Source organism: Odocoileus virginianus, chromosome 32 (assembly GCF_023699985.2).
Source record: "Odocoileus virginianus isolate 20LAN1187 ecotype Illinois chromosome 32, Ovbor_1.2, whole genome shotgun sequence".
Classification (NCBI taxonomy): domain Eukaryota; kingdom Metazoa; phylum Chordata; class Mammalia; order Artiodactyla; family Cervidae; genus Odocoileus; species Odocoileus virginianus.
In genome coordinates this window covers 7,604,197-7,676,285 of record NC_069705.1, presented here as the reverse complement: position 1 = coordinate 7,676,285, position 72,089 = coordinate 7,604,197, and the positions used below count along the sequence as shown (strand labels likewise).

The 72,089-nt window shown below is 44.7% G+C and overlaps 1 long non-coding RNA gene across 1 annotated transcript; it reads right to left on the bottom strand.

Annotated features, from left to right (window-relative positions):
* Positions 1-41,854: 41,854 nt before the first annotated feature.
* LOC139032646 (uncharacterized) lies at positions 41,855-54,989 on the bottom strand. The gene is made up of 2 exons (XR_011485226.1): positions 53,702-54,989; positions 41,855-43,452 (listed from the first exon to the last, which is right to left on the bottom strand). It is a non-coding gene; the product is annotated as an uncharacterized lncRNA (long non-coding RNA).
* Between the last annotated feature and the right edge of the window lie 17,100 nt (positions 54,990-72,089).

Sequence of the window (72,089 nt, the reverse complement as noted above, 5' to 3'; positions counted from 1 at the left end):
ACCCCGGTGTTTGCCAAAATCTTCTTGCCCACATCTGGTAACAAATAACATCAAATTTGGTAAGAAACAAGGTGTTTGCCTCCCTTCAGAGGTAACTTCATCAGATACAGACTGTCTTTAACAAATCTGAAGCAGCAGCGCAAAAGGAATGAACCCTAATATTTCATTCTCAGAGCTAAAAATGAAGTGACACGCATTTATCTACTATGGAGGACATGGATAAAAATAATCACTTTCTCCCTTCATCACCACACTACAGCTGATGACTGACAATTTGAATTGGAAAGAATCCCACCCAGTTGGGCATTAGGGACTTTCTAAAGGTTGTAGCTCTTCCTTACTAAGAACTACAGCTTTGGAAAATTGCTCTCAAAAGGCACATCTATTAAAAGAAAAAATCTAATTTTCAACGCACTTGTAGAAAGCTTTCGTGCCATGAGCTACCCCATGCAGACAGGAACCAGAGGGAGCAGGGGACCTCACTCAGCCCTGGAAAGCTGGGGTGCCTCACCTGGGGATGGATATGCCTCTCTACCACTTTCATTTTCTGAAGCTCTTGTCTTAGCTTTACGCATTATTCCCCATCTATTTCCAGCGGGTTTAGAATTTCCGAGTTGAGACACAGGCTGGCACATAATGACGAATGCCATGAGCTCCTTGGGGCCACGCAGCCAGCAGGTAATCAAGGCAGGGGCCCAGAGCTTAAACAGGAATACTGTGATGGGTCTTATTTGAAGCCTAAAAACGTCCTCAGAGCACAAATGGCAGTCAGTGACTATTCAAGGTACAAAATCACATTACACTTACACTAATATCACACTCCTTACACATGGCTGACACAGCCCTTTGGGACACCCTAGGTGTGATACCCGTAGAAAATTTTCCTTAATCACAAAGGCCTGCTCTCAAATAGCAATAAGGCAAAGAAAATAAAACCACTACAGAATTCTGTTCCTGGTCATAACTCAGAAGGGTGGGAGTAACAGAAGGAAATTTACAAGTGCCTGCAGTTTCTTGCAAACAAGTATTTATAATATTGGGAATGCTGATTACTACTTCATGATATAATATTGCTTTATGATCTATGAAATGTGGAACATTTCAGTCATTTTGCTGTTTCCGTCAAAAGAGTAAGAGCTCACTAAAAACTGGGAATCGATTTTGCATAGCATTAGTTTACAAAGCAAATTCATAAAATGCAAAAAGCATTTACAACAAAAATAAAACCAGAGAACACAGAAAAACTTGAGTTAATATGAAGGTATGGTCACTGAAATGCATGATCACTTAAATGTACTGAAATATGAAATTAAGACACAAATCACTGCAGATGACTTGACTAGATAATATATTTTAAATCCTCTGAATAAGGATGTACAAAAAAATATAAAAATTCAAAAGGAAAATGAACCATAGTCTCACATGTGGACTGCTGTAAACAGGACCCCAACGTAGTTTAGGAGATCAGTCAGGACCCTTTGGGTTTAAATATTAGGACCTCAACTCAAACTGTTACCAAACCAAGCTTGGGTCAGCTTGCCTATTTACAATAAGCCAGCCCTCTGACAGCAGGTTGCGGTGAAGCAAAGTGCAGCGTTTATGGCAAGGAAGGGTCCAGGCAGCTGGTGATGAAAAGGCTGCTTGGTCAAGCACAAGCTGGAGAAGCCAGGACAAAATGTGGGAGGAATGTGGACTTTACTCAATAAGACCCAATAAAACAGGCAAACCCGCAGGGACTTCAGAAGACAGGAACTGAAGCCCCCCTTTCCACACTGCCACCCAGTTCTGAATGGCAGCAGACTGCAAACTAGATGAGCTATTTTGTTCTGTGGAAATAAGGAAACAAACTGTGCTTTTCAAGCCAACTCTTTAAGCCAAACTCGGGTCTTCTGTGAAGAACTTCAAACATGATGCTCTTCAAAATGTCAGTCATGAAAGCTCAACTGGAAATGTGAGCTTCCTGTGAAGAAGTTAGGAAAGGATTTCACGTTTGAAGTTGGCTTCTCCACCACACATAGGCCCCTCCCACCTTTAAAAATAAAACAAACCACATGAAACGGATTTCCAAGAACTTGGTCATTCTGAAAAATCCAAGGGAATTTGAGCCAAAAAGGAGGAAAGGAATCACTCTTCTCAAAGAATAAATAGCTGCTCCATAACTTATGCAGAATGCAGGTCATCCAAGCAGTGGTCCATGGCGCTGTCATCTCATCTAATTAAATGGCTATACAAGCCTCAGGATGCCACGTCTCCTGCCAGCAGACCCTATGCCCACGACCTTCTCTTCTACTCCACGGAGTTCGGGGGGGTACGGTACTTGAGAAAGACACTGCATCTTAACCTAGAGGAAACTACGGATCTGCTCATGAACTAGGTTAGGTGGTGAGGGCTTCCCCTGATTAGTCTGTCCCATCAAAACCTCTCTGACTCCTGTGCTTCAGAAATTTATGTTGTCTTTTTTTTTTTTAATCAGGGGGTGGTCTGATTTTTTTGTTGCCATGCAGCTTAAATTTTGCTTGCAAAGTGTGTCACTGTTTATGCTTTTCTTTTTAAATTCGAGAGTTCAGCATTTCCCATGCTTGCTTTTGGTGCTGAAATCTCAACTATTGAGTAATGTTGAATAGCTTGAGCTCTCTGGGCACTGGGGTTGTGACCCCACAATTAGGCTAAGTATTGGGTCTTGGACGATACGTTGGTGAAGTCTTTTTACTTTCCATTTCACTCAGGTTTTTTTTTTTAATTTTTAAAATATTATCCCATTTAAATTTTTTCAAAATTATTTTATATTTAAGTATAGTTGATTAACAATGTTATGTTGGTTTCAGGTATACGGCAAAGTGATTCAGTTATACATACATATGTATCTATTTTTCCAAATTCTTTTCCTTATAGGCTATTATAGAATATTGGACAGAGTTTCGTGTGCTATACAGTAGGTCCTTGCTGGTTATCTGTTTTATGTATGACAGTATGGACATGTTAATCCTAACAGTGGGAAGTTTCATGCAGGTCTATTGCACCTGCCCACAGAACCCAGGATGTCGTCTCCTGCCAGCTGACCCTATGTAGCTCAGCTGGTAAAAAAAAAAATCCACCTACATAATGCAGGAGACCCAGATTCAATTCCTGGATCAGGAAGATCCCCTGGAAAAGGGATGGGCTACCCACTCCAGTATTCTTGGGCTTCCCTAGGGACTCAGATGGTAAAGAATCCATCTGCAATGCTACAGATCTGGGATCTATCCCTGGGTTGGGAAGATCCCCTGGAAGAGGGCATGACAACCCACTCCAGTATTCTTGCCTGGAGAATCCCACGGACAGAGGGGCCTGGTGGGCTACAGTTCATGGGGTCGCAAACAGCCACACACAATGGACAGACTAAGCATGCACAAATTAAATATAAAAGGGGATTCATTTTTACATACGTAACAGTATTTTCATGCACCATCCTAGTCTAAACCTTCCATTCAAAGGTAAACACCATACTGAGCTCAATCACCCTACATTAGTTTTGCCTGTTTACGGATTTCAACTAAGTGGAATCATGTGGTTGATTTTGCACTCAATTGCTTCCTTCCTTCATCAGTATGACTGCAACATGCTGCCTCGGATAGCAACACTGTCCTCTTGCTTATATTCCTCTGAATAAGCATGTAACAGTCCGCTGGAGACACTCTGCCGCTACAGATCCATTCTCCTGTCCGTGGGGTCCTCAGTCTTACTTCCTCTGTGTGTTACCCTCCCAGATGTCAAATCTATCCCCAAAGCAGACAGCCAGCAGACGGTCCTTCTAGAAGCTATGAGCCATTCCAGGTTCCATGAGGTGTACACAAAGGAGGTAAATTCAAGCTTTGAAGTTCTATCCTGGAGGAGATTTGAGGTCCTTTAGAGTCTTCTAAGTGAAACTGATGAAAAGTAAATAACAATAAACATGTCCTTGCTCATGGTGACCCCTGTCCATTTAGCTAGTGGATTTTTTAGCACCTCTTGTATGCCAGATATTTTTCAGTTCCTACAAATGACACGTAAAATAGGATAGAGGAGAACACTGTTCTTCTGAAGCTAGCCTTCAAAGAGAAAGTTAGATGGTGATAAAAAGCTATGTAGACAATGAAAATAGAACAGGACAATAAAATGGCCAGAAAAGTCCTCTCAGGGAGACCAAAGAATAAGAAGAAATAGCTGCTAGAGGACTGGGGGAACCACCAGGAGGAAGCACGTTCTAGGCAGGCAGGGCAACTGTTAGAATAGATCGAGGCTCCTGGGGATGAACTTGGCCTTCTTAAAGAATAGAAGGATGGCTCGTGAGGCTGGTGTGCAGTGGGCAACATAAAGAAGGTCAAGGCAGAGACTTAAGCAGGGGTTGGGCTGTACATGACTGAGGTCAAGAGTATGCATTTTCTTCCCAGTGTGATGGAAGCCACTAGAGGGCTTTAAGCAGAAGAGAAACTGCTCTGTAAACTGAGTGGGAGACGGCTTAAAAGGGATCGGGAGGAGAAGCAGACTCCCAACAAAGAGGCCACTTCCCTCAGTGACAGAGGATGCTTTCTTGAGATAAGATGGCACCAAAGGAGGCAAAAAAGTGGACTGGATTCAATGTGTTCTGGAGACGGTCAGTAGAATGTGCTGTGGGAAGGATGCGAACCAGTTTCTGTCTCTTACTGCGTCTCCCTCAGACCCCCTCTGCATGCCAGGATGTGGATGGGCGGACAATCCCGCCTCACAGGCCTCGCTTCCGCCGGCCCAGGCAGGCAGTACTCTCACACTCACATTCTCCTTCGGTCCTTACAACAGGCTTAGAAGAGAAGAAAGCAGACTTGATAAGCTCAATTTTACAAATGAAAAACTCAGGATGTGAAGATCATCGTGGACTCATCTGAGGCTACACGGTGAGTATGCTCCTAATCCAAGACATGGGCCCATCCTTTCGGCATCTGGCCCCGCCATATCATCTTCCCGAGATATTTTCTCTAGTGACTGTAATAAATCTGTGCTTTGAGTGCTTTTTCTCTGCCAGACAATGGTGTAGTTCACGGCATCTATTCCATCTTCTCAGGCTTCCCCCGTGGCGCAGCAGTAAAGAATCTGCCTGCAAAGTAGGAGCCACTTCCTCCCTGAGTCAGGAAGATCCCCTGGAGGCGGGCATGGCAACCCACTCCAGCATTCCTGCCTGGAGAACCCCACGGACAGAGGGACCTGGCGGGCAGTGGTGCATAGCGTCGTAAAGAGTCAGACACGACTAAGGCAACAGCACGCACACATGCATCACGTCTTTTCATCCTACAGTGTAAGCAGTCTTATCGCCAGCCTTATTTTGCAGACCTGAAACTCAGAGACCTGAACCTTCCAAGCTGTTACAGCAGCTCCCTCCAAGTCCATTTCCCCAGTCATGCTAGCAGAATAAGCAGCATCTGGTGAAAATCTCATTTGCCAACTCCAGTACTAAGTATCTCCAGTTCAGTTCCGTCGCTCAGTCGTGTCCGACTCTTTGGACCCCATGGACTGCATCACACCAGCCCCCCCGTCCATCACCAACCCCTGGAGCTTACTCAAACTCATGTCCATCGAGTCAGTGATGCCATACAACCATCTCATCCTCTGTCGTCCACTTCTCCTCCTGCCCTCAATCTTTCACAACATCAGGGTCTTTTCCAATGAGTCAGTTCTTCACATCAGGGGACCAAAGTTTTGGAGTTTCAGCTTCAGCATCAGTCCTTCCAATGAATACCCAGGACTGATTTCCTTCAGGGTGGACTGGTTGGACCTCCTTGCAGTCCAAGGGACTCTCGACAGTCTTTCCCAACACCACAGTTCAAAAGCATCAATTCTTTGGCGTTCAGCTTTCTTTATAATCCAACTCTCACATCCATACATGACTACTGGAAAAACCATAGCTTTGATTAGATGGGCCTTTGTTGGCAAAGAAATGTCTCTGCTTTTTAATAGGCTGTCTAGGTTGCTCAAAACTTTTCTTCCAAGGAGGAGGCATCTTTTAATTTCATGGCTGCAGCCACCATCTGCAGTGATTCTGGAGCCCAAAAAAATAAAGTTTGTCACTGTCACTGCTTTCCCATCTATTTGTCATGAAGTGATGGGACCAGATGCCATGATCTTTTCTGAATGTTGAGTTTTAAGCCAACTTTTTCACTTTCCTCTTTCACCTTCATCAAGAGGCTCTTTAGTTCCTCTTCACTTTCTGCCATAAGGGTGGTGTCATCTGCATATCTGAGGTTATTGATATTTCTCCCAGCAATCTTGATTCCAGCTTGTGCTTCTTCCAGCCCAGCATTTCTCATGATGTACTGTGCATATAAGTTAAATAAGCAGGGTGACAATATACAGCCTTAACATACTCCTTTCCCGATTTGGAACCAGTCTGTTGTTCCATGTCCCGTTCTAACTGTTGCTTCCTGACCTGCATACAGATTTCTCATGAGGCACATAAGGTGTTCTGGTATTCCCATCTCTTGAAGAATTTTCCAGTTTGATCCATACAGTCAAAGGGTTTCCCTTGTAGCTCAGTCAGTAAAGAATCTGCCTGCAGTGCAGGAGACCCAGGTTCCATCCCTGGGTTGGGAAGATCCCCTGGAGAAGAAAATGGCAAGTCAGTCTAGTATACTTGCCTGGAGAATCCCATGGACAGAGGAGCCTGGGGGGCTGCAGTCCCTGGGGTCACAAAGAGTCGGGCACAACTGAGCAACTAACACTTACACTAAACAGTCAAAGGCTTGGTCATCGCCAATAAAACAGAAGGAGATGTTTCTCTGGAACTCTCTTGCTTTTTGCTGATCCAACAGATGTTGGCAATTTGATCCCTGGCTCCTCTGCCTTTTCTAAATCCAGCTTGAACATCTGGAAGTTCACAGTTCGCGTACTGTTGAAGCCTGGCTTGGACACTTTTGAGCATCACTTTGCTAGTGTGTGAGATCAGTGCAATTGTGCGGTAGTTTGAGCATTCTTTGGGATTGCATTCTTTCTTTGGGATTGGAATGAAAACTGATCTTTTTCAGTCCTGTGGCCATTGCTGAGTTTTCCAAATTTGCTGGCATATTGAGTGCAGCACTTTCACAGCATCATCTTTCAGGATTTGAAATAGCTCAACTGGAATTCCATCACCTCCACTAGCTTTGTTCATAGTGATGCTTCCTAAGGCCCACTTGACTTCACATTCCAGGATGTCTGGCTCCAGGTGAGTGATCACACCTTTGTGATTATCTGGGTCATGAAGATCTTTTTTGTACAGTTCTTCTGTGTTTTCTTGCCACCTCTTCTTAATATCTTCTGCTTCTGTTAGGTCCATACCGTTTCTGTCATTTATTGAGCCCATCTTTGCATAAAATGTTCCCTTGGTTTCTCTGATTTTCTTGAAGAGATCTCTAGTCTTTCCCATTCTATTGTTTTTCTCTATATCTTTGCACTGATCACGGAGGAAGGCTTTCTTATCTCTCCTTGCTGTTTTTTGGAACTCTGCATTCAAATGGGTATATCTTTCCTTTTCTCCTTTGCCTTTCACTTCTCTTCTTTCCTCAGCTATTTGTAAGGCCTCCTCAGACAGGCATTTTTCCTTTTTGCATTTCTTTTTCTTGGGGATGGTCTTGATCCCTGCCTCCTGTACAATGTCATGAACCTCCATCCATAGTTCTCTGTTTCTGTTCAGTTGAGTCACTCAGTTGTGTCGACTCTTTGCGACCCCATGGACCATAGCCCGTCAGGCTCCTCTGTCCATGGGGATTCTCCAGTCAGGAATACTGGAGTGGGTTGCCATGCCCTACTGACAAATAAGTATACACACATTCCAGACATTTTCTCCTCACCAATGACATTCATTAAGGAATTTATTTCTCACCTTCTCTCATGAGCATCTGAAAAGCTCATGATGTTAGTTCATGATGTGTCCTTTCACCATTAGATCCTTAGCAACATCTATGAGTATCAGTGTAACTAAAGATGTGTCAAAACATCAGAGCTGTTGCAGGATTGATTTTATCATTTGCTCTGAAAAATATAAAGGATCCATTACAGAGCCAACCCTTCATGATTATAAACATTTCTGGAAGACAAATAAGTGAACAATAGACAGGGTAACTCCAGATTAAAGCATTTATTTCTGAGATCTTCTCCAAGATGTCTCCTATTATTTAACCAAATAGTACACTACTTAAAAAAAAAAATTTTAAATGCTTCCCGATTAAAACTTTCTTTTGTTTCATAAATCGGTCATGTGCTATTTAAAAGCATTCTGTTAAATTTTATACAATTTAGAGTCACCAGGACTATGTAACTGATGGTCTCAGGCTGTAGATGGAGAAGCTCAGTGCCAGCTAGGTTCCAGGGTTCCCCAGTGAGTTGACGACAAAGCCAGGCTTGTGTCTCAACCCAGCCTCTGACTCCAGCACAGCAGCAATATTTTACTAACCTTACTTGCTGTTACTAGTACCTTAATGAAAAAAATAAAAGGGTCTAGAAACTCAGTCCAACAATTCCATTCCTGGGCATACATCCAGAAAAAGCCATGATTCGAAAAGATATATGCACCCCAATGTTCATAGTAGCAGTATTCACAATAGCCAAGATTTGGAAATGACCTAAATGTCCACCAGCAGAAGAATGAATAAAGAAGATGTGGTAAATGCACACAACGGAATACTACTCAGTCATAAAAGAGAATGAAATAATGCCACATGTATGGACCTAGAGATTATCATACTAAGAGAAGTAAGTTAGCGGAGAAAGACAAATGTCATACAAGATCACTTATATGTGGAATCTAAAAAAAAGAAAAAATGATACAAGTGAACTTATTTACAAAAAAGAAACAGACTCACAGATTTAGAAAACAAATTTATGGCTACCAAAGGGGAAAAGTGGATGGAAGGGATAAATTAGGAACTTTGGGTTAACATATACACACTAGAATATATAAAATGGGGCTTCCCTGACGGCTCAATGGGTAAAGAATCTGCCGGCAATGCAGGAAATAAAGGAGTCACAAGTTCAATCCCTGGGTTGGGAAGATCCCCTGAAGGAGGCATGGTAACCCACTCCAGTGTTCTTGCCTGGAGAATCCCAGGGACAGAGGAGCCTGGCAGGCTATGGTCCACGGGGTCACAAAGAATCGGACACAGTGAGTAACTAAGCACATATATAAAATAGATAAGCAACAAGACTCACTGTACAGCACAGGGAACTCTGCTCAATATTCTGAAATAACCTAAGTGGAAAAAGAATATATATGTATGTGTATGTATAGCTGAGTCGCTTTGCTATCCACCTGAAGCTAACATTACATTGTACAGCAAATGTACTCCAATATAAAATAAAATAAAATTAAAAAAGAAAAAAATGAGTCTATAGTTACCGACATAGCCCTGTATATAAACCTATAGTGATCTATGTCAACAGGTTTTCACATACTTTAGAGTTGCAAGAACTCTTTCAGACCCAGTTCAGAAGGGGCTGTGTCGACTCTCTCGACATAATGAGATACTCTGCCATCGCGCTCCCCCAAAGTTGAGCTCATTTCCCAACTGCAGTAGTTCTTGCTTTGCATTCTAATTCATCTGGTTAACCTCGCACCTCCTCTGCGGGACTGTGAGCTCATCTCAGCAAGGATGGTGCTTTGATCCACCTGCGAACCCCAGCACCTTGTATAAAACGTGCATTCAGCAAAAGTTTTCATGACTGAGCATATTGTGGAATGGACCAGCTATTGGACAAACCCTTGGCCAAGCCCTGAGCTCAAGCCGAGAGACCAATTATGGATGTCATACAAAAACACGTTGGCATGGGGGTGGGGTGGAGAATGGGTTGGGTGTTTGGATTAGCAGAAGCAAACCATTATACACAGAACAGATAAACCCCACGGTCCTACTCCACAGCACAGGGAACTATTTTCTATACACCATGGTAAACTACAGTAGAAAAGTATATAGAAGAAATGGAATAGCCCTCATAGTCAACAAAAGAGTCTGAAATACAGTACCTGGGTGCAATCTCAAAAACGACAGAAGGATCTCGGTTTGTTTCCACAGCAAACCATTCAGCATCACAGTAATCCAAGTCTGTGGTTTCTCTGTGGTACAACAGAAATTAGCACAACATTGTAAATCAGCTATACTTCAATTTAAATAAAAGAAAGGCCTATCTGTGAACTCCGTTTCTCCAAACATTTATTTCATTTTATTTTTTTAATTTATTTTTTTATTAGTTGGAGGCTAATTACTTTACAATATTGTAGTGGGTTTTGTCATACATTGACATGAATCAGCCATGGATTTACATGTATTCCCCATCCCAATCCCCCCTCCCACCTCCCTCTCCAGCCGATCCCTCTGGGTCTTCCCAGTGCACCAGGTCCGAGCACTTGTCTCATGCATCCAACCTGGGCTGGTGATCTGTTTCACCCTAGATAATATACATGTTTCGATGCTGTTCTCTCGAAACATCCCACCCTCGCCCTCTCCGACAGAGTCCAAAAGTCTGTTCTATACATCTGAGTCTCTTTTTCTGTTTTGCATATAGGGTTATCGTTACCATCTTTCTAAATTCCATATACATGTGTTAGTATACTGTATTGGTCTTTATCTTTCTGGCTTACTTCACTCTGTATAATGGGCTCCAGTTTCATCCATCTCATTAGAACTGATTCAAATGAATTCTTTTTAATGGCTGAGTAGTATTCCATGGTGTATATGTACCACAGCTTCCTCATCCATTCGTCTGCTGATGGGCATCTAGGTTGCTTCCATGTCCTGGCTATGATAAACAGTGCTGCGATGAACATTGGGGTGCACGTGTCTCTTTCAGATCTGGTTTCCTCGGTGTGTAAGCCCAGAAGTGGGATTGCTGGGTCATATGGCACTTCTATTTCCAGCTTTTTAAGAAATCTCCACACTGTTTTCCATAGCAGCTGTACTAGTTTGCATTCCCACCAACAGTGTAAGAGGGTTCCCTTTTCTCCACACCCTCTCCAGCATTTATTGCTTGTAGACTTTTGGATAGCAGCCATCCTGACTGGAGTGTAATGGTACCTCATTGTGGTTTTGATTTGCATTCCTCTGATAATGAGTGATGTTGAGCATCTGTTCATGTGTTTTTTAGCCATCTGTATGTCTTCCTTGGAGAAATGTCTGTTTAGTTCTTTGGCCCATTTTTTGATTGGGTCATTTATTTTTCTGGAATTGAGCTGGAGGAGTTGCTTGTATATTTTTGAGATTAATCCTTTGTCTGTTGCTTCATTTGCTATTATTTTCTCCCAATCTGAGGGCTGTCTTTTCACCTTACTTATAGTTTCCTTTGTTGTGCAAAAGCTTTTAAGTTTCATTATGTCCCATTTGTTTATTTTTGCTTTTATTTCTAAAATTCTGGGATGTGGGTCATAGAGGATCCTGCTGTGATTTATGTCAGAGAGTGTTTTGCCTATGTTCTCCTCTAGTAGTTTTATAGTTTCTGGTCTTACATTTAGATCTTTAATCCATTTTGAGTTTATTTTTGTGTATGGTGTTAGAAAGTGTTCTAGTTTCATTCTTTTACAAGTGGTTGACCAGTTTTCCCAACACCACTTGTTAAAGAGGTTGTCTTTTTTCCATTGTATATCCTTACCTCCTTTGTCAAAGATAAGGTGACCATAGGTTCGTGGATTTATCTCTGGGCTTTCTGTTCTGTTCCATTGATCTATATTTCTGTCTTTGTGCCAATACCATACTGTCTTGATGATTGTGGCTTTGTAGTATAGTCTGAAGTCAGGCAGGTTGATTCCTCCAGTTCCATTCTTCTTTCTCAAGATTACTTTGGCTATTCGAGGTTTTTTGTATTTTCATACAAATTGTGAAATTATTTGTTCTAGTTCTGTGAAAAATACCGTTGGTAGTTTGATAGGGATTGCATTGAATCTATAGATTTCTTTGGGTAGTATAGCCATTTTGACAATATTGATTCTTCCAATCCATGAACACGGTATATTTCTCCATCTGTTTGTGTCCTCTTTGATTTCCTTCATCAGTGATTTATAGTTTTCTATGTATAAGTCTTTTGTTCTCCAAACTTTTAAAATAAAAATAAAACTGTGTCCAAAACACAGTAATGGAAATAACAGGTCACAAGCTACCTTACACAATCATCAGATTATACTGGGTGTTCCCAAAATTTCTCACCTTCAAGGGATCCTTAAGTGACTTAGAAGTTGTCTTCACAGCATTCCTAACCACAGAGAGATAATCAGCTGCTTTATGCATTAAGCAGTTAAGTGTGTGTGTAGTCGCTCAGTCCTGTCTGACTCTTTGTGACCTCGTGGACTGTAGCCCGCCAGGCTCCTCTGTCCATGGGATTCTCCAGGCAAGAATACTGGAGTGGGTTGCCGTGTCCTTCTCCAGGGGATCTTCCCAACCTAAGTATTTTGTTTTTTGTTTTTTGGTTTTTTTTGTCCTAACAATTTAGTAGCCATTTCAAAAATAATGTGCATAAACTGAAAGAAAACCTGCTTTTTTTTCCATCATTAAATAACCACCAGCACTTATTAATCACGATGTGTACAGCCTAGTCCCTGCACAACTCTGGAATCAGATTGGACCACCACCCACAACCCTCGCCCACTCAGAGTTTAGGTGGTGATTGCTATTTAACACGGCAGCTGTCAAAATCCAGCAAATGAATATATGACAGCCTGGAAGGGGATGGAGTCCAATCATACTGAAGACTGTGAAGTATCTTGGGCTGACAGTTTTTGTGGTTTTCAACAAATATTGAATATTACTATACTGAGGCAACTTCACACACACACACACACACACACACACACACACACACACACTTGCCTCAAAAACTGAACATTTTTTGAGCCACCGATTGCACTCATCTCACACGCTAGTAAAGTAATGCTCAAAATTCTCCAAGCGAGGCTTCAGCAATACGTGAACTGTGATCTTCCAGATGTTCAAGCTGGTTTTAGAAAAGGCAGAGGAACCAGAGATCAAATTGCCAATATCCGCTGGATCATCGAAAAAGCAAGAGAGTTCCAGAAAAACATCTATTTCTGCTTTATTGACTATGCCAAAGCCTTCGACTGTGTGGATCACAATAAACTGTGAAAAATTCTGAAAGAGATGGGAATATCAGACCTCCTCACCTGCCTCTTGAGAAACCTGTATGCAGATCAGAAAGCAACAGTTAGAACTGAACTTGGAACAACAGACTGGTTCCAAATAGGAAAAGGAGTACGTCAAGGCTGTATATTGTCACCCAGCTTATTTAACTTATAGACAGAGTACATCATGAGAAACGCTGGGCTGGAAGAAGCACAAGCTGGAATCAAGATTGCCAGGAGAAATATCAATAACCTCAGATATGCACATGACACCACCCTTATGGCAGAGAGTGAAGAGGAACTAAAAAGCCTCTTGATGAAAGTGAAAGAGGAGAGTGAAAAAGTTGGCTTAAAGCTCAACATTCAGAAAACTAAGATCATGGCATCTGGTCTCATCATTTTCATGGGAAATATATGGGGAAACAGTAGAAACAGTGTCAGACTTTATTTTTTTTGGCTCCAAAATCACTGCAGGTGGTGACTGCAGCCATGAAATTAAAAGACGCTTACTCCTTGGAAGGAAAGTTATGACCAAACTAGATAGCATATTAAAAAGCAGAGACATTACTTTGCCAACAAAGGTCTGTCTAGTCAAGGCTATGGTTTTTCCAGTGGTCATGTATGGATGTGAGTGTTGGACTATAAAGAAAGCTGAGTGCCGAAGAATTGATACTTTTGAACTGTGGTGTTGGAGAAGACTCTTGAGAGTCCCTTGGACTGCAAGGAGATCCAACCAGTCCATCCTAAAGGAGATCAGTCCTGGGTGTTCATTGGAAGGACTGATGCTGAGGCTGACACTCCAATAGTTTGGCCGCCTCATGCGAAGAGCTGACTCATTAGTAAAGACCCTGATGCTGGGAGGGATTGGGGGCAGGAGGAGAAGGGGACGACAGAGGATGAGATGCCTGGATGGGATCACCAACTCGATGGACATGAATTTGAGTAAACTCCGGGAGTTGGTGATGGGTAGGGAGGCCTGGCGTGCTGGGATTCATGGGGTCACAAAGAGTCGGACACGACTGAGTGACTGAACTGAACTGAACTGAAGGTAACTTTACTCCGTTTGGAAACTACAGGCTCATACCCTTTACAAAGGACAAATTGTCACCAAAGGCAAAGTAAGAATTCTAAAAGAAGAGAAAATTTTGCAAGGAAGACCTATAAACAATACAACAAAATTTCCCTTAGATATTGAAGAGAAATCAGTTCTTCTGTGGCTTGTTAGGACAAAAGCATATCCTTGTTAAACTAATATTAAGATTCTTAAAATGCTATGATCTTTTGAAAGAAAATGATCTTCCTAATATTTCCCCAGTAACAATACAGCAGTTTCCCTGCAATAAAAGAGACTTAGTGTGTAATTATTACTGTTCTTCGATTTTCTTTCCTTCACCTTCTATTTCCTTGACATTCCATTTTAAATGAAATGTAAGGAACAATTTTGAACGTTCAACCTTCACCAAAAAAAAGGAACCTTGATTGATTCAAAGTTTTACTTTATGTACCTACAATTTCCCAGTAGTCCTATTTCTGAATCAGAATTTGAATAATCTTTACAACTTGTATTCCTCCCAAATTCAGATTTAATGACTCGGTAGGTTCAGAAAGAGGCCTAACAGCTGCAGCTCATCCCGCTGTGCCGTGCGGTAATGACAATGTTCTACCACATTAGCAACTGTGTCATTAATAAAAAGAAGCCCATAGGATTAACCAAAGACAGCTGACTTTAGTCAAATGTAGGTCAGGCTTTGTTTGCTCAGAAGCTGGTAATAAATTCCCAGGTAAGTGCTCTCGTGTGTCACACATACATGTCAGGGGCATAATTTCAGACCCACTTAATGATTCACATTTTTAAGTTTCTCTAAGCCATTTTTGAATTATTGTTAAGCATTTAAGTCCACTGCCAAGCCTACAGGCTCCTTAAAATTATTAACTTATGTGACATTATGGCATGTTTTTCCTTTAGACACCACTTAAGAACACCTTGGAGGATTTTGTGTTCACCTTCCAGATATCGAAGTTCTTACTAGAAGAGGCTCAAGGGTCACCCCTAATTTATAGCATAATTATGGGGAAAGGGTGTTGATGGCTAAGCCAGCCATCTGTAATTGCCAAGTCCGCCTTGTCACAGAAAATGCTATTGTAAGCCTAACGTGAATATTGCATTCTTAATCAAGTCTTGTGGTAGGCTTTATAGGAATAAGATGTCTAGAACCACACGAAGCTAAAAATATATTTTAAAAATTTAAACACTGTGATAAACAGTGTAGCCATCTCTTAAAAGATTACCATATGACCCAGCCATGGCTTCCAAGCTATTTGTCTAAGAAATAGAACCATATGGCCACAAAAAGATCCACACAAAAAGCAGCTCTAGTCATAACGGCCCCAGACTGGAAACACCCAGACCAACAGGAGGCTGGCCAAACAATGGTGCGTTCAGACACCAGAAGACACCTCAGCGGTGAAAAGGAAGGAAGCTAGATCTGTGCAACCACTGCAGACACATTTCTAGAACCCTGTTAGGTCAGAAAACATCATACACACAATAGTACATGTTACAAGATTCCATTTATGGCACATTCTAGGACAGTCGAAACCAGTCTATGGTGATAAATCAGAACAGTGGACGAGGGGGTCAGGGAGTGGTGCAGCATTGTCTGAAAAAAGCACATATTCCGGATGATGAGAAGTCTTCTATCTCATTCAGGCGAGGTTACATGCATGTATACATTTGTAGAATTCATCAAAATATATGTTTAAGAACTGTCCATTAAGATCTTATAATGAGGGGAGGGCAGGCAGCTGGCTGCCAGGGAGCGACCATTAGCAGTCCCACTCGGCCGCTGGGTGGTGATGCAGTGGGCCCCCCCACCCCGCCTCCTCTGCATAAAAGGAGCCCAAAATCAGGCTGAGGGAATATGTTTTTTGGGTTTTGTGTTTTTTGGGGTGTTTTTTTTTTATAAATCAGTCTGCCATCTCTCAGTCTGCTAGCTTTCTGATTAAAGCCTCTGCTCCTTACCCCAAAGCCTCACCTCCCAATTTACTGGCCTGTTGGGCACAAACAGAGCAAGCTTGGGCTCAAGGTCCTTCCCCTTGTCCGGTCATCCAGAGTTCTCTGCCCTGAGGCCGCTCACTGGTGCCCCCGCCTCTGCCCCTAAGCTTCCGCTCATCCAGAGTTCTCTGCACTGAGGCCGCGCACTGGTGCCCCCGCCTCTGCCTCTAAGCCTCTGGTTATATTGCCTGTGTATCTGAATTTTATACCAGTTTGTCCCCACCTCACCATGACCAAATCCATCCCAGCTTTCAGAACCCACTTCAGCCATCACCTCCCTGTCAAGAAAGTTTCCCTCTGTCCTCACCCAGAGTGATCTTCCTGTGATATAAGCACTCACCACGCTGAACGCCCAGTTTCTTATCATAATCACCACTATCTGTCTTATGTTGTAAAATGGTTTTGACTCCAGCTCCAGCCAGAATCACTAGCTTCAAACCACTTATCTGCTCAGCTGTCAGAATTTAGCCAAGTTACATCATCTCTCTATGCTTCTGTTTCTTCATCTGCTAAAAAATAAAGTAGCATCTCTCTTATAAGATGGTTATAAGCCAAAAATGAGATAATGTACATAAAATGCTTAGTCTGACACATTAAGTTTTCAGGAAAATTTATGCCAAAATCTGTTAGCCAAAAGAGAATACATTCTCTAAGTTATGGAACTATATTCCAAGAATTGAGAGAACTTGTAAATGGAAACTTTTTGAGGAACTATCAAGATATTCCAGAAGGTTGGAAGTGGATAACTTTTGCTGCAGTTTCCAAAATAGGCCATAAGTTAGGTTTTTAAAACTGCAGAATGGTGGTGGTAATTCCAAGTAGGAAGAATCTGTGAAGTAACAAAATAAAAATTTTTAAAAAGGAGAAGTCATCTAAGTACAGAAGAGAAATAAAACCACACATCCACACCAAGATTCACACATGAATATTCTAAACAACTACTCGTCAGAGCTCAAAACTAGAAAAACGTCTACCAACAGGTATCTGCAACAGGATACCACTTGGCAATACAGAGGAACGCAGTCCTGGGAGAGCAGCAATGTGGACGCGTCTCAAAACCATTGTGTTGAGTGAAAAAAGCCAAACACAAGAAAGTAGACACTGTAGAATCACATCTGTAACACGCTCGAGGAAAAGCAAGTAACCTATGACGACAGAAAGGAGACCAGAGTCTGCCTGAGGACCAGGGATGGAAGAGAAAAGCGATGGAGAAAGGACAAGAGGAGACCTTGGAAGGTGGTGGAAATGTCCTGTGGCTCCATCATGGGGGTGGTTTCAATGGTACGTCCAAACGCATCAACTTAAACATTTGCATATGATTATACATCTCTTGAATTATATATCTCATAAATTACACATCTCATAAATCTGTCAAAATGCATCAAAGAATATATTTAATATTTTTAATTTCTTGAAGTATCATTGATTTACAAAGTTAGTTAATTTCTTCTACATAGCAAAGTGATTCAGCCATATATATATATATTTTTTTTCACATTCTCTTCCATTACAGCTTACTGTAGGATATTGAGTATAGTTCTGCAGTATAGCTCTATACTGCGCTCTAGAGTAGAAGCCCTCTAGAGTAGAACCTTGTTACTTCTCCGTCTCATATGTAATAGTTTGCATCTGCTAATTCTAAACTCACATTCCATCCCTCCCTCACACCCCTCCTCCTGTTCTCTGCGTCTGTGAGTCTGTTTTTGTTCTGTAGATGTGTTGATTTCCATCACATTTTAGATTCCACATATAAGTGATAACATATGCCAAATTATACATTTTAAGTGAGTGTAATTTGTTGTTCATGAATTATAACCTCAATCAAACTAATTTTCAAAAAGGACATCATGAAAACACAAAATGATATTTTTAAGTCAGTTAAGAGCCTAGAAAAGGAGTAGGTCTGACTGGGACACAATATATTTGCATTGAGAAAATGTTGTATTTGCCTGATAGTTTTTTTCCTCCCCAACAGGGCTCCTGGGCTGAGAGATCTGGGATGTGCCGTAGCTGCAACATGCTTGGACTTCAGCAGGTACGTGGAGAACTATTTTCGCGGTACACCGTTGGATCAGAGGAAGTTTTGCGGCCAGGGGCAAGAACAGTTTGAGAGCCGGGTGGCGGTTCCTGTGTCGCCCTGAAGGCCTCCAGGGGCAGATCGCAGGGTCTGCATTCAGTCTGCTTAACATTGTCATCAGTTATTTGCCTGAAAACCTAAGGGCACAAACATCACCCTTGTGTTGACTGAACACTGCTGTGTTAGGCAAGAGATGATGGTCTACATTATCTTATAGGCTGAACAATAGATCTAAGAAGTCTAAACCTGACAAGGACAGCTTTCAATATTAAGTAGGTAAATAGAGTCCAAAATTCAACTTTCTGAGTATAAGATACCAGTGCCATGCCATACCAACAGGACATTAGCAAAGGAAGCCTTAAAGTCGTAGTCAATAATAAGTTCACGGTCAGTTAACAACGCAGTGTAACTTTTCAGGAAGTGAGCATGACCTTGGTTTGTATCAAGAAAGATGTAGGCTTTTATAGAAAGGAGGTGAATACCTTGTTTTATATTCTGTAATAGGCTTAAATTAAAGTATTATGTTATGTTCTTGGCAGGATACCTGCTGTGGGGGGAGGATTAAAACTAGATCAGAGAAAGGGGGGAAGTGTTTTTAAATCCATGTTTCCCCCGTCCTTAAGAGGACAGGGACAATGTCTCGGTCATCTCAGCATCACCAGGACCTATCTCAATTTCTGGCGTGACCATAATTATTGTTGTTCAAGACCTAACAGAAGCAGAAGATACTAAGAAGAGGTGGCAAGGATACACAGAAGAACTGTACAAAAAAGATCTTCATGACCCAGATAATCACAAAGGTGTGATCACTCACCTAGAGCCAGACATCCTGGAATGTGAAGTCAAGTGGGCCTTAGGAAGCATCACTATGAACAAAGCTAGTGGAGGTGATGGAATTCCAATTGAGCTTTTTCAAATCCTGAAAGATGATGCTGGGAAAGTGCTGCACTCAATATGCCAGCAAATTTGGAAAACTCAGCAGTGGCCACAGGACTGGAAAAGATCAGTTTTCATTCCAATCCCAAAGAAAGGAGGCAATCCCAAAGAATGCTCAAACTACCACACAATTGCACTCACCTCACACACTAGTAATGCTCAAAATTCTCCAAGCCAGGCTTCAGCAATACGTAAACCGTGAACTTCCAGATGTTCAAGCCGGTTTTAGAAAAGGCAGAGGAACCAGAGATCAAGTTGCCAATATCCGCTGGATCATCGAAAAAGCAAGAGAGTTCCAGAAAAACATCTATTTCTGCTTTATTGACTATGCCAAAGCCTTTGACTGTGTGGATCACAATAAACTGTGGGAAATTCTGAAAGAGATGGGAATACCAGACCTCCTCACCTGCCTCTTGAGAAACCTGTATGCAGGTCAGGAAGCAACAATTAGAACTGGACATGGAACAACAGACTGGTTCCAAATAGGAAAAGGAGTATGTCAAGGCTGTATCTTGTCACCCTGCTTATTTAACTTACATGCAGAGTACATCATGAGAAACGCTGGGCTGGAGGAAGCACAAGCTGGAATCAAGATTGCCGGGAGAAATATCAATAACCTCAGATATGCAGATGACACCACCCTTATGGCAGAGAGTGAAGAGGAACTAAAAAGCCTCTTGATGAGGGTGAAAGAGGAGAGTGAAAAAGTTGGCTTAAAGCTCAACATTCAGACAACTAAGATCATGGCATCTGGTCTCATCATTTTCATGGGAAATATATGGGGAAACAGTAGAAACAGTGTCAGACTTTATTTTTGGGGGCTCCAAAATCACTGCAGATGGTGATTGCAGTCATAAAATTAAAAGACACTTACTCCTTGGAAGGAAAGTTATGACCAACCTAGACAGCGTGTTAAAAAGCAGAGACATTGCCAACAAAGGTCCCTCTAGTCAAGGCTGTGGTTTTTCCAGTAGTCACGTATGGATGTGAGAGTTGGACTGTAAAGAAAGCTGAGCACTGAAGAATCGATGCTTTTGAACTGTGGTGTTGGAGAAGACTCTTGAGAGTCCCCTGGACTGCAAGGAGATCCAACCAGTCCATCCTAAAGGCGATCAGTCCTGGCTGTTCATTGGAAGGACTGATGCTGAAGCTGAAACTCCAATAGTTTGACCACCTGATGTGAAGAGCTGACTCATTTGTAAAGACCTAGATGCTGGGAAGGATTTGGGGCAGGAGGAGAAGGGGATGACAGAGGATGAGATGGCTGGATGGCATCACCAACTCGATGGACATGGGTTTGGGTGGACTCCAGGAGTTGGTGATGGACAGGGAGGCCTGGTGTGCTGCGATTCATGGGGTTGCAAAGAGTCAGACACGACTGAGCGACTGAACTGAACTGAACTGAAGGTCGCCCGAAAGCAACAAGGACTTTGAAGCTGAGAGAAGACTAGAGGAATGGGATGTGGGCTGACGCGGGAGAGCAAGGTTAAGAGGAGCCTTTGGGAACGTGGCAGACTGCAAGCGGCTGCAAGACGTTTGTCCAGTCCCTACATCAAGAAGTGGAGCTTACAATGTGTCTCTTTTATCACACACAGGAATTTCTCTGTGGCATATACTTAGGAATAAAATTTAGGGTTTTAGAGCATTTTGAAATGATCTTTAAATGAGACATTGCAAATTCTGCCTGTAAAGTATTTCACAAATGTTCTTTCTAATTGAGTTGTTATTAATATATGACACATTAGCTTGAGGTGTACAGCATAATGACTAAGTATTTTACAAGCTTACTTCTCTCTACTACAATGACGTCAGGGCCTTTTTTCTCCATATGCTGGCCAACATACAAAATTAACATCATCATCAAAATATATGACATCTGACAGCCCTGAAATGTTATCTTATTTTAATTAAAATTACTTATTATGAAGTTCAACATCTTTCATATACTTCATTCACTATTGGGTTTCTTCTTCTCCAAGTTTACAGTCATACCTTCTAAGCACTACTTTCTATTGGTTCTTTTACTTTATTTCATTTATTCAAATGTCCTTTATGTATTCTAGGTACTAATCCTTTTAAATATTTACACATTTACAATACCTATTTATGGCACAGGAAAATTGTTTCCAATGGAAGTTTGTAAGTCATGGGAAATGTATTTAATGAAAAGTATTTGTATCATCCTTTTAAAAAGATAGAGCTGTATTTCTACCCTCCTGAATCTGGGATCACTCTACGACGACTTTGACCAAGAGAACGTGGAGCTTCCACTCCCTCCTATTTAGAACCCGGCCACCCTGTTAGAAGGAGTCTCAAGTGGCCGCAACGACAGGCCCACACAGAGCAGCGTTGAGGGGCCAGGCAGCAGCCCCACGGCGCTCCCTGCAAGCCCACCTAAGTGAGCCACTTGGATATAGATCCTTACTTCAGCAAGCTACCCTGGCCACGTGGAGCAAAAATAAGCTTTCCCCCCACTGAGTCTGGCCAGACTGCAAGATCATTAGCAATAAAAGTTCCTGTCATTGTGCAGAGCCGGGGTGGTTTGTTAGGGGGCAAGAGAAAATCGAAACAGTGAGCATCTTCAAATCTATGAAGAGCTTCATAGACATAGAATTAGGACCAATATGGAGGATTAGAACCAACATGCATAACTTGATGAGACTCACAGAGGAGCTGCCAAGATCAGATCAGGCAGAGAAATTCACAGGAGAGTGTTAGAGTTGGACTGGCCTCAAGAGATAAACCAAGAATCTCGATTACGATGCTCAGGGGACCTGGCTATTTAGACTCAGTCTCAGATGGCATCAGTGCCCAAGGTTCTGCCTGCATAGCAGAGGTGGGCATCACAGTGCTGGGCTGGGAGGTGGGGCGGTGAGCAGGATCCAGGTTGAATCCGTCCATCCAATGGCTGGGGATAGACGGATGGGAAAGGACTAGAAGGTGGCCTGGGCCACAGTCAGGATGATACTCAGGCTGGGGTATCAACCTCGAGGCAAAATCAGAGCAAAACAGAGGAACAAGGCTGGGCAGCAGAGTGGGAGCGTGAAGGGTGCAGCTTGGGATAGGGACACGCCTTTCACCTGCCAGACGTCAGCCACGGTCTTGATCCCAACCTCGGATGGGAGTGCAGATCCTAACGCATCATCGGGCTAGATGAAGATTAGCTCAGAAACCAGGCAGTGAGAAGCTGACTCAGGAACTGGGACGGACAGTAGGTGAAGCACAGCTTTTCAAAATCCTTGGCTGTATGGGCGTCGGACAAGAGGCTTCTGAGGGGCATTAGTGAAAAAGAGACACAGGGAAGAACCTTCTCATTCAGAAGGATGAATGTCCATGATGCGGAGAGCTGACTCATTGGAAAAGACCCTGATGCTGGGAAAGAGTGAAGGCAGGAGGAGAAGGGGACGACAGAGGATGAGATGGCTGGATGGAATCACCAACTCGATGGACATGAGTTTGAGCAAGCTCTGGGAGTTGGTGATGGACAGAGAGGCCTGGCGTGCTGCAGTCCATGGGGTCACAAAGCGTCAGACACGACTGAGGGACTGAACTGAACTGATTCCTGTGATTGCAAAAACCAGCCAGGAGAGCTATAAAGATGCAATCATCTGATAAGGGTTACCTCAAACAACTTTCAAATTCTCATCCAACCTAAGATTTCCTGGCATTGAAAATACACAATAAGAGGGTAAACCGCTTGCATAGAGTACATAGGTGCTCAACAAGGATGGGGTGGATGGATGGATGGTAGGACAAACAAATGGATAGATAGATGGATGGACAGACAAATGGATGAATGGATGGACAGATGGTTACATTTATGGATGGACAAATGAATGGATGAAGATGGACGGATAGATGGATGATGGATGGATGGATGCAGTCTAACATCTACAATACTCAGCACTACCTGTCCATGAACACCTTAGCACAATGTAACAAACTGGACTCCAAAGGAAAAAGTAGAATGTATTTTCATCTCTAAGAGTTTGCCAAACACTTAACTAGAATGCCCAAATATAGTCTTTATTTTCATGCTTAAGAAGACAATTTCCTAAGAGAATTAAATTTCATATGAGAATCTCGTTATTCATTCTGACTGGCTGAATCTGAGCAGGCATCACCACGACCCTGTATCATGCAGAACTCACTAAACCCAGCGCAGTTCTGCTCTGACTGTCTGGAACCCGACTCCCAGGGCAAGAGGAGAAACTTGAGTTACAGAGAAGCAGTGACCAGCCTGTGTCCAGAAGTCTTTCCTCTCAGCTACTTTCTCATTTACATTTGGCTTGACATACCTTGCAGCTGTTTTTTTATCTCCTATCACACTGTCAACACGGGATATTTCTACAGACCTCTGACACAGAGCATAGACTGTCCCCTCAATGACAGGGTTCTTCCCCCTCCAGGCAAAAGTTTCATCTAAATAAATTTTCTAACATCTTCATATACAAAGAGCATCCTGCTCTCTAAGGCAGAGAGTGAAGATCTGAGCTCTAGGGTGGGGTTTATAAATTTCTTTAACACTGATCCAGAGGCAGAAAAACATTTTACATCACATGTAGTACACAGAATACATGGAAAACATTCACCTGTGTCTATGAATTCTAATATTTCTTATTTTATTTCATTTTTAAGCCACTGATCAGAACCCTCTCCTCTGATTTGACGACACACATGCATGGAGACTGAAGTTCTAAAAAGCCCTGCTTAAGTAATAATTATTGTTAGTACTTACAGAGTGTGGACCAAGTGCCCAGAAATTGTTATCAAAGTGAGAAGCAAAGCCCAGACCCCCCAAACCTATAAATATTGTAACCATTTTGTTACATTATTTATTTTGTAAGAATGAAATTACTGAGTTAATACATGATGCATGAGATCAGCTAAATGCAGCAGTTAACGCACGCCAACATAGAACTCTAGGGATTTGTAAACATGAAAGTCCAGTCCGGGTGTCCTGGATCATCATTTGAATGCGGAATTGGAGACATCACAGTCTCGGTTTGCCTTGTTGGGAGAAATCCCGTTGATAGCAGAAACTACTCGTTTTGCGATCCTGTAAATTCTGTTCAGTTCAGTTCAGTCACTGCATTGAACTGGAACTCTTTGAGACCCCATGAATCGCAGCACGCCAGGCCTCCCTGTCCATCACCAACTCCCAGAGTCCACCCAAACCCATGTCCATCGAGTTGGTGATGCCATCCAACCATCTCATCCTCTGCCGTCCCCTCCTCCTCCTGCCCTCAAACTTTCCCACCATCAGGGACTTTTCCAATGAGTCAACTCTTCGCATCAGGTGGCCGAAGTATTGGAATTTCAGCTTCAACATCAGTCCTTCCAATGAACACCCAGGACTGATTTCCTTTAGGATGGACTGGTTGGATCTCCTTGCAGTCCAGGGGACTCTCATGAGTCTTCTCCAAAACCACAGTTTAAAAGCAGCAATTCTTCTGCGCTCAGCTTTCTTTACAGTCCAACTCTCACATCCATACATGACCACTGGAAAAACCATAGCCTTGACTAGACGGAATTTTGTTGGCAAAGTAATGTGTCTGCTTTTTAATATGCTATCTAGATCATGTAAGTAGGAAGTAAAAATCCCAGACGTTTTCGTGGGTGCCACATCCAGGGCCTCTGAGCAGGAACATACAGCCCGCTTGGCGGCTCAGGGACCAGGGCAGTGCTCATTTCACCTCGTGGCTCAGTGATGCTCCTCGCTCTCCCTCCTCCGATCCTCCATGCAGCTTGTGATTCAGACATCTCTTTCCTACACACGTTTTCCGAGAGCAGGAAGAACACACTCTGCTGCTAATACGGATTTCTCCCCTGCTCTCTAGTGAGATTTTCCCTTGTAGATGAATAGTTTGGGGTCTTGGGCTATATTTATCAGTCCCGTGGGTTGGATTATCTGATCCCTTTCACACTGAGTGAAATATCACGGTTGTGCAAAGCCGAGAATGTGGCGGCCCTGCGGGGACAACGACACCCGCGACAGCCTGTCTGGGCAGCCCGCCAGCCCCCCGAGGACACGCCCTCTCTCACCTCCCTCTCTCCACCTGGAGCGAGTTACTCTGGGGCTGATAAATGACAGGTCAAATAAAAAAGCATTGCTTTTGTGAAGAAAAGCACTGACCTGGCCCTCCCCTAGTCAGCGGGAGGGATGAGCATCACTGAGACCCCGTCAAGCTTCTTCCCCCATGAGGGCTGGGCGTGGGCCAGCCAAGCACGGACCGAAGTGGTCTTATTCTTTTATGATTTAATCAATTCATTATTTTGGGTTGCCCTGGGTCTTAAAGCTGCTTTGCAAGGGCGTTCACGTGCAACGAGTGGGCGCTCCTCTTTGCCGCAGTGGGAGGGCTCCCCACCATGCCGCTTGTCTCATTGTGGACCCGGGGCTCTGGGACAGGGGCTCAGACGTTGAGGCCCATGGACGTCATTGCTCCAAGGCATGCGGGATCTTCCCAGACCAGGGATCGAACCGTGTGCCCTGCCTCGGCAAGCAGATTCTTATCCACTGAGCCACCAAGGAAGTTCCTAAAGTGGATATTTTTAAGGGAAGACGAAGCGAGCTGGGTCACAGGCTCTGAGGCCCATAGCCCGCCTTACAGCTTCCAGTTAGCTGCTGATCCCCGCCCTTCTTCATTCACTCCCCATGGCGTGTGAGGTTCAGGGGTCACCGAGGAGACAGGGCTGTACCCTCAGGAAGCTCGAAGACTGGCCAGAGGGTAAATAACTGTCGGTAGGGTAAGGGATACAGTCACATGCAACAGACCTTCATGCATCAAGCAGGATCCACTCAACCTGGGGGAGGCCAGTGAAAGACGATTTCATGGGGAGACCCTTCAGGCGGGTCTGGGGGGAACTGGAGGCCACCAGGCTGGCAGCGGAGGACTGCAGGAGGGCGAGCCTGCCCGGGAGTGGGCGTCGGCCTGCTCACCACGGCTCCCGGGAGTGGAGGGAGGTGGCTTTGTTATCACAGATTTGCTTCGTTTATTTGTTGCCAGGTGAGGTGCAAGATTTATCTGTATTAACTATGAAATTCATCCTTTTTCTCCTTTTTCCCAAAATATAATTTATTTTTCTAATTCTTAATTGACGTGTAGTTGCTTTACAATGCTGTTAACTTCTGCTCTACAGAAGAGTAATGCAGTTATGCATACACACACATATATATGTGGATGGATATATATATGCACACTTCATTTTTTATATCCTTTGCCGTTATGGTTTATCCCAGGGCCTGTGCTACACAGTAAGACCTTGTTGTTTATCCACTCCTTACGTCGTAGTTTGCATCTGCTAATTCCAAACTTCCAGTTAACCCTTCCCACCCTCCCTTCCCCCTTGACAACCACCAGTGTGTTCTCTTTGCCCATGATTCTGTGTTTCATAGATAGGTTCATCTGTGTCATAGTTTAGATTCCACATATAAGTGACATCACACGGTGTTTATCTTTCGCCTTCTGACTCGCTTCATTTAGCATGATCATCTGCATCTATGCTGCAAATGGCATTATTTCATTCTCTGATCAAGCTTTTTCTTTGGCTAAGATTTTCTCCAGACATGAAGCAGGCTGAGGACACGGGCAGTAGAGACCATAGAGTCCTGCTCTGGTTTATGTATCTCCCACCACGCCCGACTGGCAGCTAAGAGTGTGCTGCTGGGGTGGAAACAGCACAGTCAACAGCTCTAGGCTTCCATGACTGAGCAGACAACACGGCTTTCCATTGTCACTCACAAAAGTGGCTCCTAAGTGCTCTATAAACTCAAAATGAAGAGGACAAGAAATGGATGAGCTTTAGAAAACAGAGAGATCAGAAAGTAGTTGATTATACTGTGCATATTCACTCTCATATATGAGGCTATCTTTCTTGATGTTTTAATGCAAGAACACTGCCTCCTTATTTTTCTAAACTTTTTAGAATGTATTGGGGTATAGCTGATTAACAATGTTTTGATAGTTTCAGATGAACAGGGAAGGGACTCAGACACACACACGTGCCCACTCTCCCCCAAACTCTCCTCCTATCCAGGCTGCCACGTAACATTGAGTCCTTGTCAGTTATCCGTTTTAAATATCACAATTTGTATATGTCTTTGTACATGCTGATCCCAAACTCCCTAAGTATTCCCTCCCCCCACCTTCCCCCCCGCCCCCACTTCACTGCCCCCAGCCCACAACCAATAGCTCCTTGTCTAAGTCTATGAGCTTGTTTCTATTTTGTAAGATCATTTGTACCATTTATCCTTAGATCCACAGAAAAGGGACGTCATACAATATCTCCCCTTCTCTGTCTGACCTACTTCACTACTGTGACACTCTCCAGGTCCATCCATGTCACTGCAAATCTGCCTCCCTATTTTTAATTTTTCAAGAGTATAGAGAAAAATGGAGATTTGGGGTTTTGTTTAAGGGATGATTCTATTTTGATATGACAATGATTATTTTTATGTGTATGGCTTATGTAGCAAGGGAAGGCTTACAAACACTTCCCTGACTCCAAGACGTCTGAAAACTGCTGAGTCACTGCAACCAGATTAACGAGGGTGTGGTCAGACACGTAGAGTGGCATGACATTGAGGAGTGAGGCCAACTTCTTTGTTTTCCAGAAAAGTTGACTAAGATGATTCATAAACTACAAAATATAACCAGAGGATCAAAACAATGTCTGTATTCTCATGTTCAGTGTACTTAAATGTGATTTGAAAAGCAGCAAGCAATGAACTCACTTCTGCATTTAGAAATTCTCTCCACAATCCCATTTTTCTGTGTTCAGTGAGCTGATGACGCTGCCATCCCTGGGGTAAGCTCATGTGAATCAAGCTCAGCGAACTGCCCAGCAGCAGGGCTGGGCAGGAGACGGGGCTGAGGCTCAAAAGCTCCGTCTTCACTGCAATGCTGAACTAACTGATAATCAGGGTGTTTTGTTTTGTTTTTTCTGGAATTCTTTGGATGACTGTATTTGCCCATAGAGATAAATAGACATAGTCATTCAACAAACTTTTGCTAAGTGCCTCCTTTGGGATTTCATGCTAGTTCTTATTTTTGAGAATAGAGAGAAGTGACGTGTCACATCAACTCAGTGACTTCAAAGTCATTTAACCTCTCGTAGCCCCAGTTTCCTTATCTCTGGGTCCCAGGGCTCTCAGCCCTGCATGGTTTAGCACTTCTTTTACTCACATCCAGAATCCGACTTCTTTACCATCATTCAGAGGCTTCCAGTGTATCGCCTGGAACTCATAGTCGGTTCCCAGCCAAACCAGGAGATCCGACGTTTTAAGGAGTTCCTGAGCTTTCTTGTTCTGAAAGCCCAACCATCCTGCGATGGCGTTCTTTCTATGCAGCTCTCAAGTTGCTTACTGAGCTATGCGTATGTAGGCTATTTTTCTCCGAAATCCTGTCTGTCCTTTTTTTCAGCTGGTTGCCTCCTCTGAAAGATTTCTAACTCCTGTGGGGGGGGGGGGGGGGGCACCACCCTAAGACACCACCCTCTAATCCCCTGGCTCCACTGTCCACGGGCTGACATGTCACACCCCACTGTTCCTTGATGCTCTGAGTACAAGGCTCTCTGCTACCTTATTTTTTTAATTATTAAAGTACAGTTGATTTATATTATATTAGTTACGGATATACAACATAGTGATTCAAGATTTTTTATAGATTATACTCCATTAAAGTTACTACACAATGCTGGTTATTTCTTCCTGTGCTACACAATATATCCTTGTTGCTTACCTAGTATTTAATGCTCCCTTCCTACCCAGCTCTGTACGGGTCTTCTTTGCCTGCCTACCTGCTAAGTTGCTTCAGTGTCTGACTATTTGTGACCCTATGGACTGCAGCCCGCCAGGCTCCCCTGTCGAGGCTAAAATACTGGAGTGAGTTGTCAGGCCCTCCTCCAGGGGATCGTCCCGACCCAGGGATAGAAACCCCATCTCCTGCATTGCTGGTGGATTCTCCACTGCTGAGCCACTGCGGAAGCCTGGATCTTTCTTTACACTGCTGGCTCCTGAAGAGGCCCTCTGTCAGCTGCCAGGGTGTTTTAGGGCGAGTTGCCTCACACGGGGGTGTAGTTTTGATGTGTTCATGGTGGAAGGTGAGCTCAGCATCCTCCTTATCCACCACCTTGATCTCCTCCTCTGACACCTTCTTTAAGAAGTGAACAACTTTAAATAAAAGACCTTGCTTTCGAGCACAAACTTTGTAACAGAAAGACAGCCATTTTATCTTTTTGATGACTGTATAAATTTGTATAACCTTTTGAAAAGGCAATTTGAACATATCAAGAGCCTTATATTAGCTATCTGTTTTTACATTGAAAATTACCCCCAAAACAAGAGATTGTTCACCCCACAGTTTCTGCAGGTTAGGATTTGGGGAGCAGTTTAGCTGGATGTTCCTAGTTCAAGTTCTTTGGTAAGGCTGTAGTCAACCCAGGTGCCTAGGGCTACATCCATCCGAAGCTTTGTCTGAGGCTGCGGGATTTGCTACCCAAATGACTCACTTGCCAGGTTGGGGGCGGGTCACCCCATGAACCTCTCCACAAGACTGCCTGAGCATCCTTACAACATGTCAACTGGCGTACTCAGAACACATGGCCCAAGAAAAAGCAAGCAAGAAGTCACAGGCCTTTTATGACCCAGTCTCCAAAGTCACACACATCACTTCTGCCATAGCCTATTTGTTAGATGCAGGTCACTAAGTTTATCTCACACTCACACTCAAGAGGAGGGGAAAGACACGCTGTAAAACCACAACAAGCTCTAAGGTATCTTGGAGAAGCTGTCCAAAGCATACATACACACAGACCTCTATGATATTGTCCACTGCAGTGATATTTATGAAACAAAAGCATAAAAACCTTTAATATACAACAGCTGGGAAAATGTTGAGTAAAGCTCAATATGCACATTACGCAGCAATTTCAAATACTGTTTTCCAAGACTATTCTATAGCATATGCAAAGACTTCTATTGTAATATTAGAAAGGGCAAGCATTATATGAAAGAAGTATAGATGGAAAATATCCTATAGATATAAATCAAAATGTTAAAATCAAGTGCCCTTGGCTGTTAGGGTTGAAGGTGATTATTCTCTCCCTGCTTTTGAGGATTTCCTGAAAATAATAATGAAGCAGCCAGCTCCTTTCCCTCTCTTTCCAGCGTGTGGTGTATTTACATGCAGTCTTTTAAAACTTGTACGTACAATGGTTTATTAATCAGTTTCCTCACTTTTAACAGAAGAATTTATTCTTTCCATGTGTAACTCATCTAATTAGTGATTTTTAAATTCAGTTCAGTTCAGTCGCTCAGTCGTGTCTGACTCTGCGACCCCATGAACCGCAGCACACCAGGCCTCCCTGTCCATCACCAACTCCAGGAGTTTACCCAAACTAAACCTCAGTCTGAAAGACACAGCAAATCAGACACTCCTATTTGCTGCCCACAGTGAGGAGAAGGCCGGCACGCACCCGCACATGGGTGTGGAGGCTGGCGGGGTGCCAGAGTCTGGGAGGCTCCGCGTGCAGACAGTGGTCAGCTGACCCCAGGGGGTGATTCCTGGACTGGGAGGCCGGATGCAGACTCTGCCAACACAGCTCTTGGGAACTCGCCTTGTGGCTCTCAGCTGTCTTCTTATAGGTGCTCACTTGAGAACATTCCAGAAACCACCCAGGAACCACTCTCATGGGTGAGAGGCACTCTCCCCTCTTCTCCTCCGCACCCTCAGCCTCCGCCCACCCTGTTTCACCCACGTTCCCATTCTAGCCAATTACAACAGATGCTGTCCCTGCCCCTCCCAGGTCCCGGGAATCCTCCTGACCACCTCTGAGCAGCCCTCCCCCAGCTTCAGGGTTCTTTGCTTCTAAGGGCTCACATCTGCAACCTTCTTCAGGGGTTTCTTTTGAGCTGCTAGCCTGCGTTGCTGCAAACACGGAGAGTTGAAAGCACTTTGGAGTTCCTATCTGAGCCCTCACACCACACATCCTGGTCCCCAGCACACACACACACACATACACACACACACACACACACACACACAGCGGTTCTTGGCGTTGACTGCTTTAAGTAGGAGTATAAAAACCCAGCCCCCCATCTCAAGCCAGAACAACCTTGAGGTGTAATTTCCACTCTGAGCTACTCCAGGGATCAGTCTGAGGCTGGAACTTGGCCCAAAACATCTTCATGTCTCAATATCTCCCCTTCCCTGTCTTGCTTCCCCCACACCCTTTCTGATTCTTCAGGGAGCTCTTTCCTAATAAACTCCTCGCACAAATACCTCTTTTCACATTCTGCTTCTGGGAAACAGATGAAAAACTCACAGTCTCAATGGGAGTTAGGTGCCTGGAGACCAGGGACGTTAAAAGTCTTCAATGCCAAGGACACCTCACACAACAGAGAATGTCCCTCCCCACATGGCCAAAGGGCTTCCCAGGTGGTGCTAGCGGTAAAGAACTTGCTTGCCAGTTTTGGAGACATAAGAGACATGGGTTCAATCCCTGGGTTGGGAAGATCCCCTGGAGGAGGGCATGGCAACTCACTCCAGTGTTCTTGCCTGGAGAATCCCAGGGACAGAGGAGCCTGGTGGGCTACAGTCCATAGAGTCGCAAAGAGGTGGACACGACGGAAGTGACTTAGCACATGAGCACAAATGCCCAATGCATCCTGACCAAGAAACACTGGGCGGAGCCGAGGAGACGAGAGGCAGGCAGCGCAGACCGCGGATAAAGTGCCGAGTTCAGACCTGACTGAGGGAGAGGGGTCAGTTAAGGACACTTGGAGAGGAAGCAGCCAGAGAGATGGGGAAAAAACGAGATGGGGAAACCAAGAAAGGTAGGTGTTTCAAGAAGCAGGGGTCTCAGCGGCGTTCGCTGCCAGTGGTCACGTAGGCAAGGACAGAGAGCTGGTCATTAGGTTTGCTCCATGGAGGCCTCTGGTGCCCTTGACAATCGCATTTTTTTAAGGGGCAGTGAGACTGGAGTCAGATAAAGTGAAGAATGAATATGTGTAAAAGAACAAGAGAAAGCTGGTGAGCTTGGTCTTGAATGGATGTAGAATAATAGGAGGATGATTGCAGAGGAATTGGGGACAAAGGGAAATTTTTCAAGAGCACGTTTACATAATGATAGGAGTGATTCAGTAGAAAGGGGGCAAGGGATGGCTCAGGAGAGGAGAAAACAAGAGGAATACAGCTGGAGCAGACAAGAAGACGTGGAATCTTTGTCCCCTCTCCCAGTGTCCCCATTCTGAGAAACAGAATGCCTCTTCCTCCCTCCAGAGCCCACCTCTGACCCCGCCCTAGAGGGAAGGAAATGCACTCATTTTGCAAAATGCCTCATCCTTCTCAAACAATGGATTGAAAGACTTCCTGTTAAAGCAGACAGAAAGCGCATAGTAATAAACCCTCCCCTCATATACGCAGTTCTCAGGCCCTAAGTGGTCTTGAATAATGATCAGGACAGGTCAGGGGAGCTGACCTTGATTTTGAACTTGAACTCCCTGGCGAGTCTGTGGTTAGGACTGCGTTTTCACTGCCAAGGGCGCAGGCTCAACCCCTGGTTGGGGAACTAAGATTCTGCAAAGGTGAAAAAAGAAAGAAAGAAGGAAGAAGGAAGGGAGACAGTGAGGAAGGGAGGGAAGAAGGAAAGGAAAGAAGGGAGGAAAATTTTTTTAAAGGCCTGTCTTGCCTCCTCTGGCCCTCTAGGTTAAGGGTTAGAAGCGTACTATCCATGAAGGGTACTGCTCAGGAAAGAACTTTCAGGGAAGAACTTGCAGCAGGAAACATGGTTGGCCAACCACGTTCGGCCGCTGCATCTCTGAGAAACACGGTTACCCAACCACCGTCCACATCAGGCCGCTCTGCGGGATGCCCTCACTGTTGCCTGCGCTCTGCCGTCTCATCGGGCCGATGCAAGACCCCTCTGACCGGCCACCATGCCTCCTGCACTGCATCCACCCCGCCGAGACCTTCTCAGCTGCACTGCAGCCCATGGGTTCGCGAGGCCCCTCCGTCCCCTCCGCTCTGCTTTCGCAGGGGCCAGCCCCTCATTCTGGCCCGAGGTTTCCTTCCAGCGGCTTCTATGGCCGCTCCTCTTGGTCTACCATGGGTATATCCTACGCTAAATCTCTTGCACTTCTAATTCTGTCTTGGCCATCTTCCTACAGGACTAAAGCCGACACAGTTCCCTCTTCCTTTGGATGTTGGACACATGGCTCAAGACGGAGGTCTTAATTAACCAGTTTGGAGATTTTATCTATATTGCTTTTCAACCAAAGACTTTGCGTCTTTTGGAATATCAAATCAAATTTGTGTATGTCAAGAAGTAGATGGTTAATGTGCTGTGTGCTTACTCACTCAATTGTGTCCACCTCTTCTGTGACCCCATATGGACTGTAGCCCGAGAGGCTCCTCTATCCATGGGATTCTCCAGGCAAGAGACCTGGACTGGGTTGCCATTTCCTCCTCCAGGGGATCTTCCTAACCCAGGGATGGACTCTGTGTCTCTCGCGTCTCCCGCATTGGCAGGTAGATTATTTACCACTGCACCACTTGGGAATTATTGGTTATTATTGGCAGCTATGTTCATTTTATAAAGGATTGTTATAACCTCTGAAGGATCGGGCTCCAACTCATATCTGTCTGCTCCCTATCGAAAAAGCCCAGTTCAATAGATTCTTATTTCTGCTGTTTGCTCTTTTCCATCAAAGATACCACAGTGCACAGTTGCCACGTGAATAGACTGGAATAACGTCATGGCACAAATGAGCAAAGAATACTACCCAGGCATTCTGCCTCAGGAAGGTTCTTGGTTAGCAACCAAAGCAAACTTGAGCAATAGGGGATTTATTGACTTGATAGAGGGTAGGGCAAAGGGGACTGAAAGAAGCCACAGGAAGTGGGGGTGGCAGGCTTGGGGACGGATGGAAAGAACCAGGAGACTGAGGACTAAACAGCCGGGAGCAGGACTCAGCAAGCACTTCCTGGTGGGAAATCCTGCACAGACTCTGGCTGCGCGTTGGCCATCGCTGTAGCGTCACCTGCAACTGTCTCTGACGTCCGTGTGTCCCCCTGGTCGGGCTCCATCAAACAGCTGCCATCCGACCGCATCAGGGAAATGAGGAGAAAAGACCCAGGAAGTTCACCCAGAGATGGTGGGACAGGCGCTGTTACTAGCAAGGCCAAGACAAAGGGGAGAAGGAAAATTCCCTCAGTGGAACTCAAGGAGGTGTTGTGAAGGTGCCAAATGCTGGAAGAGAAAAGGGAAGGGAAAAAAGATGAACGCCCCTGCGCCCTTCTAGACCTCAAACCAATGTTTTCCATCATTCAAGTGGCACAGAGTTAATTTCAAGATCTGAGTCTGTTTCTGTTTTGTAAATAAATTTATTTCACCTGTACAATAGAAATGTTTTCATTTAAAAAAAGCAATATTCAAATCTAAAAAAGCAAGGCATAGAAAGTTTGTTCAAAGAAAATATCAGAGCATTGGTTCTCAACTTTGGCTGATCAAAGAATCACCTGGGAACCTTTTATGAATCCTAGTGCTCAGGTCAAGAAAGTGTTAGTCGCTCAGTCACATCTGACTCTTTACAACCCCATGGACTGTAGCCCACCAGGGCTCCTCTATCCATGGAATTCTCCAGACAAAAATACTAGAGTGGGAAACCATTCTCTTCTCTAGGGGATCTTCTAGACCCAGGGATCGAACCTGGGTCGCCTGCATTGCAGGCAAATTCTTTAGTGCCTGAACCACTGGGGAAGCCAATGAAGTGAGACTTTGGTGGGGGGCAGTGGGTCCCAGGCATCAGACCTTGCCAAACTTCACAGGGGGTTCTAACACGTAGCCAAGACTGAAAACTAGACTTCCTTCCAGTAGAAAGTCCAGCACGCAGAACAGACAGAGCAGCACCGCTCTAGCGGCGCAGGGAGACCGGCGGCATTCCCACCCCCGCGGTCCCAACAGCCTCTCAAAGGGACGCTTTCAACCAGCTCTTCAGGCGGGTTGCCGTCACGCAGCAGTCGACTCCTGCTTTTCCCGCAGCCCACAGGCGGGTTGCCACCATGCAGCGGTCGACGCCTGCTTTTCCCGCAGCCCACAGGCAGGTTGCCACCATGCAGTGGTCGACGCCTGCTTTTCCCGCAGCCCACAGACGGGTTGCCACCATGCAGCGGTCGACGCCTGCTTTTCCCGCAGCCCACAGGCGGGTTGCCACCATGCAGCGGTCGACGCCTGCTCTTCCCACAGCCCACAGGCGGGTTGCCACCATGCAGCGGTCGGCTCCTGCTTTTCCCGCAGCCCACAGGCGGGTTGCCACCATGCAGCGGTCGACGCCTGCTCTTCCCACAGCCCACAGGCGGGTTGCCACCATGCAGCGGTCGGCTCCTGCTTTTCCCGCAGCCCAGATACAATCTGTCAGCTTGGCTCAGCCTTCAGAAGACCATCAGAGTCCAGCCTCCTCTGCTCCCTCCGGCTGCCGCTCTCGTCCAAGCCGCTCCCATCCCGCCTTAGACTGTTGCAGTCGCTTCCCAGCGGGTCCTCCCGCGTCTGCCCTTGCCTCCTGCCGTCTCCTCTCAACACAGCAGCAGGAGTAACCCTGAAATAAGGGCTTTCCCTGGGGGCCCAGATGGTAAAGAATCTGCCTGCAATGCGGGAGACACGGGTTCAATCCCTGGGTTGGGAAGACCTCCTGGAGAAGGAAATGGCAACCCGCCCCAGTCTTCTTGCCTGGAGAATCCCGTGGACAGAGGAGCCTGGTGGGCTACAGTCCATGGGGTCACAGAGAGTCAGACACAACTGAGCGACTAACGCTTTCACTTTCAAGGGAAGGCTGAACATGGCTCTCCTCCACCCAAAGCTCTGAAATAGCTCTAGACTTCATTCAGAGTAAAAGGCAAAACATCGGACTCTAGACCAGGAATCCGGAAACTTTTTGAGTGACTATTTCTGCCTGTTTAGGCCACATGGTCTCTGTCACAACTTTTCAGGTCTGCCGCAACAGCCAGAAAGCAGCTGTGGATGATGTGGAAACGAACAAACACGGCTGAGTGCCACTATGACCTGATGCACAGTAACAGGCAGGAGGCCAGATGCGGCCACCAGACCTGTTTCTGCTGACCCCACCCGGGGGCGCTAGCGGTAAAGAACCCACCTGCCAATGCAGGAGACGAGAGAGAGACAGGGGTTCGATCCCTGGGTCGGGAAGATCCCCTGGAGGAGGGCTTGGCAACCCACTCCAGCATTCTTGCCTGGAGAATCCCGTGGACAGAGGGTCCTGGAGGCTGCAGTCTGTGGGGTTGCAAAGAGTCAGATATGACTGAAGCCGCTTAGCATGCACACTACACACAGCAGAGCCTCCGAGCCTCACCGCCTCTGCCCTCCCTGCCCCTCCATCAGTCACGCAGGCCTCCTGGGAGCTCCGGGAGTGCTCAGGCGTCCCCCTGCCTCAGGGAGCATCCTGTGTCCTCCGGCCCTTGGCTTATTCCTCTGGCTGGTCCCTCCCCTCGCCCAAGTCCCCTCACATCCCACCTTCTCAGAAAGGCTCACCATGACGGCCCTGTTTCCCACAACACCTGTCTCCCCATGTTCACCCCCAGCGCCCTGCACCCCTCGGACTCATTAATTTTCTTTCCATTACGCCTTCCCCTCTTAAACTTATGCACAATTTGCTTGCTTATTAAGCTATTTGCTTAATAACTAACCCTGATGGATAGTCTGCCCTTGCGCAGTTGTCTAGAATGTCAGGGTGTCAACGGCACAAGGGCGGGCTATCCATCGCAGGAGAGCCACAGGAGAACAGGACGGATGTCAGGGGTTAGTCTTTGTGCGGCTGCGGGAGCAGGTGGGGCTGCCGTGTGGGCTGTCGCCTCTGCATCTGGCGGAGGCGGGCGTGCCTGGAGTCCAGCTCCCCAGCTGTCAGGAAGGAGACCTGGGCGTGCGTGGGAGCAGGCGCACGGTCGTGCTCCCGGGGACCGCCTGGGACCTGCCTCCAGCCCCGGAGTCAAAGGGAATCGCAGCAGAAACTGGCCCTCTGCCCTCACGTGGCAGCAAGCTGGACCCAGGCCTCGGAGAAGCAGACAAAAGATTCCCAGCAGGCCTACAGGTGACCCCCGCCCGGGACGGAGGTCCAGCAGGTCTGCTCCCATGTCACGAGCTGCCCCCCACGGCGACCTTCAGAAATGCACCGAGAAAGAAATTTCGGGAAAGGTAGCTCCAGCCTAGAGAGTTTGGCACGCTCTAAAGCGACCCAGGGCAGGAATCCTACGGTCTGTTTGTTTACTGATGAATCAGAGTCCCCAAAACCTGGAGCAGTGCCCGCCTGGCACGTGGCAGGTGCTTAAAAAGTAGTGGATGAATGGATGGATAAACGATGACCGAATCAGTGATGCCTGGGTGGGTATATGACTCACTAGTGTCCCTGCTAGAGTGCAAGTTCCAGGGGGCAGAGCAAACGTGTGTGTGTGCCCCGATGTGGTGCCAGTAGCACCTAGCCTCCACCTTCAGTCTCCAGACACGTGCTCACCCCAGGAAACACGCCTGGCCCCAAAAGTAGCGAACTCCCAGTCCTGATGGCAGCTCCTAATGGGAGTCTGGAATTAGCAGACGTAAACTATGGCGTACAGAATGGATAAACCATCCTACTGTATAGCACAGGGAACTATATTCAATATCCTGGGATAAGCCCTAATGGAAAGTAATAGGTAAAAGAATTTTGAACATTTTTTAAAAGATGCTGCAATATATATGAACAATAATAAAGCTCAAGTTAAAAATCCTATCACCCCTGGGGTCTGTGAAACATTGACTCTGGAATCAGTCATCTCCACCATCAACCTTCCTGCCTACAAGGTCCTGGGTGGGTTTTGGTCTTAATCCCTAATCCAGAACAGGTCTCTTTCATTTAAGATCTTCGGGGACAAACGAGGCAAATCGTTCTTGCTAGTTGTGCCCTCACTCTAGAGCGGCTAGAAGCAGGCCACCCTGTGTTGTTCATAACAGAAGCCCACCGTGGATTGCTCATCTGAGCCCCCACCCTCGGAGCAGGCTGTTTCTATGCAGAGGATCAGCTTGCTGGGCATAAACGGAGTGTCCGATATGGACGCCCACGCAGCCAACTCGGTGCCCCACTGGTGAGCAGTCATCTCGAAAGAATCATGATCAAGGGACTTCCCTGGTGGTCCAGTGGCTAAAACTTTGCACTCCCAGTGCAGGGGGCCCAGGCTCCATCCCCGAGCAGGGACCTAGATCACACCTGTCGCGACGGAGACCTGGTGCAGCCAGATTACTTAATTGACTGATTGATTCTTTTAAAAGACCCAACAGTGTCATGGTTGCCTATCAGTTTGCATATTCCCTATACATGAAAAACCAGACTAACGTAACTCTGAGTCATGTAAATCCAGGAGAACAAAGCGAGAAATCCAGAACTGGTGAATCACAGCGATGCAAAGGTGAGGGAAGGGTGTGATGTTATTGAGCCGGATTTCACGGCTGACAGTCAGAAACCAGGAAGGACACTTTTTCCCTGTAGGCCCTTGAAATGGAGACGCTTACAGGGCAAAAGACACCCGTCTGCTCTCAGAAGCAGACACTGTGACTTCCTAATGCAGGACTAGAACTGTTCACTCAGGGAGCCTGATCGAGCGCCTCAGAGTTTATAGTAATAAACTTTTGCGACACTCATCCAGCAAATATTTATAAAGCATGTGCTGTGTGTCAAGTGCTTTGGAAGAATATACGTGACCTATCCTGATGAACGTCTACTACATGCGTATCTTTCAGAGTTTGACACTTTCACTTCCTTTAGAGCCATATTGAACACAACTCTTTACACTGAATTTATGCGTGCCTTGTGCTGAGTGCAGACTTTTTTACCATGAGAGTCCCATCACTGCATTTCACATCTTTAGGTCAGCTAGAGTTCACCTTTGAGTCATTTTTTCAGGAGACTTTCTTTGCTAGTTACTTGGCTTACCTTTTCAAAAATGGAATGAGATGGATGGATGGATGGATAGGTAGATCTTGCTAGAATAAGATGCTTGCACCATTATTTTAAAAAAATTTTTAAGTGTATTTTTTAATTATAGTTGGGGGGCTTCCCTTGTGACTCAGCTGGTAAAGAATCCGCATACAATGCAGGAGACCTGGGTTTGATCCCTAGGTTGGGAAGATCCCCTGGAGAAGGGAAAGGCTACTCACTCCAGTATTCTGGCCTGGAGAATTCTACAGACTGTACAGTCCATGGGTTCGCAAAGAGTCAGACACCACTGAACAAAAAGTCAGACACCACTGAGCGACTTTCACTTTCACTTTCACGTCCATAGTTGATTTACAATGTATTGTTTTCAGGTCTGCAGCATAATGATGCAGTTTTTTATATACTTTTTCAGATTCTTTTCTCTTATGTGGTAGTCGCTCAGTCATATCCAACTTTTTGCGACCCTATGCACTGTAGCCTGCCAGGCTCCTCTGTCCACGGAAATTTCCAGACAAGCATACTAGAGTGGGTTGCCATTTCCTACTCCAGGGGATCGTCCCAGCCCAAGGATCAAACCCACGTGTCTTGCATCTCCCGCATTGGCGGCCGGATTCTTTACCACTAGTCCCACCTGGAAGCCCCGTCTCCCTTACAGGTTGTCACAAAATAGAGAGCATAGTTCTGTGGCTTGCACATTCTTACACCAAATCTGTGCATCTATTCCCATAATGTATGCTCTTCTAAAGTCTGCTGTCGTAGAGAGGCCACCAGAGGGAAACACCCCCAGCCCTGCCCTGGCAGCACAGAGCCTCACCCACAGGACGGCGAGGGAAGCTCCTGGGCTCCCTCCTTTTTTGAGAAACCTGTTACCTCTGTCTAATCACTCCTCTCTGCTCCTAAGCTCTCCATGTGTCATCATTTTGAACTCTTTGTCCATTTTTCCCTACAACCCGCAGAGGGGGTTCAGTGTCCCCTGCTTTAGAGTCTTTCCATGAGCTCCCCAGGCTCGTTCCTGCTCATTCATCCTACAGGAGGGTCAGGCTGACCCTGGCTTAGTGTTTCCTCCGCAGATTGGAAGACGGGGTTCACCTGTATCTCCTGATTGTCCTTGGAATCCTTCTGGCAGGTTCTGGTGCAGAGGGCTGCTTGGTGTCAATGTCTGTTTCCTATTCGGCCTGAACTCCACAGTGTGCAGTGGGAGCCAAGGGCGTTTCCAGCAGACCAATGTCTCTGCACGGCTCCTTCCAGCCCTGGTGGAGCCACAGAAGCTCCGGCTTTCCGCAGCGGGCCTGTCGTGCGCCCAGCCTCCATGCCAGATAACAGCTGCGCCTCTGCCCTCCCGCTGCCGCCAGCCAGCTCCAACGCAAGCCTCACCACCCCGCTGGACGCAAGTCCGCAGCAGCTGCAGGAAGCCAGCTGCCTTCGGGTTCTGCTCACTTCAGCTCCCGGGGCTGGAAGAGCCAGCCAGCAGCAGTACCCCCGGCCGCCCCCACTGCCCGTCTCCAGCCTGAGTCCCAAGGTCCGGGGTCTCTGATCCCCCCAGGGTCTCCTGGCTGCTCGCCTTGTGCCCCCCAGCACTGGCGCACCCCCCTGCCACGAACGAACGACACTGAGCCGGGGCTACAGAATACAAGCCGCTGCCCGGGCGGCTGTCACCAGGCCACGTGGCGTCCTCCGGAGCCCATCACGGTCAGGCATTAACTTGCAGTGGGCTTGGTCCTCCTCCTGGTCTTCCCGCAGATCCTCCCTCAGAGCAATGACAAAACCAGAAAGTTCCTTCTTTCTCCTCGTGACCATCTGCCTACCTCCATCCTAGCCCTAAGCCCGGCTGAGGGGTCCGGCGCCAGAAATCCGTGGCCAGGCTGCTGGGGGAGAATCAGACACCCAGTTTCGTCTTACCTGGCGTGCACAGACGCAGACGATGCTTTGCACTCAGAGTCGTCACTGGCGAGTTTGCAAACTGCCTGCGCTAGGCTTTCCGTGAGTCCTCACGTGGTGCGTGGAGGCAGGGCGCCGGGGCATCTGGCGCACAAGGGCCGGAATCCGTGCGGGGCGCCCTGGGCCGCTCCAGCCGCGCCCCCTCCCCAGACAGCCTTTGATAAGCCCCGGTTTCTAAGCAGCCCGGCAATCTCTGCGGTCTGCCTTCCCAGCGCCCTTGCTCGGTCCCACAGCGTTTCTGCAGCCGGTCCTCCAGCTGGGTCACTGGGCGGGGACGGGGCACCTCAGGGGTGCTTCTGCTCCCGGCGCTGCCCCACGGCCGCAGCCCCGGCTCCAGGCTCACCCTGCCCCACGCCCCCCACCCCCCCACGTCAGAGCTGAGCCAGTCCTGCTCCCCCACGCCGAGTCCGGAAACTCAGTCCGCCATGCCCTGGCCTCCCCAGTTACCTCGGAGAGCAAGACAGACAGAGATGAGGACATCAGGCCCGGAGGAGGCGGGCTTTAGACTAACTAGTGATCCCCCGGGCCCGGCTGGAAAGGCAACCTAGGCGCCCACTAAGACTGTGAGCCTAGACGAGAGTCTTAACCTTTGAGAGTCTCTATTTCTCATCTATACCAAGAAAATGATAATACATTTGCCCCCCAAAGGCTTTGTGCAGGTATTAAATGAAGCGGGTCTAAGTTAAGTGCTATACATAAGGCTGGGGACCCGGTAAGCTGTCATAAATATTAACTCATTATTACTATGATTATTAATAAGGTCAAAGAATGAGTAACTGCCAGAGCTCAGGATTGAATCCTTCTTTATCTCTTCATTTCATTTTTAATAGCCCATAATTATAGAAAATTAGTCCATGATGGGAGACAGGAGTGATCCCGAAATAGCTTTTGACTGAATATGGAGAGGTTTGATTACTTTCAGAGCTTCCTAGAGGTCAGAAAAATATTACTTGCCCTAGATAAATATTACTAGGCCGTTGCTATTATTTTATGAGACTTCTCCGACAGGGAGCTTTAACAGAAATATCACTAGTGACAGGTGAGTCGAAACACATTTTCTCGGTCTTTGTTGTTATAAAGGAATACACCTGATTAAACCCAACATCTTGATAGCACTCTGCTAAAAGCATTCTGGGTGGAATTCCTCTGAATATGCTCTGAATTCATGGTGCAGAGTCATCTGTGCAATTAGCATAAGCAATTTTCCAGTGGCTTCCTTGGAAGTTGAACACAGCTGACAGCGGCAAGAACGTTTTTGATGACCCTGGACATCAGGGAAAGTCCAGGCTCTTTCTTGGATGCTTCTTTCCAATAGGAGTAGAAATCAGCCTTAGAGCAGCTCTTGAAGCAGGCACAAGGCATGTGCCAAGGTCCACCAGGTAATGAATCATGAGTGTTCCAGGGAAAGCAGAGCAGAATTTCCAGCTTCTCCCAAAAACATGTCCGTAGTGAGTTTTCCGTTTTAGTTGATGGACAGATTGGCCAAAGTGTTTATTGTGAGCCACAAGCTTTATGGATGTGGACAGATTATCTCTTGATAGTCTGCAGCAGACGGGGCTACCGGAGAGGTGATGTGTCCTGGCCCATCCACACTGCAGGCTCTGAAGGCCTGCTTCCAGAGTTTCTGCCAAGGAGATGAACTCCTTCATGACGAGTGCTTAGCTATGGTTCCTTGGGGTTGATCCGTGGTAGCTTGCTCTCGTTGTCCCAAGGTTCAGCTAGGTGGATTTTACTCTGTTCCTTCTGACAATGACCCCCCGCCAAATGTAAAATCCACGCAAACTGAACATTTGTGAGCAAAGCTGATCCAGGTGAGACAATAGCTTCTCTGGGCCAAGGGCCGTAACAGACACTTCACACTCGGGAGCTCGTCTGAGTCTCATCGTGTTGCTGAATCTCTGCCTCTGTTCACTGGTGCCAGACACAAACATGGAGACAGTTTTGGGTGAAGTAGGGAAGAGCAGCTGTTATGGCTTTGCCAGGCAAAGGGGGCCACAGTGGCCTAGTGCCTGAAGACTCTGATCCACCCCGGAGGGTCATCAGGACCTGTGTAGTGTTCAAGGAGCAGGACGTGGTCAGCTCACGGACGGTTCTTGGATTGGTTGTCATCGAGGTGGCGTTGCAAGCATCATCAGCCTTCTGGTTTCAATTAGTCTAGGGTCTTGTTCTGTGGTCAGCAGTTTTCATCTGAAGGGAGGTCTAGGTCCTGTAAAAGCAGCTTGGGAATGTGTGTCAGCTTTTATCTATATCTTTCGGGGACCTGGAATTTGGTGATTCTGTTACGTGGCAGAATTATAGGCTAAATTGTTACCAGTTCCTTAGCCCAACAGCTATTCTTTGTTTCTGCATCTTCACATCTCCTAATCATTATCTCCCGAATCAGCATTTTCCTGCAAATGATAAGGACACAGGGGTATCTACACTGTTTCAATTACAGCCCTGACTTGGGGGTGCTATGGTTCAGCCCATTAAAAGGAGAGGAAGCTCCCACTCAAAAGGGTTAAAGAACGTGCTCAAGATCAAACTGCAGGCCAGATGAGGCGAGCTCCAGGGACTTCCCTGATGGTCCAGTGACTAAGACGGAGCTCCAAGAGGAATGTCATGCTGACAAGGCAGGGGTCCTGGGTTCAATCCGTGGTCTAACTGGATCCCACACGCCACAGCTGAGACCCAGCGCAGTCAAACACATACATAAATATTTTTTAAAAGCAGACAAGGACGTTAGCCAGATTCCCTGACTGCAGACCCTGGTCATCCTCTCCCCCCTTTGTGCTGACTCGCGAATGGGCCAAAACTAATCCCAGACTAGGGTCTCTGCTGACCTCTGCCTCAGCTGGGATGTCTTCCTGTGGTCATCCAGGACTCAGGGTAAGTGGTCCCTACTTGGAGAACAAGGGACGCTCAGAGCTGTTTCAGCCGTCCACTGCCTCTCCCTGTCTCAGGCCGAGGGCCGCTCCTCCGGGGCCCTTCCGTCCAGCTCTGGGCACGAACAGGAGCTCTGGCTGCGCGGGGAGGAAGGCCCAGCCTAACAGCAGACCAGCAGCGTCTGCTACGGGCTCGCTCCCGTCCCCGGGAGCTGGGTAGACCCCTCGCTTCCCTGCACTGAGCTCTGAGACAGCCCGCTTCCTGCACGGCCATGGCTTCTTTCCTCCCCATTCTCAGCTAGTGAGAAACAGGCCATCTCCTCCTATGAAGGGTCGGAAACATCCCAGACGTTTCTAGAAACCCTCCCCCTCTCCTTGGGCACATCGCCCACTTCAGGCTGGATCCAGGGCCCCCTCCTGAACCACACCCAGCAGACAGGAAAACCCTGCGTGCTTAGGCCCAGATTCTTAGAGCAATCGCTGTCAAGGGGATGGGGCCACCATGACTGGAACTGTTACCCAGGGCCTTTCAGGCCGGAGCTGGGACACTCAGTCTCCTGAGAAGGGGTCTGTTTAGGAGGGAACAAGTGGAGACAGTAGGCTAGCAAGTTGCCAAGCACTTCATAACCTTAGGGTCTTTAAAGGCTTTGCATTCTCATTTGCATAGATAAGACTATGCCTTCTCTACCCCACCACGCCCAGTCAATGTCCTGACTTTATTTACACCATAGCATTTATCATTCTCTAATATATACTTGTTTATTGATTGACTTGGTCTGTTTTCTCCACTAGGAAATAAGTTGCAAGAGAAGAGGGAACTTGTCTGTCTCATATACCGCTATAGCCCTCACCCAGAAAGTAACGCCTGGAATACAGTATATATGAAAGAATAAGTGCTTCTCAGCCATTAAAGGGAAGAAAACTGGGTCGTTTGTAGAAACGTGGGTGGCCCTAGAGACTGCCGTATAAAAAGTGAGTCAAAAACAGGAAAACAAATATTATATATTAACACATATATGCAGAATCTAGAAAACTGGTGTAGATGATTTATTTGCAAAGCAGAAATAGAGACACAGAGAACAAACGTGTGGATGCCAAGCAGGAAGGGGATGGGGATGGCGGGATGAATCGGGGGTTTGGGGTTGACATACACACAGCATCGATGCTCTGTTAACGTAGACGACTGAGGCCCCACGGTCTAACTCAGGGAGCTCTGATCAGTGCCCCATGCTGACCCGAATAGAAAGGAAATCCCCAAAAGAGGGGCCACAGGTGTCCGCGTAGCTGGTTCACTCTGCTGTGCTGCAGAAACTAACACAACGTCAGAAAGCACCTCGACTCCAATAAAATAATCAGTCAATAAAAGTTTGCTGAAGGAACACATGAACTAAGAAATAAGCAAATGAATGAAGCATGGCCCCTTGACACAAAGGCAGGAGGTAGGAGAGCGTTACGTCCACGGATGGGGACCCCCTTGACCCCCGGCAGCGCTTGGAGAGTCAGGACCTGGAGCACTAAGGGGTAGGACTCCTGCTGCCCAGGTGTCCTAGAGCTAGACCTACGGACATTTAGGTGGTTTTGCATTTTGAAAACTGATCCATTGTCTTTGCGTTTTTCTGAAACATCTCTAAGGCTATGGCAATTGGTTGAATAACAGGTCCCGCTTTTTTTTTAAACTTTATTTTATGGAAGTACAGTTGATTTACATTGTTATACCCATTTCTGCTGCATTCTCTTCCATTATGGTTTATCACGGGATGTTAAATACAGTTCCCTGTGCTATCCAGTATCTCCTTATTGCTTATTCATTCCATATGTAGTAGATTGCATCTACTAATCCCAAGGACCAGCTTTTAATACTAGCTTTCCCTTCGCTTCACAGGTCTTGTGGAGCTCCACATGGGCTGCGGGAGAATGCAGGAGTCACCCCCACCCCAAACCAAGCTCGGGCGACTGACATGCTCCTGGCTCTTCCCATTCAGAAGGATGCTCCCTGTATGTTAATCTGCAAACAAATGGTCCTCTGCTCTTTTCTTTTTCCTGTGCCTGAGTTGGGTTTTCTGCCCTGTGCCTTTCTTTCTTCTGATGCCTTTGTTAATTGAATCATCGCTTAAACACAGCCAAGTGCACTCAGCTGCCCAGTTGGACCTGATGACCTTCCAACACGCATCCCCACCCCTAGATCCTGACACAGAGTATTTCTGTCACCGGAGAAGCCACTTTTGTGCCCCCACCCTGCCGATAGTCCCTCTCTCAAAAGTAACCATTACTTTAGCTTCTACCAGCATTGACGGTTTGGGGTCCACACATGTTCCCTTAAACTACTTTTAGAAACAAGATGCCCAGGCTTCAGAGCACTTCAATCTGTCCCTCTTGGGTTCCTTTTATAAAAAGTGAAACAAAGAGGCGCTGCGGCTTCCCTGGTGGCTCAGATGGTTAAGAATTCGCCTGCAATGCAAGAAGCCTGGGTTCGGTCCCTGGGCTGGACGATCCCCTGGAGAAGGGAAAGGATACTCATTCCAGTATTCTGGCCTGGAGAATGCCATGGACAGAGGAGCCTGGCGGGGCACAATCGAGCGACTAAACACAGCCCGGTGATGAAAGAGAGGCGGGAGAGGGGCTGCCCCAGCTCTGGCTATGCTAGTCAGTTAAGTCCCGGTTCTCAACCTGGGGCTGTTCTGCCCCTCAAGGAGACTAGCAGTGTATGGAGACCACTGCTTTCGTCAGAACCAGAGATGAGAGTGGGGAGTGCGTCTCACATCTAGTGGACAGAGCCCAGGATGCTGTAAACGTCCCGCGGTACTCAGAACAGCCTCACAGCAAAGAATGACCTGGGCTAGTGACCAGACGGGACTGTCTCCCTTTTCGTTTCCTTCTGTTTTTTTCCTCCTGTGCATCTTTTCAGGATACCATACCAGGAGCTGGGAGAAGGGTATCAGACCCAGCCAGCCTGCTACCCTAATCCTAGCCCTAGTCTTAATCCTAACTGTAATGTCAACAGTGCCAAGACTGAAAACTCCTAACTCAGAATAGTCAGTTAAATTTAAGTCGCTCAGTCGTGTCCGACTCTTTGCAACCCCGTGGACTGTAGCCCACCAGGCTCTTCCATCCATGGGATTCTCTAGGCAAGAATATTGGAGTGGGTTGCCATTTCCTTCTCCAGGGGATCTTCCCGACCCAGGGATCAAACCCAGGTTTCCCACATTGCAGGCAGACGCTTTAACCTCTGAGCCACCAGGGAAACCCTGATTAACTCAGAATGGCCCACTATAAATGCGGGCTGACTTCAGATCTCTTCCATCATCTTTGGACCTCTTTGCACAGTTCAGATGCACAAAGTGGGCAGGTGGTGTGTAGTCCAAAAATAGGATTCTTAATTTATTAGAATTAGAAAACATTTCATGCAGGATTTGACTGGCTGCCTTCCTTTCAGTTACCTCTTCTGTGGCCAGTTTTTGGTGCGTCTTTTTAGGGTACCATCCCAGAGAAGGATGCCAGACAGGCCAGCCTGCTACCACAAGAATCCAGAGGTCCTTTTCATATTTGATATGTATATCTTTCATGTTAAAATGTAATAAACATCAACGTTATCATTTTAAACGAAATGCTTTTGTGACTACGAAATAGGGAGCAGTTTTACCTCGTGGGAATTCTGGGAGAGTAGATGAAATTGAACAAATTGCTTTCTTGACTGTCAACCTTAGCTTTTTTAGAAAAAGCTGTTAGCAAGGTTCCCTTTGAACGGTGTGTTATTGATCAGGCTCCCGAGGAAATTCGCAAGCTCTGCAATGTAGGTCAGAATTACAATGTATAAGTGACCACTGATGCTTTTTCCCTAGGAAATAACAGATGCTGTAATCAAGGGCAAAGCATTCTAATTTCCCCTCCTGGATCCTAAGAGCATCTCTTGAGCCTCATTTTCATTAAGATATAAATTGTGCTACAAATGTGTAAGAAACATTTAGAAAGAAAAAGCTCACAGAGCCAATGACAGTTTTAATTCTATAGTTTAACCAGACAACATAAACAGTACAGGAAAATACCTGTATTCTCTCTCTATCTTTACTCCAAATAGCAAAATTCTTAATCAAATACATCTTGCTTACCAGCCATTAATGAGATATTAGATATTTCAAGTCAGTAAACTTTCCAGGGAAGTGAAATTTCACTTTTAAGCAGGGAAATTCATTTATTTAAGGCATGAAATCTTATCCTATCACTGCCAATAAAAATTCAACTCATGCTTTGAAGCATCATCTCTTCCTTCTTGAGAAATTTCACCTATTGACCCAATCAAAAAGAATCTCTTCTACTTAGTATTTCTGCTATATTTTAATTGTGTTTCTGTATGTTACATCTATATTGAGGGTCACCCCAAGAACATGTAAATAAAATAAATGAGTTGGCTCCCTTGGGTAAATAAGCTATCAAACCAACACATGATGAACAAAAATGGAGATCAAGAAAGACATTTTAAAGAGGATTAAATGAGTTAATGTATTTAAAGAACTTGGAACTGTGCCTGGCACGTCATAAGCCTTAAATAAGCATCTCTGACTATAATTATTGATTTTATCATTAGAATTAAATAGCATGGGTTGCTTCCAGAGAATAACACTCGATTGTAGTGTGTACCCATCAGAAGGAGAACTGTCCCTGCTTGAGAGTCCGGAAGGAGAGAGAAGGCTCGAGGCGAGCGCCGGCTGGACTCAGCCCAGCGGCACCCGGGGGCAGGGTGTCTCTCCCAGGGAGCCGTCTGCAGAGCCGAGGCAGGTGCGCCCCGGGTTGTGGACGTGGCGATTCCCGTAACTCACCCACTCTTTCCCCTCTTCCTCAGCCCACGTCCATTGATCAAGAATATAAATCAGGTTTCTACGATGAGAAGTTTCACAGATGCTACATGCCAAGTAGTCTGCCATGTGGATATGTTTTCTTAAACACCGGGCTACCTGGCATTCAAATGACACTTTGGCTTTCCGCGTGGGGCGTCCACGGACAGATGACAGCTGGAGAGCAGGTCTGGACTCTGGTATTTCTGTTTTTCCATAAGTTTGGTTACTGTGAATCTATTCCTGAAAATTGAATCACTCAGCAAGCCAAGAAACTGGGTTTCTGACGAAGCCCTTTTGGCTGCGAAGTATTCACAGGTAAGGCGTCCTCTCTGCTTGTTACCCAGCACCGCAAACTACAACTTCCACAAACTCGGCTGACTTCAAGGCGTTATTTGCATCGCCTTATATTACAAATATTTATATACTTAATCACATCCAATTACAAATTCCAGGAGCACAGCAATCATTCATTTTTACCAATCCCCATGGTATTTAATATACGAGATTTTGATGAGGGGATAGAAACGAATATTTTTAAAGTATTCTTAGAAGGCACGCCAATTGGAAAAATATTTGTAGGGAAGAATTCAGGCAGTATTAATCAAAATTTCATATGTGCATAATATTTGACCGATTCTAACTCTCAAAGTCTACTTTAGAGAAAGATTTGCAAGCATGCGTAGAGAGATGTGTATAGCTATGGTTTACCACTGTTTATAATCATAAAAACTGAAACAGCCTACAAGTGCTGCACTCAGTATGCCAGCAAAATTGGAAAACTCAGCAGTAGCCACAGGACTGGAAAAGGTCAGTTATCATTCCAATCACAAGAAAGGCAATGCCAAAGAATGCTCAGACTACCGCACAATTGCACTCATCTCACACGCTAGTAAAGTAATGCTCAAAATTCTCCAAGCCAGGCTTCAGCAATACGTGAATCGTTAACTTCCAAATGTTCAAGCTGGTTTTAGAGAAAGCAGAGGAACCAGAGATCAAATTGCCAACATCCGCTGGATCATGGAAAAAGCAAGAGAGTTCCAGAAAAACATCTATTTCTCCTTTATTGACTATGCCAAAGCCTTCAACTGTGTGGATCACAATAAACTGTGGAAAATTCTGAAAGAGATGGGAATACCAGACCACCTCACCTGCCCCTTGAGAAACCTGTATGCAGGTCAGGAAGCAACAGTTATAACTGGACATGGAACAACAGACTGGTTCCAAATAGGAAAAGGAGTACGTCAAGGCTGTATATTGTCACCCTGCTTATTTAACTTATAGACAGAGTACATCATGAGAAATGCTGGGCTGGAAGAAGCACAAGATGGAATCAAGACTGCTGGGAGAAACATCAATAACCTCAGATATGCAGATGACAGCACCCTTATGGCAGAGAGTGAAGAGGAACTAAAAAGCCTCTTGATGAAAGTGAAAGAGGAGAGTGAAAAAGTTGGCTTAAAGCTCAACATTCAGAAAACTAAGATCATGGCATCTGGTCCCATCACTTAATAGCAAATAGATGGGGAAACAGTAGAAACAGTGTCAGACTTTATTTTGGGGGGCTCCAAAATCACTGCAGATGGTGACTGCAGCCATGAAATTAAAAGACGCTTACTCCTTGGAAGGAAAGTTATGACCAACCTAGATAGCATATTAAAAAGCAGAGACATTACTTTGTCAACAAAGGTCCGTCTAGTCAAGGCTATGGTTTTTCCAGTGGTCAGGTATGGATGTGAGAGGTGGACTATAAAGAAAGCTGAGCGCTGAAGAATTGATGCTTTTGAACTGTGGTGTTGGAGAAGACTCTTGAGAGTCCCTTGGACTGCAAGGAGATCCAACCAGTCCATCCTAAAGGAGATTAGTCCTGGGTGTTCATTGGAAGGACTGATGCTGAAGCTGAAACTCCAATACTTTGGCCACCTGATGTGAAGAGCTGACTCATTGGAAAAGCCCCTGATGCTGGGAGGGATTGGGGGCAGGAGGAGAAGGGGATGACAGAGGATGAGATGGCTGGATGGCATCACCGACTCAATGGACATGAGTTTGAGTAAACTCCGGGAGTTGGTGATGGACAGGGAGGCCTGGTGTGCTGTGATTCATGGGGTCGCAGAGTCAGACATGACTGAGTGACTGAACTGAACTGAACTGAACATGTTCATTACTAGGATGAATAAATAATCCATTGCATATCCATTCTATTGATAGTAATCAGCAAATTAAAAGAATGAGGGAATTCTAATCTTCTTTCATGAAAAGAGCTCTAAAGCATATTGTTGGGAGTGAAAATTAAAAAAATACACACAAATGAGGATTACCTGGTGCAGCTCATGTAGACAAAAAAATGATGACATAAAACCATACGTGTTCTCTGGGTATGTTTACATATATATTGATACTTAAGAAAATTTAGATACCTAGTTATTTGGAGACTGATAACTATGGACAGTCCTGTGGGAGAGAAAAAGATATATCTGAATTTGAGATTATAGACTTATTTATAATATTTAAAATTTTAACAATAAGAACATATTTGTATTTTAATGATGTGATTATAATTGAGTTTTTAAAAGAAAAATGACTAATACTAACCAGCACAAGAGCAGACAAATAGACAAACATCATAGATAAACCTAGTTGAAAAAAATCCATAAAGATATCAATACCTTCCAAATTAACTTGCAAAGCACTCAAAAAAAAGTCTTAGTTATTTTTGGAAATTTATAAAACAATTATATGAGGAAACAATTCAACTTATTTCAAAATACATGAATGACAAATTCAGAGCCTATATCAAGGAATTTTACTCATGCAAAAGAATTTTGTGATACATTTTGCTCTAAGGATTCTGCTTCGGTGCAAATCAATATCATAATTAAAATCAAAAGAAGATGAAAAGTAATGTTTTTCTGCATTTACTACCTACTGCCTTTTACTTTTTGTTTGGTTTATTTAACACATGCACAAAGGACGTGTAGATCGTTAAGCATGGAGCTGAAAGAGACATCACAAAGGGAAGAAATCCGGGTCCAGAAGCGACCGCCGCGGGCGCCCAGAGACTCCTCTCCCGCCCTTTCCCACCTCAAGGCGAGATCAGCCACCGTCCCGACTTCCGACACCATCGCGTAATGTAGTCTTTGAATATAACAAAAATAGGGGTCTTGCAGGATGCTTCACGTCATGTCTTGCTTTATTTGTTGAGCATCACGCTTTGAGACTCCAGCGTACGGAACTGAAGCCCCAGTTCACTTTCAACGCCATTCGCTGTCTCATTGGAGGCAGCGAGTCATGTCTCAGTCGCCGCCTTCCCCGTGGATGACCGTGTCCTGTTTCCAGTTCTCCCGATTCAAACCAGACGGAGCGTCAGACGCGCTCACACACGGGGGCCAAAGAGCTGGGAAGCAGGGAAGCAGCCTGTGGACCCCGCGCGGGCAGCGCGGGCGAGCTGCGGCCTGGACGGACACACACGCCGCTCACGCTGCGCGGGCAAGGGTGACCCCGCGGCCCTGCGGGGCGGCTCGGGGCGCGACTCCAGGCCCTGCGGCGACCTGGAGGCAGAAAGCTCCCGAAAGAGGGGCCGTGCACACCCCGGGCTGACTCACTCCGCCGCGCGGCAGGAACTGACGCACCATCGTCACGCGACCATGCTCCAGGAAAGTTATTTACAAAAAAAATAAAAAAGAGGTTCCACCACTGCGGGAAATGGCTTGGCCTCATCCACAAGGCTGGACGCGACACTGCTCACTACCCAGCAGTTTCGCTCCACGCACGCCCCTCAAGGAAATGCACGCCCTTGCTTACCAAAATAAAGGCGCAGGGAGAGTTCTAGCAGCAGCTTTCTTGTGTTTGCGATAAACATGGCAACGACTGCGCTTGTCGCGTGAGTTTGAGATAAATGGGGTAAGCATAGTGCATGTGTTTATATTTAGAGACATTGCTTAAGACGCTGTGAAACAGTGTCTTACACCCTTTGTGACTTAGGTAAATAAAACAGATCCAGACATGAACCTAAACATTAAACCTCAGTCTCCTGGAAACAATACCTTACGTGGGACTGTCACCTGTCAACCTTCCCACTATGCTTTGTTAAAAAATCTGCACCCCATTCAGCTCACGGTCTGCACAGCTCTTGGAACTAAGATTTTATTTCATCATTAGCTTGGGTATTACGTGAGTTTTCCACTTAATAATTAGCTTCACTAATAATTTAATTGTCATCTTAAATTACTGTTAACTGAACCTGAAATCCACTTCATTAACTTTAAAAATATAAGGCCACTGCTAAATTCAATTTAAAATGTCAGCAGCTAAAATAACAAAGAAGACAGATATTCACTCTGTGGTTTTGAAGCCTCCTTCTCCACAGAAGAGTATTTTAAAGGAAGAAATAACTCCATATGGTACGTGGCCTAAAACAATGATTTAGAGAACATCTTGTTTTTAAAGACATTTTTAATCAAATCACAAATTGAGTACCAAGAAAAAAGCCTATGAGCATGGAGAAATTATTTCTCAATGTTTGAAACAATATGAAATGCAAAGACATTCCTTATTAAGTTAAAATGTCAAGTACATAACAAAAGCTAGCTTTACAAATTAACATTTAATAAAAAATAATCAAAGTTATTTGGAGATGACAACTTATCAAAATAAATTCATGGTGCAGGCTATTCTAGTTTTACTTAAGACTGAAAATTAATTTAAATGAAGATTTTCCAAAAGACCCAGAAATTCTGCTCCTCAAAAAAAATTTCTACCCATGAGAAATGAAGACACATGTCCACACGAAGATGTACACGGCAATGTCTTAAGCAGCTTTATTTATAACAAGCAAAAGTGGAAATAACCCATTTATCTGTCAACTGATGAAAAACAAACAAAACATAGTATACTCATGCAGTAGAATACCACTCACTAATAAAGAGCAATGAGGTACCAATACTTACCAAAGCATCTATGGGCCTCAAAAACATTACCGTAAGTGAAAGAAGCTACACATGAGAGGAAAAAAATTTATAGGCACAAAGCAAATTCATGGCTCTCGAGGAAGGATGGTGAGAAAGACAAGTGACTCCAGTGGACACGAAGTTTGTGTGACGGAAAGTTCTGAAACAGGAAGGTGATGACAGTTGCACTACTCAGCAAATAGACTAAAAATCAAGGAATTGCTCACTGAACCTGGGTATCATTTACAGTAGGCAAATTATGCCTCAATAAATCTGTTTTTAAACATAGACTGCAGTCTGAAAGTGAGCCGGCGTGTTATGAATTGGTTGCTGTTTGACATCAGTGCATGTGATGCCCTTCTGTCGTCTCAAAAGTTCTAATGTTACTACAGGTGACCAAACATCACAAGAAAAGATGCTCGACATCACTAGTTACCAGAGAAATACAAATGAACACTATAGCGAGGTATCACCTCACACTGGTCATAATGGTCGTCACCAAAAACTTTACATGCAGTAGATGCTGGAGAAAGTGTGGGGAAAGAGGAACCCTCCTACACTCTTGGTGGGAATGCAGACTGAACAGCCACTGTGGAGAAGAGGATGAAGTTCCCTCAGAAAACTAAAAATAAAACTACCACATGACCCAGCAAATCCACTCCTGAGCATACATCCAGAGAAAACCCCAATCTGAAAGGATGCAGGCACCCCAGTGCTCAGAGCAGCACCATTTACAATAGCCAGGGAACAACCTAAATGACCACTAACAGGAACGGATAAAGAAGATGTGGTCCATATACACAATGGAATACTACTCAGCCATGAAAAAGAATGAAATTGTGCCATTTGGAGCAACATGGACGGACCTAGAGATGATCATACTAAGGAAGTAAGTCAGACAGAGAAAGACAGACATCATATGACATCACTCATACATGGGATCTAATTTTAAAATGATGCAGATGAACTTATCTACAAAGCAGAAACAGACTTACAGATATCAAAAACACACTTACGGTTACTGAAAGGGAAATGTGCTGGGTAAGGATAAGTCAGGAGCTTGGGATGAACATACACACACTATTATATATAAAATAGATAACCAACAAGGACCTACAGTATAGCACAGGGATAACCTACATAAGAAAAGAATCTAAAAAAGAATGAATATATGTATACGTACAACTGAATCACTTGGCTATACACCTGAAGCTAACTCAACATCGTAAATCAACCGTATTTCAATAAATTTTTTACAGTTCTAATGTGCATCATCTGCAATTTTCATAAAGCTCACTATGCAAAGAATGACACAACATAATAAAAATACAAAGATATTCCATGAGCTGATAGAACTAAGAATCAAACAGATTCAAGGAGGTATTTCTAAATTAATATAACTTTAAAAAAATACATCTAGGAGAAACAGAACTAACAGAATTGTTCATGATAATTGCTTTTTCATTACCTCCTTCTTCACTGTCACAAGTCCTTTCTCCAGTCAGTATCCAGAGCAAATTATTTTTAAACCTAAATCAAATCATATCACTGCCCTTGCTAAAAAACCTCCAGCAATCAGAACAATCTCTTCCTCACTCCTTACCTCAGTCTGTAAGGCTGGCTATGTCATCATGTTTGTCTGATCTCTGGACTCAATTCATATCATGTTGCTCATGCCTAGATAAACACCACCCACACTGGGCTTCTTCACTGCTCTAAAAGCTCCATGGTTTTTTTTTTTTTTTTTTTTTTTGAGCCTCAGGGTATTTGCACTGGTTATGCCTTGAAAGGCAGCAAAGCATAGAGGTTAAGCATACAGACTCTGGTCCCATGTTGCCTGGCTCTCTATTTAAATATTAACAGTGTGACTTTGGGTGAGTTATTAAATTTCCTCATCTGTATAATAGGGATAATAGCTGCACATAATCACAGGGTTTTTAGAGGATTCAATGAAGTCATGTTTGGAAAGAGCTTGGAAGAGCTTTCATATAAAATCTTTTTTTCAAAAGTATACATGAAATTATCTTTCTTCCACTGATCTTTTGGAAAAGGCCTCTTATTCAAAACTCGGTTCAAATGTCTTCAAGTCATTGCCATCCCCATTTATCAATGCATATCTATGAAATGCTGGCTTTGTGCCAGGTGCATTTGGTGGTACCAGGAAGAAAACAAAGATTTCTGTCTTTCTCAGGGGATGAGACAGGTGATAAAGGTTAAGTATAGCAAATACAGCGTCTCAGAAGCAATAGCTTGCTGGAAGCCGTGGAAGAAAGAAAACAGGGCACAGGATACGAGAGACAGGCAGCTCGGGTGTCCACATCCGGAGGACGACAGCATCCTTCTACGGGTGGTCAGGGATACGGAGGGTGACACGGGGGCAAAGAGCTGGAGGAGGGGAAGGCAAGCGGAGTGCGCGTGTAGGAGGCGTGGGAACAGCCAGAGCAGGAGCCCTGAGGCTGGACGGTGCAGCTGGGGGTCACGGGCGAGGAGGAGGGGCGAGGAGGACCGTACCAGAGAGGGATGCTGGGCAGGGGAGAACACGGGGCAGGGGCGGGCTTTGGGGCCACTCGAGACCCTGCCTTCTTCTCTCAGTGGCAGACGGATGCTAAAAGGGCTCCCACCAGCCCTGACCCTTGACCCCTGAAACAGTGAGATGCAGATGGCGCTGGTCCAAGCTGCTATTGTGTAGTCATTTGTTACCTAGCAACAGAAAAGGAAGAGTGGGCCATCAGAGGGTTTGGAGCAGAGGAACTGGGCGATCTGACTTGCGGTTTAGAAACATTACTCTGATGGTTGCCAGAAGAATAGACTAAAAGAGGCCAGATTAGAAAACCACTGCAGTAATCCAGGCAAGACCCGGTGGGGACTCGGGCTAGGGTGTGAGGTCAGGAGCAGTACTCACTCCTCATACATCATCTACTTAAGTTTTTCTTTTTTAACTTTTTTACTATAACCTTTTGCTTTCCCCAGCCCACTCCTAAAAGAAAAAGAGTCCTATGACAAGTACCTGTCCATCTTGAGCATCATTTTAACCACTGCATCTAAAGCACAGAGTGGGGATTGAATGAATGTTTGTGGAATGAGTCAGTGGAGGAATGAATGAGCAAGGAAATGGAGCAGATGATTATGAGTTCAAACCCACTTTCCACTTTCTATCCTTCGTGCGGCATATGTATGATTTTAATATATGATAAATGAAAGATTTCAGATTAATGAAAGGATTTTAAAAGTTGTTGCTTGGATAGATAACAATTTAAAGTTAACTAGATACTTAGTTTATACTGTACACTAAAACAGACAGCAGCAAGTATTTTAAAAGGTTTAACCATTTTTTGAAAATCCTAAAAGAACAAAAAGAAAACAACTTGATTATTTCAGTGTGGAAAAAGATTCTCCAAAGGAAGAAACTAAAAAAAAAGATTGATTTAAGAAAATTATTAACTTCTACGCAACAAAATCATTATAAACACAATTTAAAACCCAGCAACAAATTCAAACAAACCTACCAAAAAAAAAAAAAAAAATTCACTATGTATGCAATAGTGGGTAATGTCCCTCATAGATAAGTGATGCTTACAAATATATAACGAAAAAAAAAAAATCCTCTATAGAAAAAAATTGGCATAAGTATAGGAATAAAAAATTTATAATCAAGACATTAATCTTCAATAAGCATAAGAAACATTCAACCTTACTATCAATCACACATAGCAAATTAAAGCACAATAAAACAACACGTTTCACCTTACCAAAAAGGTATTGATTTCCTTTACTACGAATACCTATGTTGGCCAAGGCACTGGTTAGTGAGCCAGTCATTCACTCTGCTCATATGAGTAGGCATTGATACACTATCTCAAGAAGTGAGAGAAGTGAGTATCAGCATGCCATAGGTACCTTTAACATGCCCCTAAGCCACTGACTCCCTAATCCTGCTTACTGTAAACAAAGTGTCCAAGATGCTTTGTGTGTGAGCACAATGGAATATGACACAGACAAAAATATAATCATTATAGGAGTTATTCACTGCACCGAAAAATGTTCTCAGGGCACTATATTGTTAAAGGAAGAAAAAAGTTATAGGCATATTATACAGAATATATTATACAGAATTTTAAAAATTACATAGACAATTTTCACTGTGGGGATGGTTGCATGAATATATTCATGTGATTAAACTGACAGAACTATACACATGCGTTTTACCAATGTCAATTGCTTGGATTTGGGGATTAGACTATAGTTGTATGAGATGTGACTGGTGGGTGTAACTGGATAAGGGTATGCAGGACAGTTCTGTGCTATTTTTGTTAGCTTCTTGTGACTCTATAATTATCTCAAAACAGGAAAGTTTTTCCCCAAACATATAGTCTTTAGAATGTACAGAAATAGAACCTGCTAACAGGGGTTTCCACCAATTTATAAGATTTGGGTGATACTGATTTTTGTCCCACTTACAAACTTTTTACCAATCAGCAAGAATTTTTCTTATAATCAAAACGTATTATTATGTTGCTTTAAATAGCAAAAACCTAAAGTTGCTCCAAGAATCAAAACCTCTTTTTGAGTGTGTGCGTATGTGTGTGAGTGTATATAAACAGACATGTATACATATGAGGAAAGAAACTAATGGAAGCTTGATAGATAAACAGATACGGCCATTTACAAAGCTTAGCCGAGAGTGGAAAGGAGTACCACAGATACGTCTGACTATGTGAAGAGCATGAATATTTGAGCCACAGAGCCTTCACATTAGCAGTTAGTGACCATGTTGTTAAGTAAACTCAGTAGGGTCATCCCTGATGGCTCAGTGGCAAAGAACCCGCCTGCTAATGCAGGAGACACGGAGTCCCTGGCCAGGGAAGGTCCCCCCGCCGTGGAGCGCTGAGCCTGTGGGCCGCAACTATCGAGCCTGTGCTACAGAGCCCGGGGCCACCACTCCTGAAGCCAGAGATCCAGCCAGTCCCTCCTAAAGGAGCTCAGTCCTGGGTGTTCACTGGAAGGCCTGACGCTGAAGCTGAAGCGCCAATACTGTGGCCACCTGCTGCGAAGAGCTGACTCATTGGAAAAGACCCTGATGCTGGGAGGGATTGAGGGCAGGAGGAGAAGGGGACGGCAGAGGATGAGATGGTTGGGTGACATCACTGACTCGATGGACATGAGTTTGAGTAAACTCCGGGAGCTGGTGATGGACAGGGAGGCTGGCCTGCAGTCCATGGGGTCACAAAGAGTCGGACATGACTGAGCGACTGCACTGAACTGAACTGAGCTCTTGAGCGTGTACTCCACAACAAAAGAGGGCACCGCAATGCAAAGTCTGCGCTGAAACTAGAGAGCGGTCCCCACTCCCCACAACTAGAGAAAAACCAGCGCAGCAAGCAAAGACCCAGCACAGTCAAAAGCAAATAAGTGATTTTTTTTATTTTAAAAACAAAATCAGTAAATAATCAGTCCTTTACATCTATGTAATTTTCCCTTTTGTGTTATATTGTGGTCAATTACAAATAGAGGTGTTAACACCAACAAATGTGACAGATGTCGTGAAATGGTCACGCTTCTCCTCCTCTCCATCAGCACAGTGTCCTTGACCACTTTCCTTTTCCTTGACGCTCCTCCCCAACACAAGGATTGTGTTGAAACAGTCTGCAGTGGGAAAAAACACAATTTGCATCTGGTACCTCCTCTTCATGGGCAAGTCTCTCCCTCTCTGAACCTCTGCCACCTCTTCTATAAGATGGAAACTCTAACACCTTCTTAGGAGAAGGCACCCGAGCGTGAACTGAGAAGATACGTGCAAAGTGGTCCAGGAGATGCTCAGCAGGGGTCGTAGCCTCTTTTTTCTTATTCCTTTTACTGCCCATTTCTTTACTTTTTATTGACAACTCTTTGAAGGCCTTATTTTCCAAGGAAACATGTGGATTAAAAAAAGACTAGGGCACTGATTTCCTTGGCAAGCTCCCATTTTGAGTTAGGCATCATGAGGGGCTCACTTCTGGGGGATGGAGGTTGGGGAGGGGGGAAGAGGAGGAGGGATTTGTATTTTTTGCCACCACTAAGAGCGCAGCGCTATAGGGAAGACAACCTCTCCATGCAGAACAGTTACTGGAGATCCAGTTTTACTGCACCAACCTAGGGTACGTGCCTCTAGAACTCATCAGAACTTTAAAGAAAGCTAAGAGAAATTCCGTTCTCAAGGCGCTATCTCTTCTCCAAGTCCTTCTTAGTGCTTCAGGATGCTGTTATGCAATGGTTTTGGTAGAATATGGCTTTTCAAAATGGCATGTTTCCTCTCATACCCCCTAGAATTCATCTTCTATTTCAAAAGGCCTGATGTCAAGCTATAGTATCAGTCAGGCTAACACGTGGTTTCAGACAGCAGCTTCGAGGCGGGGGGTGGGAGATGAAAGGCGACTGGGCCCTTGCCACACAGCACAGCCTTACCTCGGAGGACCCTTCACGTGCTGAGCTCACCCTCGCTGCTTTTCCACGCTGCCACAGACTAAGCATCACCACTGAGGCTGTCCAGGCCTAGTTTCCAGCTGGCTTTCAAAGCCTCCTCTAGGGAGCCCACAGTGTGGTCATGCCCATCGCTTAAATAATGAACGGCAATGTGTGTGCTCCGTCAACTGCCACAGGGGAGAGATGAAATCAGCCTGTCTCAAATCTGACTCCCAGTGTAGCCAGCCAAGGGGTCTTTGGTCTGTTGGTCTCATGACATAACAACCCTCTGGCTTGATCTGCAGGAGTCTTTCCCATTTGTATCAGTTGTTCATCTTTTACCACTTTGACATTTCACAAACATCTATTTCCTCTCAATTCTAAGTGAATGGGATAAATTCTGCAGGGTTGGGCAGGCAGGACTAAATTTTTAACTGCACACATATTTAGGGAGAAATCTAGTGTTTCATTGTTGTGGGCATTTGTTTTCCATGTTCTGAGTCTGGTTGGTCCATCTTATTACCCCCATCCTGGGAGCTGCCAATGTTCCCAGTAAACTCCTTTTCTGGGAAATTTAGCCACTGCTGTTTGCAATGAAAACCTTGAGTGATATAACCTTCAAGACAGTATGATATACTTGTACAATCTAAGAGAATAGCAGTAGAAATATCTGGAGAACTTTAGGTAATGTGAGTACTAAGAAAAAGTATAGTCTGAGTTGTTCAGTCATGTCCCACTCTTTGCGGCCCCATGGGCTGTAGCCCGCCAGACTCCTCTGTCATGGGATTCTCCAGCCAAGAATACCAGAGTGGGTTGCCATGCCCTCCTCCAGGAGATCTTCCTGACCCAGGAATCGAACCCAGTTCTCCCGCATTGCAGGCAGATTCTTTACCATCTGAGCAAAAAAAAAGTATACTTGAAAGAAAAATGTTAATGAAATACTGTTTCGGGGGAAGCAAGTTACAAAACAGTATCTGCAGTATGGTCCCATTTTTGCAAAAGAAAAAATATGTGTATATTTACATGTCAAAAATGCTAACCAGATACATACCAAATTAATAGGGTGATCTTTGTGAGAAGAATGTGCCTCTGATACTTAATTCTTTCACATCTCCATACTTGACTATATTTTCTACAATGAATATGTATTCCTTTTGCAATATAAACATGATCAGTGTTATTTTAAGAAATGCATGCCTCAGGAGGAGCTTACAGAATAATTAGAGGTTAGTTACTGATTGAAAACTACATGGGCAATTCATGAAATGTTATTCCCAAGACCTGCCTTTGTAAAGACTCTTGAATCTTAATGTTACCACTGTAGTCTCTCACCTATTGTTACCCAATCCTCACAAACTAAACAGGTACGAATAGGTCCTGCTGTTAATCATGACCCATAAAGATGAATCGGGCATATGATCAGGGGCACGCTGCTGAAAGGTTGTAGTTAAACATACTATCAATCTACATACACAAGCATCCATGCTATTTTGAGAATCTGCTTTTTTTTTTTTAATGACTATTACATTGGCTTTGTATCTGAGCCGCTCTTTTTTCTTTATATCAGTTAAAACAATGCATTCTAACTGCTGGCACATAAGATACAGAAAAAAAAATGAAGAAGGGAGCTTAACAAAGTATTCATGAATTTAGCTAGATGACAATTTCAAAATAAAAATAGGAATTTTCCAGAAACCTTCAAGGCTCACTAGCTAAATTCACATTTATCCGTATTTTAAAGGATTGCACCAGGACTTCCCTGGTGGTCCAGTGGTTAGGACCTCACCTTCCAGAGCAGGGGGCGTGAGTCTGATCCCTGGTCAGGGAGCTCTTACCCCACATGTCTTGTAGCCAAAAAATATTTATATATAAAACCAAAGCTTACTCTAACAAATTCAATAAAGACTTTTTAAAAAATGGTCCAAATCAAAAAGCCTTTAAAAAATAAATTAAAAAATGGAAAACTGAACCATTACAAGGCATGATCATTTACCTCTCAATTCCTGTCCTGCTAAATTCTTTAGAGGCATGAGTCCGAATTTTCCTTTTCATTAATTATTTGGCATTGTGTCTGGTTTTGCTTAAAAGGTTCGAGGGAAATTTTTAACTGCTCTTAGAATGTATTCATTCTACTTTAAAAGTAGTTTGGAATCAAGTATCTATAATAATATAGACTGTCAAATGCCCATTGGTCACGAGAAATTCTGCATCTCTAGGCACTGCCATTTCCTAGGGTTCTGTTCGGTCTCTTTTCGTTACATCATTGGTTCTCAAACTGCTTCATCTCAGGACCTTTTTATACTATAATAATTATCCAGGAACCCCAAAAGACTTTTGCTCATGTGGGTAAATATTTCTCAAAATTTACCACATTTGAAATTAAAATAAAAAATTTGAAATACTTATTCATTTATAAATGAAAAATAATAAACTCATTCTGACACCATAAGTAACCTATTTAATGAAAAATGACTCTATTTTCCAAAACAAAATAAGTAGCGAGAGAATAGCATTGTTTTATATTTTTGCAAATCTCTTCAATGCTTGGTTTAATCAATGACAACTGGATTATGCCATCTGCTTCTGCATTCACTCTGTTGAAATATCACACATCATTTAGTCTCTAGAAAACTCCACTGCATACTCATGAGAAAATGAGAGTGAAGGGCAAATAACATCTTAGTATAATTATGAAAATAGTTTTGGCTTCATGGAAACTCTGAAAAGATCTCAGGGAGACCACTCCTCTGGGCTCTCCCAAGTCACCAGAGACAGAAATGAACTGACGTCATTTCATGGTTGTACCAGAGCTAACTCCCATATCTCACTCATGGCACTTTTTCTGGGTCAAGAGTTTCTTCCCTGGTGATAGCTGTTCATGTTCTAAGCCACAGCAGTGGATAAAGCTCTCCTTGGAACTTGTATTAAGATGCAAAGAGAGGAACTTCCCGGGTGGATCAGTGGCTGGGACTATGTGCTTACACTACAGGGGGCACAACTGAATCCATGATTGGGGAACAAAGATCCTGCATGCATGCACTGCAGACAAAAAGTAAACAAAAATAACAATGATGATGATTTTTAAAAAGATGCAAAGAGATCTGCCCACCTCCCCAGTTTTCAGCTTTGACCAGAAGGAGAGCTACAAGTGTAGCGGACCCTCTTTGGGACAATTCCCAACTGTAACCCTCTATCTCAGAGAACGCCTAAAGTAATGTGCATCCCTAAATAACTGAAGCGTCCCGGACGCTCTAAGGGAAGGAACACTTTCCATCCCCACCATGTGCTGTGCCCAGTTGCTCAGTCGTGTCCAGCTCTTTGCACCCCATGAACTGCAGCTCCCCAGGCTCCTCTGTCCAGGGCATTCTCCAGGCAAGAATACTGGAGTGGATTGCCCTGCTAAGAGGTAGTCACTTCTGATTCTTTGGTGAATTGTTTTCCTATGTGTGCAGATATACAAAAAAAAAAAATAGAATCAAACTATGTATTGCCTATTTTGTTCACCTAAAATGTCTCATGGGCTTCCCTGATAGCTCATTTGGTAAAGAATCCACCTGCAATGGGTCTGGAAGATCCACTGGAAAAGGGATAGGCTTCACTTATTTCTGCTTTATTGACTACGTCAAAGTCTTTGACTGTATGGATCACAACAAACTGTGGATAAGTCTTCAAGAGATGTTAATACCAGACCACATGACCTGCCTCCTGAGAAATCTGCATGCAGGTCAAGAAGCAACAGAACTGGACATGGAACAACAGACGGGTTCCAAATTGGGAAACAAGTATGTCAAGGCTGCATATTGTCACCCTGCTTATTTAACTTATATGCAGAGTACGTCATGAGAAATGCTGGGCTGGATGAGGCACAAACTGGAATCAAGATTGCCGGGAGAAATATCAATAACCTCAGATATGCAGATGACACCACCCTTATGGCAGAAAGTGAAGAGGAACTAAAGAGCCTCTTGATGAAAGTGGAAAAGGAAAGTGAAAAATTTGGCTTAAAACTCAACATTCAGAAAACTAAGATCATGGCATCTGGTCCCATCACTTCATGGAAAATAGATGGGGAGACAATGGAAATAGTGACAGACTTTATTTTTGGGGTTCCAAAACCACTGCAGATGGTGACTACAGCCATGAAATTAAAAGAAAGAAAGTTACTTTTCTTCCTTGGAAGAAAAGTTATGACCAATCTAGACAACATATGCAAAAGCAGAGATATTACTTTGCTGACAAAGTCCATCTAGTCAAAGCTATGGTTTCTCCAGTGGTTATGTATGGATGTGAGACTTGGACTACAAAGAAAGCTGAGTGCTGAAGAATTGATACTTTTGAACTGCGGTGTTGGAAAACACTCTTGAGAGTCCCTTGGACTGCAAGGAGATCCAACCAGTCCATCCTAAAGGAAATCAGTCCTGAATATTCATTGGAAGGATTGATGCTGAAGCTGAAGCTCCAATACTTTGGCCACCTGACATGAATAACTGACTCATTGGAAAAGACCCTGATGCTGGGAAAGATTGAAGGTGGGAGGAGAAGGGGGCGACAGAGGACAAGATGGTTGGATGGCATCACCGACTTGATGGACATGAGTTTGAGTAGACTCTGGGAGCTGGTGATGGACAGGGAGGCCTGGCGTGCTGCAGTCCATGGGGTGGCAAAGAGTCGGACACGACTGAGTGACTGAACTGAACTGACCTGACTGACAGCCTACAGTGCAGAAATTCTGCTTCAAAGGATCTACCTTTCCAAAATAGTCAAAGTCAGGGTGTGGGTAAGTTTGTGTGTTCCTGTGTATACATGATAAATATGAATATTTATCACAGCACTGTTTATTATAACTAAGATTTTATAGCAACCTAAATATCCATCAATAAGGAATGGGTTAAATACATTATTTTATTCAATAAAATAATGGAATTGTATACTGACATTAAAATTGATCATTTAGGCTTATGTTCCTTTTTTAATTTCAGTTTTATTGACATATAATTGACAAATAGCTGGCTTATATTTCTTAATAAGGAAAGATGGTCATAATAAACCATTAAGTGACAAAATTAATAGAGAGAATAATGAGCACATATGTATAAAAAACAAATCAAAGGGATATATACCAAGAAGAAAGTGGTAAAATTGTGGCTGATTTTTGTTTATTATTTTTATTTCTGATTGTGTGCATTTTCTAGGCTGTCAATTTAAATTGTTTTCTAAGTTAAATTGCTTTCTAAGTCATCAATTAAAATTGTTTAGTCTTTCAGTCACTCAGTCATAGTTGGGCTTTTTAAACAAAAAAAAAGAAAAATATGGACGTGAACCTATCTCTAATATCAGATATTTTTGGCTCTTCTAAACTTAATTTCTTAGTGGTTTCAAAAGAAAAATGTGTATCCTTTATTAACCAAAAAGGAAAGAAAAATTAGACAGAGGACTACACCAGGGTAGACGAAGGCCTGTGTAACAAAAAGCCTGGGGAAGGGGGAGCTATGAATATTTACAAGCAAATTGTATTTGGTGGTGAAAGGAGATGCTTCTAATGATAGAAAAAGCTGCATTGTAGAGTTGTTGCAGCCACAAAAGTGACAGGATCACCAGTCATCAAGCTCATCTTTCCCTCTCCCTTCTGAAGTACAGTGTCAACTCCACGGCATGAAACCTACTGCAAATTGCAGTGCTAATTTTACATTAATATAAAAGTAAGGCTAAAAAAATCTGTGTTGAGCAGCTTACAGCACCCAGTAGTATTTGTGTCTGATAGACAAACTGAAGCTTCTTAAAAAATCCTTTAATATCAACTGGACTAACAGGTTGTTCTTAGGTATTAGGGAAGGTAATTTATTCATAGAGACAATCAGAAAATCAGCCCATGAAATAAAATTATGTCCCATTCTGGAAACAGTATTAGAAACACAGTTTCTGGCTTCAAGTTAAAAGTGACAAGTTGACCATATACATTTCTCTCTCCTTCCTTCTAATAACTCATTAAGGATAGTGATGGAAAACATGTGCATCTACCATCAGAAAAAGAACAAACAGGAGGGAATCTCCTGGCTGACAGGTGATTTCAAGAAAACCCTGAGAGACGGGAGGAGGAATCCCAGCCAGTCTTCCTGCAGGGCCCCCGGGGCCCCGAATTACAGACTGCCATCAGAAAGTGGGAGTAAGACGCACCCCTGAACTCAGGGAGACAAGCGGGAAGTCTGCATGGTGCCCGTCGTGCAAGACCGACTCCAGCGATACTTACCTCCTGGTGTTCACTTAGTCTCCTGTCACCTTAAACAGAGAATGGCTCTTTGGGGGCCAGCAGAATACAGCAGAAGTGCCAAGGGATGATGTCTGAGGCTCGGTCTTCAGAGGCTTTGCACACCCCCGCTTTGTCCTCTGGGCGGCTCACTCTGGAGAAGCCATGCCGTGAGGGTGCTCAAGCAGCTCTGTGGTCAGGCCGCGTGGTGAGACCAGCTCCAGCACCAACTCTCCAGCATATGAGCGAGTCCCCGTGGACGCGCATCCTCCAACCCCAGTCAAGCCTTCAGATGACCGCGGCCCCAACTTGTGAGCAGTCCCAAACCCAAACACCAGTCAGCCACCAACTTTCTGACCCACTGAAACCCTCAGAGGTAACAAAGGATTGCTTTAAGCCACTAAGTTTTGGGGGCAGCTGTTATTCAGCCACAGTGGCTAGAACAGACAATACATGATGTGACAAGTACCGCAGCTTCACGTGGGATTCTTCACAGAGGGATCGGCTCTCCCAGGCGAGAACTCGGAAACTTCTGCTTTGGATGAGATAAAGAGCCTCAAACTGGGAGACTAGGATTGACATAAACACTTCCCACACAGGTCATCATAGAATATTGCTATACAGAACACAGGGAACTCTGTTTATAAAAACAAATGACTAATAAGAACCTCTGTATAACACAGGGAACTCTACTCAACACTCTATGATGACCAAACGGGAAAGGAATCTAAAAAAGCGTGGATACATGCAAATGTATACCTGACTCACTTTTCTGTAACCGGAAGCTAACACAATATCATAAATCAACAATATACCAATAAATGTTTTTTAAAAAAGAAAGAAGCAGTGGAGAAAAACAGTGATGCTGAATACTTTAGAGAAAATGTGAGTCATTAACTAAAAGTAAAGATACATTAAAAATTTATTAACTATACACACACACACACACACACACACACACACACACACATATATAAAGTGCCTCCACCTTTCCACATCTGGGGAGTCCCAGGGCAGGTCAGCTCCCACTACATCACCTATCAATAAGAGACACCTATCAATAAGCTCCAACTTGGCAACAGAACTCCCCAGTAACTTTCAGCACCTCATTTTAAAATATAAAGATACAACTGGGAATCACCAGGTATTTATAAAAAGTTTTCCATGTGAAAGAGAAAGACCAGTATGTACAAAGAAAATTTCATTTTAAAAAAAGAAGAAGCGGTGCTAGAAATGAAAGAGAACTTCAACACTTTCTAATTGGTGGCATCAGAGCAAATCTGACAATATATTAAATCTATTTTTCAAGAAAGCAGGATGATATAAAACAAGCAAGATTCCTTGAAATTTAAATATTTGCCCAAACTAAAAGTTCACAGAAAGAAAATTGAGGAAATTCCCCAAAGAGTAAGACCGAAAGATGAAAGACATGAGAGAAAAGAATCAGAGAATCGGTCCAGAAGGTCAAATATGTAGGATTTCGTTTTCCATTAAAAAAGGATGGATAAACAGGAAAGTCAGCCTTAGAAATGAATTTTTAAAAAAATTCAAGAACTGAAAAAATTGAAAGGATTGACTCACTGAAAGTGTGGAGGAAAAGACCTAACTCAAGACACAGTGTGAATTTAGAACCCTAGCAATATATTGCTGATTCTAAAAGCTTCCTGAGGCAGGAGGAAAACCAGACGGCAGACAAAGCCATGCAGTGTGGGCTGAACTGGATCTTCTCGAGAACACGCAGCGCTAGACGCTAGACAGTGCTGTTGAGATAACCAACAGCGGGCAGCTGTGAACAGACGCTGGGGTCAGTTCACCCGGGCTTGAATTCCTGGTGTTTCCGCTCACTACCTGCCTGACCCCACTGTGTCTGTTTTCACCCGCCTCCAGGCAGGTGTCAACGGCCAGAGGCTGTCAGGCCCGTGGTGGACAAAGAAACAACCCCCAGACTTCGGGGTGGGGTCAGACACCCTGGGTGCGCAGAGCGAGGCCTCCTCATCCCGGGAGTCGGTGCCGACAGCAACCGGGATGAGGCACCGGCTGAAGGAGAGTGCTGCCCTCACGCCAAGGAAACCAAAGCGAGTTCTGTGGCACGACGGCCGAGAAGGACGAGGGTGTGGGTAGGCGGCCTCCAGTCCCCTTTCCCGAGAAGGGACCCTCAGAGCAGCCCACAGTGTGGGTGGGACAGGAGCAGCGGGGCAGGCGGGCTCTGAAGGTGGGCGCTGGATTTGCAAAGCGGATCCAGCCCCAGACCCAGGAGCCCACGACATCTGCGCCTTGCTTCCCAGGAAGAAGACTTTGGTTGTCCCTTGCAGAACAAGGCCAGCTTAACCAGGCGGGGTCGTCAATCAGCCTTAACAGTTTCACTCAACTGTGTGAGTATCCCCGTCCTAAACTCCGAGCACCTGGTCAGCACTCAATAAACAAAGGGGAAAGAGGCAGGATTTCATGAATGAAAGGGGCTTTTCAGAGGCCACTGAATCAAAAACTCAAGGCCTAAGGTGCAAATCCAGGCTCGGGAGTAGTTTATCGCCCACATGGACCCCTCCTTGGAGGCACTCCGCCCCCTCTCTCCTGGTTTCTGCCCTCAGAAAGTGAGGGTGCTCCCTCTCCCCACTGCTTCTCACCGATCACCTCCAAGTCACAGCCTCTGACGCCCTGACCTACAAGTCACCTGCCCCTGACAAGGGCAAAATGGCCAAGCATCCACTATTGTGTGGTGTTGTTTTTTTAAAAAAATAATTTAATCAATTCCTTGTATTTATTTTTTAACTGGAGGATAATTGCTTTACAATGTGGCAGTGTTCTCCACCCTCATCAATGCAAGTCAGTCATAATGACATATGTAGCCCTCCCCTTCACACCGCCCTCCCACCCCATCCCACCCCTCCAGATGATAGAGTGAAGTAAATCAAAACGAGAAAAACAAATATTGGGTATTAATGCATGTATATGGAACCTAGAAAAATAGTACTGACGAACCGGCTTACAGAGAAGAAATGGAGACGCCTGGTGGACACAGCGGAGGAAGGGGCACCTGGGACCCGCTGGGAGAGGAGCAGTCATCCGCTCCGATCCCGCTGATCAAGGGGGCTAAGCCGGCCCAGAGGTCGCCTGCCTCCTCGCCTCCAGCATGGGGATCAGTTCTCCCCGAGGAGAATTACACAAAACCCCAGCTTGCATGGTTTTTCCTGGCTGTCTCTCCTCCCAGGCACCCCTTGCCTTTTCCTGCTCTTTTGAGGACACAATCTAAACTTACCACCCAGGAACTGTGGGGAGAAATGTGTTTACCAAAACACAATGAAACGGAGTCTCAGAGAAGATGAACATGCTCTTGGTCCCAGAGCTAATCGGTGTAGAAGATAAGATTAAAATAATGCTGTCTCAGACTTGGCAGTGTGTGCACTCCATCAAACCCTCAAAGCTCTGGAATCTTCCGGGAGCAGCCTCTCCAATCTCCCCAGTGGCCTTCACACTGCAGGCAAGTACAGATGACCCCCGGCAAACACTCCCAACCTCCATGTGTCTTTTTTCCAGAGGGAGGAGACAGTCCAAAGCTCCCTCCCCTGTAAATCCTGGACTGCACTTTGGTTTCACCAAGGTCACAGCCAAACTCAAGTCTTAGGAACACTTGCATGGTTTGCTTTTTTTCCCCTTTATCCTGAAAATACAACCTCTAGAAAAATATAAAAAAAATTGGAACAAATTCAAGGGACAAGTCTTCTGGAATGGGAAGAATTAATGTAATGATGATGCACTACTTTTAAAGAAGTGAGGCTTTGCCAAGGTCATGTTCATATACTAATTGGAACTAGATGTATTGATACTAATCATACTTGGCAAAGACTCGAATTTAATGAATAGATAAGAATTATTTGAATTAGCAAGTCAAAGCATGAATCCAACCAGCTACAAAGCCCTGCTTACCAAGTCATTTCATTTTGGTTATTTAAGTACAATCATTGAAGCTCTTTAAGGTTTTTACGCTCCAACGTGAACAGCCATCTCTTCCTATATTCTTATGTATAAATACTATTCCTCACTTAGCAAAGTCCTATTTTTCCTTGATAAAGCAGAGAGAAACCTTAAAGTCCATCCTGAAATTATCACCAATTTTAAATTGGTCATATCAGAATTGATGAAATTTTAATCCAATACCAAAATCATCTGTGGATTTTAAAAATAAGCATAACATCTTGATTTTTAAGTGGTATTTCTCACCACCATGGGACAGTAATAGTCACACATCTGCTAAGAATTTTAAGAACGCCTCTAAATATTATTGCCATTTAATTCGTTCCATTCTTCTTAATTACGTGACTGTGTGGAAAAATTGAAAACTATTTTGATAATCCTTCTAAATAAGCTTTTCTCTTGTATAGGTTTATTTGTTTTCTGGTTATTTATTTTCAGCTGAGCTCTTTGCTGCTGCGCATGGGCTTTCTCGAGTTGGGGTGGGCATCGCAGAGCACAGTCTCTAGAGCACCGGGGCTTCAGAAGCTACTGCGCACGGTCTCGAGAGCTGCAAGTCGCGGCTCTGGAGCCCCGACTCAGCAGCTGTGGAGCACGGCCTCAGCTGCTCTGCGACATGGGGATCTTCCAGGACCAGGCGTTGAACTCGTGTCTCCTGCATTGGCAGATGGATTCTTTACCACTCAGCCATCAGGGAAGCCCAAGAAGCTTTTCTTTTCACCTTATTGTATTTTCTAAAATGGTTATGCTCAATGTTATATAAAATACTTTATTACTGCCATTTGATTTTACCAGTTCTCCCTTCTAAAAGTGCTCAATAGGCGTAATACCAGCTATAGCCAAGAAAACCATGAAATTTATAGCCCACATGGGAGCCCTTCTCAGATCAAAAGGGGGTGCAGTTAATGAATACATCAGGCATAAGCCAACTCTGTCCTAGGCAAGCTGAGAAGTATAATCATCCCAGCCCAGGGGTCCCTATTCAAACAAACTGTCCCAAGTAAAATTTTCAAACGATAAAGCTGAATACACAGAGATTCTCATTGGTACAGAATTACATATTAATGAAAATCGAGAGGCAATCTAATATGGGTAAAATTAAGGTAAGGGAATGTGAGCTTAATTCTAAATATAATTTAGTATTATATAACCATAAAAACTAATAGTCTCGAAGATGATATGACAGCATAAGATGGCATGAAAAAATACCTGTCATATATTCTCAAGTAAAGAGAGAACACAGCTGCAAATCAACCCTGGACTCAGAGCTGTGTAAAATTTCATGCAGAATCATACAAGGATAAAGCATGACCAGCTATGGAGCTTGTGGGGGTCTTTTGAGTACGGGACCCTGTGTCACCGCCAAGGTCACACGCCTCTGAAACCTGAGGACAGACCAGCTGTAAAGAGAGGAAATGAAAACAAGTGAGTCATTTATCAGGGTTATGGGATTTGTTGGTTTTATCTTTGTTATTGCTATTATAAGGTCATTTTTCCATAAATTAAATGAAAAAAGACTTTCACTATTAATATATCTTTAGGTTAGCATAGTAAATGAAACTTTGTTTTGACAATGTGGACATTTTCTGCCAGCCTAAAAATAGACACATCCCAGAGCTCTTGTTCTCAATCCTGCCGGGACACCAGCCGTTCTTTGCCCACCTTATGCATTTAACATCCACACTTCACTCATAGGGGTTCTAATTCAGCAGATCTAAAACAAAGCAATTGAAAATC